The following is a 68913-nucleotide window of genomic DNA, read 5'->3' as shown; positions in this document are numbered from 1 at the left end:
CGAAATGGAATCCAATAAAGAAATCGAAAGAGACTTGGGGGGTGGAGAAAAAGGGTGGGGTATAAAAGATGGACCGTTGGTTTGTCACGTTGCAGACCGTGGATGGAAGAAGAGTGTCCTCCGGTTGCCCAGCGCGCTGTTTTGCTTACTTGCCTTCAATAAATTTTCCTCTATATTTTTAAAAAAATACTATTCTGGTCTTTTTACCCATAACAATTTGGCGCCGTGACTCGGATTTGGATCCCTGTGCGGTGGGATTATCCCTCTGAGAGGGCGCCCCCATCCTCATTGGACGGCTCAGGAGGGACTCCAGTTGTACAGACTCCAAATATTCGACCGAAATTTCGAAGGCAAATAAGCAAATAAATTACCGCGGTTCCCTGTAATTTTCGTGCACGAAATCCAGACGAAGACTTGCTTGGGGAAAGAGTGAGTAAATAGGGGACCCCGTCCGGCTTGGAGTCGGGTGGGGCCACTCGGCTTGGCATCGGGCGAAGACTTACTCGGCAGTAGTAAGTGTATTAGTGGGTGCCGTCTGGTTGGGGAAGGGACTGTTTGGCGAGGAGCTGAACGAAGACTTACCCAGGGAGAGGTAAGTATTTTGCGCAACCCCTTTTTCGGTTGGGAAGAGGGTCCCAGAGTGTGAATAACTGAGATGTCTGTCAGACGAAGCGAGTGCGGACCTTCCAGTAGTGCGGTTTCCGTATCCCACGAGGGACTGGACCACGAAAGAAGGGAAGCAAGTGAAGTGTGTGTGTGCATGGAGGCACTTCGGAAGATGGGGCAGAAGAAAACTAAATTCTCTGCTCCCATGGGTAGTCATAAGATACAGCAAGATGTCCCTCAGAGTGAAGGGAAGCTTGGAGTTGAGGTTAAGATGAGTAGCCAAGAGGAGGGACGAGTTAAGAATGAATTTGCAGTAAAATTGCCAGAGATACTACAGGATAGTCCTTTAGGGATAATGATTAAATGTTGGAATGATTACCCCTCTAGGGAAGGAAAGTCGAGGGAAAAAATGGTGTACTATTGTATGGAGGTGTGGGAAGGAAGACAGATAAGACGGGATCATTTGTACTGGCCGATGTATGGTATTTTTGAGGAATGGAAGTCATTTGCACCTGCCGAGGCGAGAGACTCTGTCATTCTGTCCCGTCTCCCCCCAAGGACGCGACTCTGCCATTCTGTCCCCTGTCTCCGCCCACGTCCGAGACTCCGTCCCTCTGTCTCCTGTCTCCGCCCAGGGGTGGGACTCCGCTGCTCCGTCCCTAGTCTCCGCCCAGGGGTGGGACTCCGCTGCTCCGTCCCTAGTCTCCGCCCAGGGGTGGGACTCCGCTGCTCTGTCCCCCGTCTCCGCCCAGGGGCGAGATTTCGCTGTTCTGTCCCCCGTCTCCGCCCAGGGACGGGACTTCGCTGCTCTGTCCCCTGTCTCTGCCCAGGCGCGGGACCCTGTCACTATGTTCCCCGTCTCTGCCCAGGCTCGGGAGTCCGTCATCGTGTCCACACCCTCTAAGGAAAGGGAGCCTCTACCCACAGCTGGAGAGCAGAACACTAACACTTTAGTTATCCCACAGTCTGGTAGACGGGAACTCCTGGCCCCAACAGCCTCCACACCTATACAGAAGGCCCAATTATACCCTTTAAGGGAGGCTGTAATGCCAGGAAGACAGGGTGGCATAGGATTTGTTTCAGTTCCTTTGAATTCAGGAGATGTTAGAGCTTTTAAAAAGGAAATGAGAAATTTATTAGATGATCCCATAGGTGTGTCCGAGAAGTTTGATCAATTCCTGGGTCCTAATATATACACATGGGATGAGCTGCAGGCAATTTTGGGAATATTGTTTACTGTAGAAGAACGAGGAATGATTAGAAGTGCAACAATGAAAAATTGGGACCGGAGACACCAGCAGGGTCCAGCTGCTGATGTGAAATGGCCTCTCCAGAGACCTAATTGGAATAATCAAGATCCAAGAGATAGATATCATATGACTGATCTTAGGGATATTATCGTCCAAAGCATAAGAGAATCGGTCCCGAGGGGGCAGATTATTAACAAAGCCTTTAAAGAATACCAGAATAAGGATGAACCCCCTACTGAATGGCTTGAAAGGTTAAGGAAGTGTTTCCAGCTTTATTTGGGCCTGGATCCAACTAATGTTATGGGACAGGCAATGTTAAAAATGCGGTTTGTGCAAGGATCATGGGAGGATATCCACAAAAAGTTAGAAAAAATTGAGGTCTGGCAAGATAAAGGCTTGGATGAACTGTTAAGGGAGGCTCAAAAGGTATATGTGCGTAGGGATGAAGAGAAACTTGAGGAGAGTCAAAAGAGGCAGGAGGAGAGTCAGAAAAAACAGACTAAGATTCTGGTAACCGCTATCAGAAAAGGATGGAAAGGAAATAGAAGTCAGAGACTGTTGGGAGTGGGTTTTGTAATTATAAAGGACATAATTATGGTGATTGAACAACTTGTGTTGTAAAGGATTTTAGGTGTGATATTGTCCTCGAGCTGCAGCTTCAATTGTCATCATGTTGCAAGTGGTTGCCATGGACATGGTGCTCAAGAGCTAGTGTCAGCTGCCATTAGACAGTTCGTGGAGCCACAGCAGCTCGACCAATCCCTGACTTTCCCTGTTGCTATCCTACCCCTGCATACATATGTATGTTCTCCCTATGTTTATGTATTTCCTTATACCCAATCCTAGTTGGAGGATTAGCATGCTCCTCCTATTCTCCTCCCATATTCCTGAACCTTCCTCCCCAATCCATATAAAAACCCTCCATTTTTTAATAAAGTTGATTCAGCTCCGTTGACCCAACACTGAGCTAGCTGTCTTGCATTTCCACTTAATTCCAACAAGAGACAACAAATCCACAAGGGGTCTAATAAACAAGACACCTCTAAGAATCAAAGACAAGTAGATAGAAGTGGAATAGAGTGTCATCATTGTGGGAAGAAAGGACACATAAAGAAAAATTGCAGCAAGTGAATACAGGAGGAACAAGTGTTTAAAGAAGAATAGGGGGTCAGGGGCTCTACCTGCTGGGGACTCGAAAAGTCACAGAGCCCTTGATAAAACTTAAGTTAGGTCCCCAGCAACAAGAACTTGAGTTTCTAATAGACTCGGGAGCGGAAATATCAACTGTTCAAAGAATTCCCTGGGGTTGTGTGACCTCTTCTGACACAGTCCAAGTGGTAGGGGCAAAAGGGGAACCATTTAAAGTACCCCTTATTAAAGACATAGAAATCAAAACTCACAATAAATACACATTAGGAACATTTTTATTGGTCCCCGAGGTAGACTATAATTTGTTGGGACGAGATTTAATGATAGAATTGGGAATAAGTTTGGAGACAAAGGAACAAAAACTACAGGTCAAAATATATGCTCTCACAGCGGAGGACGAGAAGAAAATAAACCCTGAAGTGTGGTATACCCCTAATTCTATAGGGAAATTAGATATAAAGCCACTAGAGATTTCTATTCAGAATCCAGGGGATCCAATAAGAGTTAAACTATACCCTATTTCTTATGAGGGGAGGATTGGACTCAAACCCACCATAGAACAACTTTTATCCCAAGGACTATTAGAACCATGTATGTCACCTCATAATACTCCTATCTTACCAGTAAAGAATCCTGATGGATCATATCAATTAGTACAAGATTTAAGGGAAATAAATAAAAGGACTGTAGCTCGATCTCCCGTAGTTGCCAATCCCTATACCCTATTAAATCAGCTCTCACCTGAACGTAAGTGGTATAGTATGATTGATTTAAAAGATGCTTTCTGGACCTGTCCTCTCAAGGGAGAGAGTAGAGACTATTTTGCATTTGAATGGGAAGATCTGGAAACCCATAGAAAACAGCAATTGAGGTGGACAGTCCTACCACAGGGGTTTGTAGAATCTCCCAACTTATTTGGGCAGGCACTGGAACAATTGTTAGAATCTTTTGAACCTCATTTAGGTACTGTATTAATTCAATATGTGGATGATCTGTTAGTTGCTGGTGACAATTCGGAAGCAGTTAGGGATGAAAGCATCAGACTATCAGAACTATTTGAGTCTAAAGGGACTAAAGGTGTCAAAGTCCAAGCTACAGTTCACAGAGGAAGAGGTTAAATATTTAGGACATTGGCTAAGCAAGGGATATAAAAGGCTGGATCCTGATAGGGTAAATGGGATCCTGTCCATACAAGCACCAAAAAATAAGAGGCAGATAAGCCAACTTTTGGGACTATTAGGATACTGTCGACAGTGGATTGAAAATTATAGCAGTAAAGTGAAATTCCTATATGAGAAACTGACAAAGGAAGGGTTAGTCAAGTGGAGTAATGAAAATGAACAGAAATTAGAGAACTTAAAGTAAAATAATATAATAATGGCCAGTCTTTGCGAGCGAAGATCCGGGGAAGGTCTTTCCACCTTCCAGCCTGCGCATTGGATTTTTTAGGTGAGACACAGTGTGCGCGGAACTGAGCCCACCCTTTAATCCTAAGGTTCGTCTGCCGGGGCCAAGTGAGCTTGGACGGTGGCAGCGAGGTCCTTAGGACGTAGGTGGGTTGCCTTTAAGGGCTAACGAGCCCCACCTGCCCGGGAGTGGCCCTGACTGGGAATCGAACCCGGGTCTCCGCGGTGATAGCGCGGCGCCTTTACCACTAGACCACCAGGGGCTGCCAGAGAACTTAAAGGAAGATTTGGTTAATGCCCCTGTGCTAAGGACCAATATCAGGGAAGCCCGCGAAATAAGAACCAATATCGGGAAAGCCCGCGAAATGGAATCCAATAAAGAAATCGAAAGAGACTTGAGGGGTGGAGAAAAGGGGTGGGGTATAAAAGATGGACCGTTGGTTTGTCACGTTGTAGACCGTTGATGGAATAAGAGTGTCCTCCGGTTGCCCAGCATGCTGTTTTGCTTACTTGCCTTCAATAAATTTCTTTTATATTTTTACAAAAATACTATTCTGGTCTTTTACCTATAACACCCGTACCTGAGGGGACACACCTGGAGTCAGGTGAGGGTGGCGCCGGGGGGGGCTCGGAAGCAGCGCTCTAGGGTCAGGGGGTCCCCCACGGCCCCTGCGCGGGAGGGGGGTCCCGCCCACACCCGGAGCCCCCCCACGGGGCTGGAGGGGCGAGTAGGGGGCACTGGGTGGTCATGGTGAGGGGAGTGGGTGTTAGGTGGCAGTTGGTGGACCATCCTGGGCACTCCATGGGCAGCAAGAGCTTTCTGTCCTGGCAGATTTTGTCTGGGAAGAATCTTCGTCCATATTAAATTCTGGGAGTCGAACTGTCAATTTCAGTGCAGGACTCGTGTAAGAAAATTACTGCTGTTCCACCCAGGGAAGAAAGTCCTGAGCCTCTGTTTCTCAAGTGAAGTTGGTGCACCACTCTCAGCACTACATGGACAGCAAGAGCTTTCTGTTGTGGCATCTTTTGTCTGAGAGGAATCTTCATCTGTGTAGAATTCTGGAAGTTCGAGTGTCAGTTTCTGTGCAGCGCTCCTGCAAACGAATGACTACCCTTCCAGAAAGGGGAACACTCCTACTCTCACGTGCAGCTGGTGCACCACTCTCGGCACTCTATGGACAGCAAGAGCTTTCTGTGCGGGCGTCTTTGATCTGGGAGGAATCTTCATCTGTCTTGAATTTTGGTAGTTAGATGGCCAATTTCAGCCCAGTGCTCCTGCAAGTGAATGACTGTCGTTCCACCCAGGAAAGAAAGCCCTTAATCTCCATCTCTCAAACACTCCTTCCTTAGAGAGCAGCATTACTTCCATCTCAAGCTTTTCCTTACATCTGAACATATTCATGAACAGACTCTTGCTTTCAAGCTCAGCAAGAATCTGAGGCAGTGTCCGTGACCACACCACAGCTCTTCTAGGTGAAGAAGGAATTAAAAACTCAAGACCTTTACTACCTGTCCCTGCGGGGGTCATCAAAGCAACATGCGCGTTGCAGGTACCTGCCCAGGTAACAGGCACAATTTAATACTTCCTTTCCCTACTTTTTGTAGGGAAAAAAGCCCCTGATATTTCTATTTTCTATCCCCAGTTTCAATGGAGGAATCCTGCTGTGTCCAAATGTTTTCAGGGCAAGAAAAATAATTTTCAGGCCTTGGAAGTCTTCAAAGGATATGAAGTTCACAAGGAACCTCACTTTCCACCTCTGGTTTTCCAGCAGCACGTGTTGGTCCATTGTAGCCTGGCTCCTTCACCAGCATCCTCTTCACCCCAAGAAGGAAGGAATTCTGGAGTCAAATGCCCACAGAAAGACATTGAGGTCTGAGTTGTACTGGTTTTACCAGCTTCTTGGTCTGGTCCCTGGAGCTTCCACAAGCGAGTGTGTGAGACCTTTGACTATGAATGAAAAGTTGACACTCTGTTCCTACAACCTACTCTGTTGCACACATAATGGACACAAAAGGTAAGTGTCACCAGTTCTCCTTTCTCCTGGAGGACTCTGGACTTGAGGCTTTCCTAAAAGGGGAGCTGCTCTTTTGGAGACCCAGTGTCTGCTGATGGATCAATTTATTTATTTATCTATTTAATTATTTATTCATTTTTACAGCTTTTGCATGTGATGGTGCTGCTTTGGGAAAGTTCATGGCTCAAGGTGCCAATGAGGAGCATTTGCTCAGAGCAACAGCTGTAGGTCAAGCTTCTGTTGGAGCTCCTAAGCTCCCTGTTTGGTTCTCCTGCAACTCAGGAGACTGTTGATAAACCACATTTCCACTACTACTTTTCTTCAGAAAAGTGTTGACACAGGGGGTATCCAGAGCTTGGATACTGGTCAAGTCACTGTTGTCTTCTCCAAGACCAGCCAAGCCCCACTGTACAATGTTGTCCATTGTTTATGGTTAATTAAACCATTAACCATATGGTTAATTACAGAATCACAGAATATGCCGAGCTGGAATTGATCCACAAGGATCATCAAGTCCAACCCTCAGCCCTGCACAGGACCATCCCCATGAGTCACACCATGTGCCTGAGCATGTTGTCCATACACTCCTTGAGCTGTGGCAGCCTTGGTGCTGTGCCCACTGCCTTGGGAAGCCTGTTCAGTGCCCAACCACTCTCTGGGGGAAGAACCTTTCCCTGAGATCCAACCTGACCCTGCCCTGACACAGCTCCAGCCATTCCCTTGGGTCTCGTCCCTGGTCTCCACAGAGTCAGTTTTTATGGTTAATTACCGTATAAACCTTCAATAATTAACCTAATTGGGATGACAGTGCTCTCTGAGACAGGGTGAGTTAGTTCACGACTGACAAGGGGACTCCAGAGGGAGTGTGAACCTTGATCCCCTGAACACTGGCCCCGAGCTCCCGCAGGTGCTGCAGCAGAGGCAAAGGTGCACAGAGCTCCTTTGCGAGCCCACTGCAGCAGCCAGTCAGGGCAGGAGGGAGGGAAGTCGTGGCACTGCTGGGGGGGCTGCAGAGCCAGCTCTGGCCATTGTGTTTGAGCAAGGGCTGTGCAAACAGCACTACGTGCTGGGCGGAGGGTGCCGCTGTCATTTCTTGTTGGCAGTGGTGGGTCGGAGGTTCAGAGGGACAGATTCAGGTCCAGAGTCTATGTGTGTGAGGAGACCTGTGACTCATCAGAGACACATTAGGGGCTGGGGCCTCAGAGCACTGTATTGTGGTCTCAGGAGACTGAGTGGGTGCCCCTTGTAGAGCTCTGTGGTGGGAAGAGAAGACGGAGGTGAATGTGGGTGAGGAAGAGGAGTACATCCAGCTCATTTCCTTCCCACACACTTGAGCATAGACACTCTGCCCCTGCACCATCTCTTTGGCTACCTTGTTTCCTTCCTCACACCCTGTCACCTCTGATGTCCTTTCTCATCTTGCTACTGGGTCTGAAGAGCTCTGTCTCTTCCCATGGGGTCCGAGAGCATGTTTTTCACAGAGAGACCAGAGTCCCACAGAAAGCCAAGGAGCTGAAGAAGGTGGGGATGGAGTCCCTCGTGTGCTGTGGGTTTGGACGTGGATGTTTTATCAAGGGCAAGGGCACTCCTGTTTGCACCTCTGAAGACTGGTGACTGTGGTTCCTGAGGGGGATGGGGTGCACTGTGGCTGCATGTGAAGGTACATCCCCACCCCAACATGGAACAGTTTTGTAAGTGGTCCAAATACCAGATCTTTGCAGATGTTAAAACATCCCCTCCTCCAAAAATGCCGTCTGAGGCTGTGGCAGTGGGGCTGGGATAGGTGTGTTTGCTGAGCAATCAGCCACTGTTTGCACAGATGGGATTCATTGGGCTATAGGTGGATTGAACTTTGTTCTGGGAATCACCTGTTACAACTTTTGCTCCCCTCACCCCCGCTGCCTTGGCTTTGGATCTTTTTCTCTGCTGTGGGCCAAGGGAATGACCCTCCTCTGGGCCATTTGTCATAGAATCCTGGAATGATTGGGGTTGGAAGGGACCTTAAAGATGATCCAGTTCCACCCCGCCTGCCACGGGCAAGGAGACCTTCCACTAGACCAGGCTGATCCAAGCCACATCCAACCTGGCCTTGAACACTTCGAGGGATGTGGCATTCGCAGTTTCCCTGGGCTAAATTTTATGTCTGTCTTTGCTGCCTTATAGTTCTTCCTCACACTTATCCTCTGTATCTTCTGCAATACCCCGACCCAGGTCAACTGGCAGGACTCCTGTCCCACCAGGCAGGGAAGAATGGAATAGAAACTGCTGCAAACAGTCCCTGGGAGTCTTCTGCCACATCACAGGAGGATCTATCTATTTCCTCCACCAATCAGTTGATCCCATCTTTGAAAAGGCAATTTCTGAGTAAGGAGAATGCAGGTCCAGGTTGGGAAGAAGTAAGGAGATGAGGAACTGAGCCCCAGGAGAGAGAGACTAGAGCACTTCAGGCTGTTTGACATTGCAAGAGGAGAAGGGGGAAGCCATAGACCTGGCTTAAAGTGATTTAGGATGAAATACAGACATGAGGTTAGATCACAAGGAGTGGAAGAGCTCTGCTGCTTTGTGTGTAGCTGCAGTGGTTTCCACCAGACCTGGATGGTCTGAAGACCATCTCCGGAGGATGATCTATGGGATCCCATGTGTGGTAGCTCCTGGGAGGGGTTGGCATGATGCCCCACACAACAGTCCCTGCCGCCCCAGGTCCAGAGACCTTTGGGCCTTCTTCAGGAGGAATTTCTTTCCAGATGTTCTTCAACCAGTCTGGGAGCATTTTTTTTTTTTTTAACAACCGACAGCAGGACATGGTGCATAAGGCCTTTTTCCATCTTTACTTTGCTCCTTAACCTTAGCTAATCTTACAGACTATGATCTTCTAGATCTCCCCTGCTTTCCCTTTTACCATCAAAGTGTCTGAGTGGGAGATGCATGAACATGAGAGTTTGAAAAGTGTGAACTGGGTAAGGGCTGAATTAAAGAAAAAAAAAAAAAGAGGGATCTTTCCTCAAACTGGGAACCAATCTTGCCATGTGTTAGAGTTCAAAGAACAGTTCTAGATCAAACTGTATGAGCAGAAGGAGCTGCAGTTCCTGGAGAGGAGGGCTCTGTCTTGTGCACAAAATGCTGGAGTTTGCTTCTTGGCTCAGCACCCTGCTGATGAAGACTGTAGATGCAGGGAAGTGACTTTACTAGACTCAGAATCTCACTGAAATCCTTCAGGAGATGATGTCCGAGGTTTGGGTTGGGGTACTGCTCCCTGGTTTGTCCCCTCAAGCCAAGACCCTGAGTGCTACCAGTGCAGGAGCTGGCACAGGAGGTGGCCATAGTCCCAAACTCAAGGTTCCGTGGGGGGAATGTCCCTGCCATGAGACTCTGGCCACGGCACATCCTCTGTGTTCCCCCCACCACACACACCTCCCTTTCTACTTCTATGCCTATTATTTTTAAGCAGTCACCTATGACCAGAAGAAATTGCACCGTGGCTTCTGGACAACTGAGTAGGCAGTACTTTGGCATTTGTGGACACAGTGGAGTTAACCCCAAACCACTCCAGGTGTCCATGTCTCTCCTTAAAATCAGGACACCTCGACTTGCAATCAGTTAATCCTTTAACTCAGCTTGGATTGCTGATGACAGGAATAACCTCCTCTGGCCACCAGGCAAGTGAGTGCCCTGCCTGAGCCACCATCTGTGTCCTCTACCAGGTCCACGAAATACTCCATGTTACTTCTGCTATAATTATCGTCTGAAGGTGTCAACACCCTGGGATGAGAGAGGCAGCCTAGATGTAACTTTTAGAGGGTTAAACCAGAGCAAGATGCTCCCTTCTTTTGACTTCCCCAATTTATTAAGTCCTCTGTCACAGCCAGAGCCTGTAAGTGCTGCTAATAGAAATCTTATGCTAATGAATAAAAAGCTGATTTTTCTTTTGGTGTAGACCTTTCCCCTAAGAAGTTGTTTGTTGCTGTGCTCTGAAAATCTGTGTATCACGAAAATCTGGCATTCCTCATGGTAGATGAGGAAGCAGACAAAGCTTGGCAGCCCCAGCTTCCCTGCTGTCATTACACAAGTCTGATGACCTTGATGAAAGGCCTGGTCATTTCTAGGGGATTTCCCACCTCAAGGGGAATATGCAAAAGGAACAAATATCTTGCTTGTAACAGGATCTCCACAAAGCCTTTCCCGCTGTTTGTTCATGTTATGTCTCCATGGCACATTCATAGAAGATGGTGTTGATGTCAGCTTGGGGCTGTGGGACTCCTGCAAGAGCCAGGACTTAGTAGAAAGATTTGGTCTGATGGAAAAATCCTACTTCTGCATCCAAAATAATTGTTGTGCAGGATAAAGTGGCCTGTAAATGGATTGAAGTATGGGATCAAAGCCCTACAAGAGAGTTGGGGCCTTTTCTATTCCCTGGTCTGACCAGGAGATAGCTTGGTGTTCTTGCCTATGTGCCAGGGTATTGAAAGGGCTGCCCGCTCCCAAAGGAAGTACCCCAGCCTGATCCTTTTCCATCACAGCCTCCATCCAAGGTGAGCAGGATTGGCCCTGGGACAGCAGCTGGGCTCAGCACAGAGTCCAGATCCCCTGGGGAAGGTGGAGGTGAAAAGGCAGATCTGAGGTTGGGGTGGGGTCTGGGGACAATAACAGAGTTGGACACAGCCTGGGGAGCACCAGGCAGGCCTATGGTCTGGCTGAGAAGTCTACCTGTGGTTTGTGGTGGGGTCCATCAGGGCCATGGCCAGGCAGGGGTAGAGCTGGGGACCAGTGCTCTCCCAGCATTGGTCTGTCAGAAGCTGATGGGCTGAGTATGAACGGGCTCCTGGAAGATTGTTGATGGAGGCCCCCAGTGAGGCTGAAAATTAGGGAAGATGGGATTGTAAGAGCTGATGATGCCTTCAGGTAAGGGATATCTCTTGCACAGCTGGCCAGTGTTTCTCCAAGGCTTGTTCTCTCTCTACCCTCAGCACATGGTCCTGGCACACTCTGGCTGTGGTGTCAGTCCAGATTCTACCAGGCAGAGGAGTGGCAGGACTCAGTGCCTGTGGTGGCTGCCACTGGCAGATGCAGGTAATGGGAGGAGAGCGTTGATGATCAGAGGGGGGCAGGTGGAAGGGCAAAACCTCTGGTGAAGGGGAGAACAATAGATGTCAGCTCAGGTCTAGCAAGGCTGTGGACAAGTGGACTGAGCCCTTAGTCCCTGCCAGTGATCAGACTCCCCCAGAGGAGTTCATTTTCCCTTTCTATTGTGATTCAAATGGAATTCCAGTGAGATGAAGCCATTTCTGCCCATACAGCACCCTTGCCTAGGACGTAACTGATAATTGCTGATCACTGATCATTGTACAACAAGGGTTCGTTGCTGCCCAGAGAGGTTGTGAACTCTCCATCCCTGGATGTGTCCAAGACCAGGTTGGACAGGACTTGGAGCAACCTGGGCTAGTGGAAAGTGTCCCTGTCCATGGCAGGGAATGGGAACTTGATGAACTGTAAGTTCCCTTCCAGTCCAAACCATTCTGGGATTCTATGATTACACCTACAGAGTGCAGCCACATCCCTCCATCTTATGCAACTCTTAGCAAAGTATCTGGAGCAAGAATTTTTTCTTGTTCCTTCCTTATTCTTGCAACACTTTTCAGGAACTGTTAGGGCCACATCACTCTTTAGCTGGGCTCTGCCATCACATTCTGGGAGAGGACTGCTGCATCCCACCAGCCACCCCACCCCAGAACTCCCTCCCTGTGACCAGCCCCAGCCAGACCTGTGCCCTGAAGCCCCAACACGTCTGCCTAGGTTTTCTATTCCATTATCCCTGCAGCTGGAAATGCCGTGAGGATTAAAATGCCACAGGAGTCTAAAAGCCCTCAGGAGGAGTTTGGAAATCTGCTCATCTTTGCCTTTTGCTCCCCTCTCTTTTCTACCACACCTCTTAACAGAGCCAGGACTTTTATTATTTTCACATTGCAAAACAGTAATTACTGGAAAGGACAAGGCGGTTTGAGAGCCAGGGTCCAGTGGTGCCTCAAGGCTGTGCCAGGACTGGGTGTCCAGGGAATGAGGGCGGGAGGAGCCATTCCCCTCGGATTTTATCTTGATGAGAACATCTTGACTAGGGACCAGGAAACAAATTCCTCTGTCACTTAGGAGTGAGAGGAGGCACTGAGAGGTCAGGCCTGCCTGTTGGCTCCTCAGAGATTCCTGGGCAGGACAGGTGTTTCACCCATGGTATGGTGCTCACCAGCTGGACCCTCCCAGATCTTGGATCTAGTATTTACTCACAGGTGTAATACTCTGGTCTTGACGTCCAAAGGGTGAGATGTTTGCATGGTTCGTGACTGCTGCATGGTCAGATCTGTCTTTGAAAATCTCAAGAGCAGAAGGAAAATTAATTTAACTAGAGTTCAAAGGGTCTCTGTTAATCTGAAGCCTTATTTCCATTAATTCCCTTTAATGCTGCTTTAAAATTACAGAGTGGAAGGGAATGTTGGCCAACAAATTTTTTGATGGTTTCAAAACAACCACTGTTAATCAGCAGGGAATTGTATTGGCTGTAAGAATGTTTAAATGGGAAGGTGGCCTCAACCAGGACCCATGTAACAGCGTGTAGTTGAGGTGACAGAATAAAAATTAGCTATTGTGAGGCTCCCCACAAGGACAGGGGCTTGGAATTAATGATTACCATGAATTAACTAACTGGAAAGGGGCTGAACAGCAAGTGGTAAGAGTTCAGCGTGACCCACAGGTAAGCTGACCCTTTTCCCTTTCATTTAATGCCCAAATCTCATTTTTGGATAGAGCAGCTCCCTAAGAGCTCCAGCCCCTGGGTGCAGTGGTGGGTGGCTCTGCCAGCCCAGCTGGGCTGTCTGTAGGCTGTGGAGGACAATGAGAGGTTCAGTCCCTACTTACTGGGCCAGACCCAGCAGTCAAAGCTGCTTCAGCAGCTGGCCAGCACTGCCAGCCCAGGGATTTGTACTGCTGGTCCTGCTCCGGAAAGCTGGCTCACAAGTTTTCCCTTCTTGGTATCTCCCCTTGCTTTCTCCTTTTGTGTGCTTTTGTCTGCTGGCCTCTGCTGCCTGCTCCACCAGCAGTTCTGTGCTGAACAGCTCCTGAAGAGTTACTGTTGGTCCACCCAAATCAAGAGCATCAGCAGCAGGCACAGAGCTGCTCTCCTGGCTGCATCTGCTAGGACCTTCCTTATGCCGGACAGTGCTGTCCTCCTGCTCCTTTGGCACCCAGCTGGGTGCCCCTTACGGTGGTGGGCTGGCAGTGGCTCAGCCCCAGGTTCAATTTGTGCTTCTTCATTCTTCCTCCCTTCTCACTACAAGGTCTTCTTGGCCAGCTCCACCACCACCATGTCTGTCCCCATCCTGGTGTCCTGTGCTCTGTGACTGCAGGGGAATGTCCCGGCTCACTCTCCTGTGCTCCTTCATCCCTGGATCTGTGCATGGTGGCTCTTGTGAGCCACAGCTCCCTTCCCTCTGGAAATAAGCCACCTTTCCCCCTGTTCTCACGCAGCCACAACTCTAGGATGGTCCGGCATCTTGTTGTGAGGACATGCCCTCATGGAATCTGTCTGGCATGTCCCACGGAGCTGGACACAACCATTCTGTGGACAGAAGAGTTGTGCAATTGCCAGTTGTGTGCCCTGACAAAGGGACCTGGGACTCCTGCGGGAGAGGAGCTGGCTGTGTTGTGGTCACACATGGCAGCTGGCACTCCTGCCATTTTTTTCCCAGATATCAATTTTTACTGTTTTGTTCCCACTGATCTTTGGAAAATATACAGGAAGCAGGGCTGACTGTTACCAGGTTTCAGCCAGTCTCTTTGCAAGTGTGTCTTCAGCAGGAATAATTAACCCACTGTATATTTCTGCCTTCTCTTCCTAAATCCCTTCAGGACTATCACAGCTCCCAAGGTTGCACAGAGTTTCTGTTAATCCTGTCAACCTTTGAGTAAATTAAGTAAACTGTGATCCTCCATTAGAAGGAATGGCACTAATTGCATATCCGAGAGGGTGAGTTCTGCATGGACCACTGGCTGACAGAGCAGAAACTACTGCTGACTTCAGCAAGAGGGTTGGGGAGTTAGAGAGGGCCTGCTTGGGAAAGGAGGTCAAAAAAACCTGTTTCCTCACCAATGCTGGACCAGTTGTTGTTTGCTGGAGCGGGGATGTGCAGATGGGGGATGGGGGGTGGTGGCACTGTCCTGCAGACCTGCTGTGCGAGGCAGAGGGTCAAGCTGCTGGTACCTAGCTGTTGAGCTGACATTAGTTTCCAAACTAAGAATGCAAATCTATAATGGTATGGCATAATAAGCAGCTCTTGACAAGAGGTCACAGTCTGCAGCTGAGCTTAGTGCTCCCAGCCGGGAAGAGCAGCTTAGGGTTGACAGAGAGCTCTTTGTTTGCCCTGGGCGGTTTAGAAATTAGGCAATACTTAGAAGTAATGCTTAGAAGCAAATATTGATTCAAACAACATCAGGTCCAATTCTCCAGTGGCCAGTTCAGCTCATCCCAGGTAGAAAACAGCATTTTGCAACACAGTCAAAACCTGACACTGAGTATTTCGACTAACCAGCAGGGAAATGGGTTTGTGGCATTTCCTGAAAAAAAAACCAAGGACAGTGACTCTGGAGTTGGAGCACAGTCCCAAAATTGACCCATAACTCCAAACAGAGGTTGAAAGCCTGTTTCTGGAAAGCCAGCTAGAGCTCTCCAGTATCTGTCAGGTCTTGGGAGCCACAGGGAATGCCAAGTTGGTCCCAGTCAGCCAAGGCCATGCTCTCAGAGCTGGTACTCCCACACTGTGGCATACAGCTGCTGCAAGCCCCATGCTGACTGGACTCCAGGGCACAAGTGACTCCCTCTTCCAGGAGAGACTTTGCATCAGGCAAGAGGGCTGGAATTTCCCCCAGGTTCCTACAGTGGTCAGGTAAACCAGCTGTGCAGAAGCCCCTTGACTTTTCCCTGCTCCTCCTGAGTACCTCAAGATTGAATCACGAATGGTTTGGCTTTCAAAGGACCTTAAATCTCATCTTTTTCCAAACCCCTGCCATGGGGAGGGACACCTTCCACCAGCCCAGGTTGCTCCAAGCCTCGTCCAACCTAGTCTCGGACACTCACAGGGAAGGGGCAGCCACAGCTTCTCTGGGCAACCTGTGTCAGGGCCTCCCTGCCCTCACAGGGAACAATTTCTTCCCAATATCCCATCTAACCCTTCCCACTGGCAGTGCGAAGCCATTCCCCCTTGTCCTCTCACTCCATGCCTTGTCCAAAGTCCCTCTCCAGCTCTCTTGGAGCACCTTTAAGTGCTGGAAAGGGCTCTAAAATCTCTCTGGAGCTTTCTCCTTTCCAGTCACACAACCTTTGTCCACAGAAGAGACATCGAGACCTCTGACCAGCTTTGAGGTTCTCCTCTGGACTGGCTGTAACAGACCCATGTGTGGCTTCCACTGGGGACCCCAGAACTGAACCCAGGTGCTCCCCGTCGGGTCTCATCAGAGCAGCATCACCTCCCCTGAGCTGCTGCCCACACTGCTTTGGGTGCAGCCCAGGAGACACCTGCCTTTCTGGGCTGCAGTTGCACAGTGTCCAGTTTGTCACCCACCCCTGAGTCCTCCTCCACAGGGTTGCTCTCAGTCCATTCACCACCCAACATCACTGTCTCTCATCTCTTGAGATGGGCACCCTTGCCAGTTGAATGCCAGTCTCAGTCTTGTGTCCCACCCTGGACTACTGACAGAGGAGCAGGGAAGATGATCTGGGAAAATGGATTCTCATCAGGTTGCTCTTCCTGGCTTCACCTTCACATGACACGTGGGACCAGGACAGGACGAGAACTTGAGCCCAGCTTTCGTTGTTGACCATGCTGACGTACTTGTCATGGGTAGGCTCCAGCCTTCTCCAAGCCACCATACACAAACAGTAATTGACATTTCTAGAGGGAAAGAAGTCAACTCTTTAGAGAAGTCCAAACTCCTGGTGGGTGTATATTGCCCTCTTTCCTCAGCCTGTCCCACCTCGAAGCTCAATTGCTTCCTTTATTTCTTTTTTCCTTCTGTTTTCAATGCTTTTTCTCCTCAGTCTCTCAAGGAGAGCTGGGTCTTCATTACACAACTGGCAGCCTGGTGAGACCAGGGAATAGCAGCATTAGCTCCAAAGGCCTCTACTGCTGGACATGGGCACTTTTACAGAAATAACTGCTCCAAAGAGTTGGGTGACATGCCTGTGCTGGTGTGATGCCTTGATCACAGCTTTCCCTCTACCTGGTTAATGTTTTCCACATGCACACAATCAGAGCTCAGCTCCAGCCTCCATTCAGCTGCACTGGCTCCAGGATGAGTTCAGTGTGACAAAGCGAAGCCTTCTCCCACACGGCTGTGTCAGCTCCAACTTTATCCCAGCCCAGCTATAATAAACGTCCTCTCCTTAGCACACAACCAGAACTCCAGTCCAGCCTTGTCTCAACCACAAACCACAGTGCACACGTGGGCTTTGCAGTAATGAGGGAGATGTGGAAATAAACGGTATTATTTTACCTTCTGTTTTACTTGGTGTTGTTCTTTCCCTGGGGTTCAGCTGCATTTATGCATCACCAGTGACCCCGTGGTCGGGCAGAGGCTGTGTTAATATGTCTTTCTTCATCAGGCATGTAATTTTTAGCAGCATCCTCTTTTGGAAAACAGAATAGTGGGGATGTGTAGTGTTGCAATGCAATGAACTTTGGATGTGTAACAATAATTCAGGTCATCTCATGAAGATGGGCACTACAGAAGGGTTAGTGTTTTCTGGATAAGAGGGACAAAGTCTGAGGGGCACCAACTTAGCTCTGTCCTTTCTGGTAAAGAATTTCCGTCGTTACTAAGAATTGGCCCTTGTTGATCAATCTCAGTCAGTCAGATGTAAATAAACTTGTATTTTCTAACACAAAATTTGGCAAAGCAGCTGTCTGATAGATGTTCAGGGGAGGAAGTTGAATGCACCACAAAGTTTGTCCCTCCTGGACTCCAAAAGGAAGGCCTTTTGCAGCTGGAGGCCATACAGAATACTTTGCCCTTTCCATCCAAGGCTTACCTTGATGGGAGCAGCTTGGAGGCCTGTTGGGTCCTATGGAGATAAAGGTCTGAGCCTTCAGTTCAGGTGGCCCAGAGGACACATCACCAACCTGCTGTGCTTCTACCATGGGGTATTTCCAAGGCAAGCTGTGTGTTGGAAGAGTTTCTTCTCTGTAGGCCACAGGAGGCAAAGCCACCAAAGGAGCAGCCACAAGACGCGTGCACAGCAGGAGGAGAATGGAATCCATCCTGGAGAAAGGTAGGATTTGATAGCACCAAAAGGAGGTGTAGAAGCAGCTCTGTAGGTGGCTGGTGACATTCCAGATGACTAGTGACATCTGGAAATCCAGGAGGTTACTGGAGGACAAGAGGCAAACATTGCATGTTCCTTCACCCCTGGATTTGCCCCGATGCCGTCTGGGAGAGCAAGGGGAAGAGATGTGGAGTGAAAACCACCCATCACATCAGCACAGTGTCCACTGGGATGCAGGTGAGATTTGAGAAGGCAGACAGGAGTAGTGGGTGGGCCATGTAAAAAGGTCTGGGAATCATGTGCAGACGGCAGGATAGTTTGGGTTCTTCCAGTAACTGTTCTTCTGTTGTTTGAATGGGTCCTTTATGTTTTGCAAGTTTTCTTCTTCATCTTTCCCCTTCATCTGTCGTGTGGCAAAAATACACTATCCTGTCTGGATAGCACTGTAACTGCTTAGCTTGTGGAGTCAAGATGCCCAAAGATTTTCACCACTATGTGCCCAGATATCTTTGATGTTTCAGAGTCACTGCAATTTCTAGGCTCTCTCAGGATATCTGTTAGAAGAGGTATTTTGGAACAAATCAGCAAAAAGTTGTGGAAGAACATGTGTGGGACAGCTTTCTGAAGTATGGAAGAACTTGTGCCTCTTCTCACAGATGGGAATGTTGCTAAGGCTACCCTGAGTGAGAAAAGGATTGGTGAGACCCACAGGAAGCTGGGGGTGGATTTCGGTGGCATCTGCCAGTCTCAGCAGAGGATGACCTTGGAAGGCCACAGCTTGCTGGAGTAAATATGGACAGTAGATCTCTTAAAAGGGAAGACAGGTTTGAGGTGGGAGAAAGTCAGTCCCCCCCACAGCCGCAGTGTGTTTGGAGACACTCCGGACACAAGTGCTGCTCTTCTAAGAAAGCAGGGGATGAAGGAATGAGAAATAGGAACTATCCATGCTGAGAGAACTGCTGCAGATGATGTGGAATAACCAGTGTCCATGAGTGCCTCTCTCTCAGGCACAGGCAGGGCAGGTTCCCGGTGCCACGGTGGGGGAGGTCATTACCTGAGGGTCTCCAGCAGCCCCCTTTTCTGGGTCAACTTGTAAAGCCATATCCCTGACCTGACAGGGCTCCCACCTGCACTGAAGCCACTCTGGCCACCACCACCCACCTGCAGCTCCCTTTGCCCTGAGCCTGCTGGGAGGAGGAAGGAGAGATAACCCAGGTGCTTCCAGTCAACCTCCAGCCGTGTTAAGAGGGTGAAGGCCAGGGGGGAGGAAGGACCTGTGCAGGAGGATCCAGGAGATCCTCTCTCCAAGGAAGGCTGGTGCTCTTGAGAGCAAGCCTGGGAGCTGGGCCTCCAACAGCACTCTTGTAGCTTGTGTTGGTGGGCACGGTGGGTTAACCAGCCCTAGCACTTGTCTGGAGGGCTGATGTGGTCCAGGGACTCTCAGACTGTGTGTCAAAGTCAATCTGAAGCTGGTCCTCCACCTTGCAGCAAAGATGGGGACACTGAAGCTGGGACAGCAGCACCTTCATCAGCCAAGCCATGCCTCAGTGGTCCTGGCTGCAGGGGGACAGGTCAGGAGCGACACAATTGGATGGAGAGGGTTTGCAGAGGAAGGGGGAGAGGGGTGACTCCTGATCTCAGCATTTCTTCCCTGGTTCATCCCAAAAATTTACCAAAGGTGCAGTGTGATGCTTCCTTCTGGCTGCAGGGCACTTAACGAGCTGACAGTATGTCACTGTGCAGGTCACTGCCATTGGCTTTCTTTGCCCGTGCAAGGACCCAGAATCATGCCTTTCAACTCCTCTGCCATTGCCAAGAGCATGCAAGAGAGCAGGAAGGCACTCGGTGCTTTGAGCCAAAGGGCCGTGGACACCACAGCAGCAGTTACTGGCAAAGTCACAAAACCCAGGGCTGGATCCAGCAGGGACTTTCTGGGATTAGTTCTGGGCAAGGCAGGGGGTGGGCAACACAAAGGAAATAGCCCCTCCTGCAGTGTTTCAGCCCTGAGGGGAATTCAAATGTCACAACTTGGGAATTTTCCATCTGAAGCCCCTTGTAAAATGCAAAGCGCCTTTCCCTGCTCTGAATCCTGCCAACGGAAGGGTTCAGTGCCAAAGTGAAAGGCTTCCTAAAAATGGGCTGATCTCGGGAGGGGGGAGATTTAGGAGCTATTGAGAAACAAGGAAGGACAAACAGTGTTAGGTCATTGTTTCTGCAAACACAGCCAAGGCTGTTTCTCTATAAAAGAGGGAGAAAGCAGTTCCAGAGCCATCACAGACTTAGAGGTCTGTGACCAAGGCTGCTGCTCCCCCTCCTCAGCACCCGACTTCCTGCTCAAGTATGAAACTCATACTCTCCACCGTGCTGTCCTTCGGGATAGTGGGTAAGTGTCTGCCGAAAGCAGTGCTTGGGGAAAGGAAGTCAAAATCATCTCGGACTCGGGCTTCCCCCTAGACAAGGCTTCTTTAGAGTTGCAGCACATGTCAGACCCAGGCAGCTGTTAGATAAAAGCCAGGACATAAAGCAGTGTTTGCTTTGGATGCTGTGGATCTGTCAACGAGGATGGTATTTTGAGTGTTAGTGACAGCAGGTTTCTCCTCGGGCAGGCCGTGGGGGCTGTAGGGAGGGTTGCAGCTCCCCGCAGCGAGCTGCCAGGCAAGGAGGAAGGATGATCGACACCCACCACCACGGAGGGGACTCCTCGGGAGAGGCTCCGCACTCCTGCTGTCACAGGGTGAAGGGAAAAATCCTCCTCCAGCCAACTGCTGTGCCGGGAGAGGAGCACGGGCTCAGCCATGGGGGAGAAAATACTGCAAGACCCGCCAAGGCTGCATGTGTGCTGGGTTAAACCTGAAGATAGTGACACTAAAATTGAGCTTAAATAATGAAAGAATCCCTGTGCTTTCCCCTCTGCTCCTACGGGACTCTGTCCTTCTGCTGTGGCTGCGCTTTTCTTTGGTTCCTGTGTGTTTTATGCCAAAATTGTGCTGCTGCAGGGCTGACTCTGCTTGGAGTGATTCTGTCTTCTCTTTCTGCTCACAGCTCTAGCAGGCAGTGTGCAGGTAGCCACAGCAAGGAGGTTGCTGCTGTCTACACCTGACCTGGAAAAGGAAAGCGGGATCTCCTTCTGGGAGTAGGCAGCAGGTCTCTTCTGACCCCCTGTAAAGTGTGGTGGGGATCAATGTCCTCTGGTGGAAATTGCTCCCTGTGCCACTGGCACTGGAAAGTCCTTGAGTGCCTTTTCTGAGTAGTAGCACACAAGGTTGTTTTTTAATGGACCCTCGTCCTTCCCTGAATGGAAGGAGCCAAGAGGTGGCTCAGGAGCCCTGAAACAGTGGCTAAGGTACTCAGGCTCCCGTTACTCTCCCAATGTCACCAGCCCAGCTGGGCTGACTCCCTCAGGAGGTCCCCATCCAGCCTCTGCCCTGGGCAGGATGGTTGCCAGCATTAGATTAAGGTGACCATGGCCAAGACTTGAAAAACATAAATGATGGCAGCAGGAATTAAGGTTAAGGATTGGTGACCAAATTCAGCACCTTCACTGGGAGGAGGGGAGCCATCTGCTGGCAGGGTTATGGCTCAAAAATCAAGTACAGGGAGGAAATTTCAGAGGTGAAAGATAAAAGGGAAAGGACAGGGGTTAATCTGAGATGTTTGAATGAAATGTGCCATCGGGGGTTTGGAGGGAGTGCGCTATGCTCTTCGAATCTCTTGATCTGCACAGCCCTGCTGGGAAAGGGCAGAGTTAAAGGTCACCACAGTCTGGCCACATCCTTGAACTACAAGTTTCTAGCATTTCTGGCATTCAGGTTGCTGGAGAAGGTGTGAGTCTGTGTCCACCTGAGGTCTTTGCTGTGCTCAGCTCTCCCAGAATAGCCACTCAACTGCATTTACTGTTTGGGGGACTTGTAGAAGGACTGTGGTGGTGCTGTGGCATCTCTGTTTGTGGATGCAGTGGGGGAGGTGAAATATAAAGAGGCAGGTAAATATATCAGATCATCCAGCTGCCTAGGGGGTGAGAGTGGCAGTGTTCTGCACACAGCCTGGCCAGGTCAGAGCTGCTCTCCCTCTGGGGTTATTTGCAAAAGCACTGTTTCAGTGTCTGCCTTTGCTCTCCATGTTTGCAAAGGCTTAAGCTTAATTTCTTCTACTGAAGTGTGTGGATTTGTTCTCATCAAGCAGATGTTGCTGCAATCCCAGGCTATTTAAATGACAATTGTCCAGGGACAGGAATGATCCTCTCAGACATTCCTGATAGTGCACACATAAGGCAAGGAAGAAAGAAAGGACCTTCCTGCATGACTTAGAAGGTGTGCAAGGGAAATCCTACACCTCACCATCACCCAAGGCCGTGACAGCAGGGAACCATAAACCTTGTACTCATAGAGATGCTGTTTCTCTCCAATCAGCGCCTTTACACCTCTCTCAGACTACTTATTTCTTGTTCTTCCTACAGCTCTGTGTTTTGCTGCTCCCCCGAAGACAAACATCAAGTGGTGCACAATATCCTCAGCAGAAGAGAACAAATGCAATATCCTGAGGGACCACATGCAACAAGACAACTTTGCATTGAGTTGCCTGCAGAAAGCAACATACCTCGACTGTATAAAAGCCATCTCGGTGAGTGGGCTGCAAACACCTGTGCTGGACACTGAGGATGTTTCAGCAGCCTGTTACACCCAGAGATGGAGTCTTATTTCAGTCACTGGTTGTTACCTGTGATCCCCCTGTAGAAAAGGAGTCATCCACAAGGATGCAGGTGAGACTCTGGGAAGTGTTTTTCCTGCTCTTGGTTAATTGATGAAATCTCTTTGTTATTTAGAATAACGAAGCAGATGCCATTAGCTTGGATGGAGGTCAAGTTTTTGAGGCAGGCCTTGCCCCCTACAAGCTGAAGCCCATTGCTGCTGAGGTCTATGAACACAGTGAAGGTACATTTTCATGCAATGTTTTTAAGCCAAGTGGTGGTAACAAACTGAGAATGCAAAGGCCATCCTTCCCACGCAGAGCTCCCACATTATTTCGGTTGGGGGTCCAAAATATTGCCCCTGGCTTACAGATCTCAGAGGGGAAGGGTAGGCAGTTCAGCAAAATGTGAATCATCACCCATGGCCACAGTGTCACTGCAGTGGAAAGGAGCAAAGCCAGTGCCCCATTTCTGTCATTTGCTGCAGTGATAGTCTCTGATCCCATGAAGGGATGGAGAGCACCATGAGCAGAAATCATGGTCCTCCTGAAGCACGGCATTAAAATTATGCTGGTTCCAGAGATCTTCTGCTTTCAGTGGCCTTGAACTGTGAGGGTAAAACATGGAGCTAGATGGCACAGATAAGCTGTGTACCCCCCTATTCAGTGAGCAAGACCAAAAAAATCGTTGAAGAGGCAACAGTATTACAAGTGTTTGGGGAGGAACACCCAGTTGAGATCACGGAAGCAAGAAGTGCAGGCAATACCCAGAAAAAAAAAGAGAAGCATAAAAAGTGCTCTGCACAATCCCTTCTGATAGGAGTTAGATCCACGTCTCCATTCCTACTCAGTGTACTATCCTTCATTTCTCCCATCTTTCTCCTGGGAGCCAAACATGCTATTTCCTCACCACATTCAAAGCTCCCAGTCTGTTTTGATCTCTGCCCTGGAGTTCAGCTTGTTTGTACACAATATTCAGGATCAAAACAACATGGCAGAGTCGTTCTCAACATGGCAGCTAAGAAAAACAGATATTAAATGAAAGGCTGAGATCTGTACCATCCCTAAAACTCAGCCACTGTATCCATACACAGCATGTGATGGACTAGGTATAATTTTAAAGACTAAACGTGGAGTTTCAGTCTCATAAGGCTTATATATATGCTTCAGTGGGCAACAGCATTTGAGAAGAGATTTGAGGGGAGATTTGCCAAAAAGACTTGTTGAAGCTGCTTACGAAACTATAGCATGTCTGATGTCTGTCCTTTGGCAAAGCATGTTGAGTGTGGCCGTATTTTCAGGTCACTCTCTATTAGTTGAAATGCACAGCATTGCTTCAATATTGGCAGTGTAGCTCACCCCTAAGAAAATGAGAAAACCACAACCATTCAAACAAATTGCTAGTTATATGGAAATGCAACACTCTGTTCCCTGGAAAAGGGGGTTTAGCAGGATTTGAAGTGTCCCCAAGTCCTGTTTTCTCGTCGCTTTATTGCTTTTTCCTGCACTGCAGGCTCCACTACCAGCTACTATGCTGTGGCTGTTGTGAAGAAGGGAACAGACTTCACAATAAATGAATTGAGGGGAAAGACCTCCTGCCACACAGGCCTGGGCAGATCTGCTGGCTGGAACATCCCAATTGGGATTCTCACCCACCGGGGGGACATCGAGTGGGATGGCAAAGACTCAGGCTCCATTGAGCAAGGTGAGGTGGGAGGGGCGGATCAACGGTGGGAGTCAAACCAGGGGTGGTGTTACAGTGAAGGGGATGTCGTCCAATCTTCTGTGGGGATCCAGACGTGGCTTACAGGGCACTGGCATTCCTTGTGCATACCCTCCCTTCCCATCCTTCTAAAAGTGAATTTCTAACTCACTATTGCTCCTTTCTTACCCACAGCCGTGGCCAATTTTTTCTCTGCCAGCTGTGTTCCCGGTGTCACCACTGAACCCAAACTGTACCGTCAGTGTAAGGGGGACTCCAAAACCAAAATGTCCCGCACAGGACCTTATTCTGGATATTCCGGAGCTTTTCAGTGAGTGAAAGTTATTTGTCCTTTGGGGAAATATTCTAGCCCCAACACATGGAAGTCCTCATTAAAGCAGGGAGGGCTGTGCTGTAATCAGGGGTCCTGAGAAGACTGAATTATTTCTCTGCCATTACCAATTCTTCCCTGCCAGCAGAGCTTTTTTGGTGGAAGACTGCTTCTCTATGGCTGCAGTTTGTGCCAAAAATAATTTGCTGAAACAGGAGATAGAAAACTACAGTGTCTATTTTTTTAAGTTCTCTTTTGTTCCTCCCCCCTGCAGCTGTCTGAAAGAAGGAAAAGGAGAGGTGGCTTTTGTGAAACACACAACTGTTCAAGGTAAGCCTGCAAGATCTCTTGTTTCTCCTCTTTCTAGTCCAACCTCTTGCTGCCACTCCATCCTGTAATTCGTCTCCACTGTGCAGCTTTCATTCCTCCCCATGTTAGCCCAAAACCTCTTCTTCATCTCTTAAAACATGTTTTGCACATTCTGGACTAATCCATCCTTGTTATTGAGCAACAGGATTATGGTGGGTCCACTTTTTCTTCTCTGAGGTTCTTCTTCGTAGATGGAAAACCTGTTTGGTGCCATATCTCAGAGCCAGCTGTAACGTGAGCAACTGAGCAGGTCACCCATCCCTCCGGGAGGGATTTTGGAAGGAATTCAGCCCACAGCCCGAGTTCACTGACACTGCACTTCTTGGAGATGGAGGATGGCCTTGCATGCCCAAGACCTGCAGTGAGCTCAGTGGAGGGTCACCAAGGTTGTCATGGGTCAGGGACAACTATTCTGTGAGGAGATGCTCTGTGGGGGAGGCTTGGTCAGCCTAGAGACCAGATACAACGGGAAATTTTTTCCCCTTGAGGACAAGGAAATAATGGGACAGGTTTCCAAGGACAGCTGTGCACTCTCCATCTTTGAAGGGTTTGAAGATCCACCTGGAATAACCTGGTCTGCCCCTGCCTGGAGCAGGGGTTTGGATCAGAGATCTTCAGAGGTCCCTTCCCACCTGAATTCTCCTGTAACCTTGTGACATCGGTCCTGGGCTTTTTTTACAACCCTGACATTAGTTACCTAATGGTCTTCACAGAACATGTGCAGTTCCTGATCTGTTCAATCCATTTGTATGGTTTTGTAAACCTATTTGTATCCATTTGCACATAAACCCTCTTACTGTTGGGTTAGTCATGACAAAGGCAGAGATGATCTCTCCTCCCCAGGCATTGCTTCTCTACAGCCACCATGACCCCAGTCCCATCGCAACCCACCTCCTGCAAAGAAGTTTCCCCTGTGCTCCAGTAGAAATAAATTAATTACAAAGCTTCCCCAGACAGGCTTTTTTGGTTTTTTGGTCTATTTTCATGGTGATGCAACTCGTGGCTCCTCCATTCCTCCAGAAAATGCCCCAAATGAGAAGGAGGAGTATGAGCTTCTGTGTCTGGATGGCACCCGCCAGCCTGTGGACAACTACAAAGCCTGTCACTGGGCCAGGGTTCCTGCCCACGCTGTGGTGGCTCGAGATGACAACAAGGTCAATGACATCTGGAACTTCCTCTCCAAAGCACAGGTATCACTGAGCCCTCATTTCCTTCCCACAGCATCCTCTCTTCTGTCCTCTGGCTTTGGTTGCTCTCTCCAGCTTTCCAAGAGTTTTGGTTACGGTCATTTGCCGATTATTTTTCCCCTGTGGCAGGAAAAATTTGGTGTGGGCACAACCAGTACCTTCCACCTCTTTGGGCCACCCGGCAAGAAGGACCCAGCCCTCAAAGACTTGCTTTTCAAAGACTCTGCAGTTCAGCTGAAGCAGATCCCATCGCTGATGGATGCCCAGCTCTACCTGGGCTTTGAGTATTACAGTGCCATCCAGAGCCTTCAGAAAGGTAGGCAGGACATGAAACACCAAAGTCATGTTAGTGTGTGGAAATGTTGGCATTGGCAAATATGTCTAGGCAAAAGGAACGCGATTTTTTTTCACACACAGATTTATCGTCTGTAAAAATATTTCCCCTGTAATCACATAATATTCACAAACATCACTTACAAAAGGAATTTGTTGAGTCCAAACCCAAAATAACATCATCACCACTCTGACAAAGACAGAAAATTTGCACACATTACACACCACACACCACTTATTCAGTTGGTGGTAGTGATTGGGCGTGGCCAAAACTGCTGCTCAGAAAAGCCATTGCTGGATGCATAAAGAAGGAACATCCTGGGACACCAGCTTCAGCACTGGACACTCAAGGGAAACAGTGTCTTTTATTTCCACCAAACTCATCAAGCATTTACAGTGTCCATTATTTCCACCAAACTCATCAAGCATTTACTGAAGGCTTTCTGAAAGTCAAACATCCCACAAGTGATCTCCAAAACCCGCTTAGAATGTACAGTACAATTTAAAGTACTTCACGTCTGTGAAGTGGCATTTATGGACTTCACATAACAACAGAGAAGATTATTCAAAGGTTGTTCCACAGAAGCATATGGTGGTTGTAATTTCCCCGCTCGGTCTGGTCTTAGTCTCGTGGTCTTTGTCTGGGCTGTGAGGAGTGGAGAAATGTGAGATATATTATAGGCAGCAATACCAAGTATTATTAACACATGGAGGTTTAGTGGCCATAGTGTTTTAGCTAACAGAAATATGCCTGAATGGCCTGTGTTATTCAGAAATTTGCCTTTCTGATCTGTAAGTTAATTTTTGATTATCCTTGAGCTTACAAATCACCCTTTCTACTCATGCCAGCTCATTAAACAGGAACATCTTGCCCCGAGCAGCAGCAGGTCAGTGTGTACAGGTGGTTTTGTGGCTGAGTCTCACACACCCAGGAAGGGGCCCGTTTGCTTTGCAGGGCTCTGGGCTTATCCTGGTTTTCCCTTGGCTTTCCAGACCGCCTGACCCCCAGCCGCAGAGGAAACAAGACCCAGTGGTGTGCAATAGGCAGGGATGAGAAGAAGAAGTGTGATGTCTGGAGCGTGATGAGCAACGGGGAGGTGGAATGCATCGTGGCAGAAGACACCAAGGAATGCATCATGAAGATCATGGTATGGTGCTTTTTCCCCCACCTTTTCTTCTCACTGTAAACTCTCCAGCTGCTTCTTTAACAACCTGATCTTTGAGGAGCCCTGGCCTGGGGACACACAGTGTTCCATTACCATTGCAGAAAGGTGAAGCCGATGCCATCAGCCTGGATGGAGGCTTTGTCTACACTGCCGGCATGTGTGGCTTGGTGCCAGTGGTGGCAGAGAGCTATGAGGGTAAGCACAGCCCCTTCTGTCCCTCAGGGCCCAGGTGGTGGGGAATGGGCTGGTGCCAAAGCGCTGGGTTTATTCTGGAATCTAGAACACAGCCTCAGATCTGCATCCTGCAGAAAGAACATGAGGCAACTCTGCTCAGCGCTCGTCTCGTCTTTCCGTTAGGTGGGGGGAGAGCAGGCATGGATAGTCGGGAACATGGCAACCTCCAACCAACTCCTCTCTTCTTTGTTTTAATCCTGTTCACATCCATTCCCTACCCTTTAACACTGGTCTCAGTAAAACTAGTTGTTTTAACTCAGAGAAGCTGCTGGAGGCCATGCTTTGTTCTTTTAATGCACAAGGTGTTCCTGAAAAAGTCACTTCTAGAATGAAATTTCTCTAGAAATTAGTGAGCTTGAACCTTTTTTGAGGTTTGAGATCTCTTTTCTTTAATATTTTCTTCTTTTTCTCTCCCACAGAGAACCACTGCAGCGAATCGGAAGAAGAACCAGGTAATTACTGCCAACAGGAGGACAAAAAACAGTCCTGAGAGATATAAGTAGTAAAATATATGCAGTCATGAGTGGGGAACAAATGGCTCTCCACACAAAGAGCCATAGTGTCCAATGCAGATATTAAAATTTTGGGAAATAGGTTTAACAGTCTGGGCCTGCAAGGAGATACTAAGCCAAAGCAAAAACTAACAGAAGAGATTTAGGTGGTCACACCACAGCAGCGTCAGGGCTTGAACAGGGAAAGAGGGTCTGGGCTGTAGCTTTAGGGAATTAGTCTTTCTAGGAGAGGAGAGAAGGTTTTTGTCCTTTGCTAAGGAGAAAACAAGAAATCAGGAGGGGATAAGAAATCCTCAGGTATGTCTTGCTGCAGCCTTCTGACATACCCAAGTATTAGAGTTTCAAGGGCAGGGAAATATCAGGGATAATAATTTCTCAGGAGCATGGTGGAAGTACATGCATCACATCCACAAACACTTCCATTGTTGCTGCCTGGCCAATAATTATAAGTGCAAAGTATTTCTACTGCACTGTTCATAGATGTTCTTTCCCAAGAGAAGCCTCCTTAAGGATCACAGTGGGATCCTTGGGTCAGGCCTTCATTCTCATCTACTTTATCCTCTGAAAGCAACCTACTTTGCTGTGGCTGTTGTGAAGAAATCTGACAGAGATATCACCTGGAACAACCTGCAGGGTAAGAAGTCATGCCACACCGCCGTGGGGAGAACCGCCGGCTGGAACATCCCAATGGGCCTGATTCACAACAGGACAGGGAACTGCAACTTCGGTAAGTCCAGTTTGGCACTCATTTCCTCCAGCTGGGAATCTGCTCAAAAAAATGTTTTCCCTTCCTTCATCTGGTCTTCAAAGTTTCTCGTGCCTCAAGGATTCCCGCTTGGAGGTGGGAAATGGGGAAGGCTCTGTTAAGGTTTCACTGAGCAAAATTTTAGGCTCTTGGTGGCTGCTCCAGAGTAAGATACAGCACATCAGCTGCCTTGGGGGCCTTTGCTTTCTTTTCACATCTCTCCCCTTCCCTTTGCAGCAGCCCAATCAAGAGGTATTCTCAAGAATGGAATATGGGCTGCCCTGGTACTTGTGCATATGTGGGTAAAGGATGAAACTCAGGAGGGAGGAGGAGAGCTGAGAATAAGGGAAGAAGGCTGATCTGCTTTCAAGACACTTAAAGGGACTGATCTGACTGCCTGAGAATTCACTGAGAATTATGGTCCAACAAAAATAATTTGGAAATATTATCGACTAAGGCAAAGTAAACAGAATTATTAAATAGAAATCTCTAACTAAAAGAAGATATTTATGTTAATAAGTTTTATTCTCAACCTCTCCATCCTCCTGCCTGCCTTTCCCACTGTCCCTTGTCCCCCCAGACCTCTGGCATTGCTGCCAAGTGCAGCTCTGCCAACCCAAAAAGACCGTGCAGGCTTGGGCTGGCTCTGTGTGAGCTGGGAAAGATTTGCAGGAAAAACATTCTTCTTTTTACAGCAATTGCACTTAAGCCTTAGGCCCTGCTTCCTTGTAGAATCACAGAATGGTTTGGGTTGGAAGGGACCTTAAAGACCATCCAGTTCCACACCCTGCCATGGGCAGGGACACCTTCCACTAGCCCAGGTTGCTCCAAGCCCTGTCCAATCTGGCCTTGAACACTTTCAGGGATGAGGCAGCCACAGCTTCTCTGGGCAACAATACAAAAATTATCAATAATAACAAGACATAAGTTTCACAGTGAAAACCAGATGCATGTGATTTGCTGCCCACTGAGTCATACTCCTTCTCCCAATCTATTTCCATCTCCCAGTAACCAGTGACAGAAACTCAGGCATTTAACTCAGATTATTAAAACAAAATTTAACTTTCCAGTGCAGGGCAAGTGAATTTTCTCTATTCCTGCCTTCAGATGAATACTTCAGCCAGGGCTGTGCTCCCGGATCTCCTCCCACCTCCCGCCTCTGCCAGCTCTGCAAGGGTTCGGGGGGGGTTCCACCAGAGAAGTGTGTTGCCAGCAGCCACGAGCAGTACTATGGATACACTGGAGCTTTACGGTGAGTGCTGGGAACACTCAGGCTGCCTCTGGCTAATCCCAGACGTTATGGGTGGATCACAGCTGGAGCACAGCCACATGTTGACACTAATTTGCTGACCTCCTCTTTTTCTCCGTTCCACCACGACTGTAATATTATACATATGAGACATGTTTTGTCTTTGCTTCCCGAAAAATGGTGCAAAAATCTGTAAATTCTGTAAATGTCCTGATGCCCCAGGCAAACTGGGAGAGACACAAGGTCTCCTACAATGGCAGCAGTGCTCCACTTTTAATATGAATAAGGAGTATAAAATGCTTCAGATACTTTTAAAATACTCACAGCAGAGCTCCTAGACCTGGCTGTCCTCAGAGATTAATTGTACAAAATAAGACACAGGTCTAAATCAAATCTGTGGAAAAGGGCCAGGACTCAAGCACCCACATCACTGGCCTCTCTTTCTACTTCCCAGGTGTCTGGTGGAGCAGGGGGATGTGGCCTTTATTAAGCATTCCATCGTTGAGGAGAACACTGATGGTACGTGGTTACTGCACAGCTCATATCAGGGCTGCTTTCCCCTTCTGCCTTATTGCTCAGGTGTTGTGGGGTTGATGTTCTCCTACACAAAACCTCTGAATCTCCAAACCCTTTCTCTTTAAAGGCAAAAGTAAAGAAAGCTGGGCCAAAGATCTGAAAATGGACCAATTTGAGTTGCTGTGCACTGACGGGCAACGGGCAAATGCCATGGACTACAGGAGGTGCAACCTGGCCAAAGTTCCCACCCACGCTGTGGTGACACGCCCTGAGAAAGCAAAACAAGTCCGTGAGATGCTGGAGAGACAAGAGGTTTGTAGTGCTGAGAGTGGGAGAAATGCCCTGGGGTTGCCCTTATGCTCTGATTTTCCCCAAGTCAGAGTAACATGGAAGATTTTACCTGGTATGGGGAGACAGCCTGGTCCCTTATCCTTGCTCTTCCTCCATCCCTCCCAAACTGCTTTTTCTCCTCTGCCACCTTAGCAAATACACCTTTAGGGAACAGCTGGATCATAGTAGCTGCTGCTGTCACACTATACTTGTGTGACATGAGTTTATCACCTCCTTTCCTGGCTCTGCTCTTGCTGGTGTGTTTCAGAAACTCCTCTGGAGTGCCTGGTCTTTGTCACAGCTTGATCAGGCTCAGCCCCTACAGCAGCCCCCTGCACACACACAGTCCTCCAGCCACTGGGGCCAACATAAGTGGGTTAAACCATCTCTGTTTGTCACTGCAAACATTATATTTGCCCCATCCAGGCTCTGCTTGAGAGGCCCTTGGGAAGTCAGTTCCTTTTCCTCCCGCCTCACAGCTAAGGCACGGGACCTGCTGGCAGCACCTGCTGATGGGCTCTGGATGTTAAAATGGGGGGAAAAATGTGCCCACTAGTGACAGATCCCTCCTCTAAGCACATGGACAGAAAATACACCACTGAATTTCTGCAGCCTGGCTTGGGGCTCCCCAGGATGATGGTGAAGAACCAGGACCAAGAGTTAGGCTTGCATGAGCTGAATCTTGCCAGCTTTCTACTTCTCTCCTCTTTGTGCCTTTATTTTAGAGCCTGTTTGGAGCAAAAGGAATCAAGAATAAGGATTTCAATATGTTTGCATATGAAACCAAGGATCTTCTGTTTAAAGACTTGACCAAGTGCCTGGTGAAGCTCCGTGATGGAATAACGTACAAGGAGTTCCTCGGAGATCAATACTATGCTTCACTTGCCAGCCTCAACACCTGCAATCCGTCAGGTAACTGGAACAGCCCAAGGGCAATTCCCTGAATTGCAGTTCTTAGCTCCCAGGCACAGGCAGTTTCTTCTGGGACTGTCTGTTTAATGTCTTTTAAGCAAAATGAGGATAACTCAGGAGGATGCTACTATGCTTTTCTCCAAGGCCCTTGGGTGAACTGAGAACAGACTTAAAATCTGCTACTCTGGCAGCAACGTGAATAAAAGATTTTTCCTCACCTTCAGAAAATACACAGTTGAGAAATGGCACAAAGAACCCACCTGGACCCATCAGTGCAGGCTCAGAGTGATCTGCCCTTTCTTTGGTGGCACACCATGAATTTCCAAGCAATGACATTGTTGGCACGGCTAGATGTGTGCTGCTGGGGCCAGAGTGTTTAAAGGCACTATCTGAATTTCTCCTTGTCCTTTCTTTTTCCAGATCTTCTCCAGGTGTGCACCTTCCTTGAGGACAAGTAGTGAGATGGGAAGGATTCCTCACTGGAGGGGGAGAAAACCTCAATTTATGACTCCTCTTGTGCCCTCAGCACCAAACACTGAGGGCCCTCTGCCTTCACTGCTTTGTCTGCCCTCCCTCATCACTCTTAAAGTGGCTCCTTGAGACATTACAGTTCTCTGCTGCCATCACAGCAAAAAAATAAAATCTCAAATCTAAACAGGCATCCTGAGATTTTTTTAAGTGGTCCTTAAACCTATTCCTTCCTCAGCACCTCTTGCTGCAGGACAGATACCAATGTGTCACTTACATCTGTTGCTGCTCATTAGAGAAATGTCTTTCACCATTTGCTAAAGCAAAATGGATTAAATATGTCTTAGAGCCCAATTAACAGTTGTTTTGTGCTCTCTTTTGTGCTTTCACTTTGCCCAGGTTATCCCATTATCTCCCCAGCAGATTACAGTTCCCCGGTGTGGCTGGGGCACAGGAAGAAGGAAAGTGTTTGTCAGGGAAGCTGAAAGCTGGAGAATGGAAAAACAAACAAACAAACAAACAAACAAACCCAAATCAAAATAATACAGTGTTTGTAAGATGGGAGGTGTGAATAGAACTACTCTGTCTCATATCTCAGCTGGCTGGGTCTGAGTCACTTCCACCTGGCAGGATTCTTAAAACATCTAAATGTATTGACAGGGACAGTGCAGGCTTAGGATTCCTTTCTGGAAAAAGTCTAGAACTTACTCAGAAATGTGTGTGTTTTGGAAGTCTGTTCGATGTGCTGCTGACATGAAAACAAACATGTAGGGTTCTTTAATCTGACTCTGATCCACGGTGAAAAAAAAAAAACTGATCTGCTGAGGCTCTCTGTTTCAGAGGAGCAGCTTGGGGTCATCCAGCAGATTCCAGCCCTGTTGTCATGGCAGACACAGAGGAGTTGCTGAGGGCACAGAGATGCTGAGAGCTCCTGGCCTTGAGGGAATGAATATTTTGATGATTTCTGGATGCATATGGTATGTGTGGTGAGAAGTCCACCAGCCTGACTGAAGATCCCCTTGGATGACAGAAACGTAGGGTGTGATGGGAAAGGATGAAATGTAGTCCCTCACATTTATGTAGGATGAAGTACATTGGGCAAGTGGCTCTTTTAACCAGTTCTTCAAACTAGGAACTTTTAACTAGTTCTTCAAAACTCTAAGTTGCTTCTACAGCTCACTATGGCTGCACTTAGAAATAGATCCCTAAGAGAAGGGAAATCATTTGTGTTCTGTATCAAGTGTAATCCTTTGTCCCATAAGTAAAAGTCATGGATAAAAGGAACCTCAGTAGAGGATCCTTCAGGTGGAAAGGTACCTCTGGGGTTCTCCAGTCCAACCTCCTACTCAAAGACAGGAGTCAACCAGCTTGCTCAGGGCTTGACCTCCACGACTCTAGGGTTTTCAATCTAGGCCTTCTCTGGTAACCAGGTTGTAACCAAGGAACCAAGGCCATGTTCCCAGTATTCCATATGATTTTTACGTAAGCAAGGGTATAAACAAAAAGGGAGCGGAAACTCTCATTCTCTTTCTTTCAGCGGACTGAAAGCAAAGGTTCTCTGCTGTCATTCTGCCTGGGTGAAGGAGTGAGGCCTAGTGCACCTGGTTGGCCTTGAGAAGTGGATAGTGCTGGTGGTTGTTGGTGGGGTTCTCTGCTATCTCGAGGAAAGTATCTGTTTTTTTCCCTTTTTCCCTTTTCCCCTTTTCCTTTCCTTTTTCCTTTTTGGGGGTTTCCTGTAAATAATATCTTAACTGTATGTAATTCCAAAAAAATATATTAATATATATTACTTGGAATTTGGTTGGTTTGGGTTCTTTTAGTTTTATATAGTCTTTTTGGTCTGTCCGAAATGAGAGAGAGGGAGGGGGAAGGTAGAGGCACTTGGCTGGGAGCCAAGTCCAACCTGAGACAACAACCTTCCTGGGCAGCCTGTCCCGCTGCCTGGCAGCCCTCAAAGGGAGGGCCTGATTAAAAGCTTCATCAGGCTTAATCCCACAACCACTCTGAACCTCTCTGGTTTCAACATACTCCCGTTGCTCTTCATCCTGGTCCACTGTGAAAAGCCTGGATCTGCTTCCTGATGCCTGATACAAACAGCGCTGTACCTTCTTGGGTCACAACAGACCCATACGGTGCTCCAGGTTTGGGGCAGAGAGGTTGGAAAGCTGGGAAAGGCCCTGGGAGTGCTGGTGACAGCAGCTTGACATGAGCCCAGGTGTACCAAGGGCACCTGGGCTGTGTCACAACCAGTGTGGGCGCAGGCCCAGGGCAGGGATTATCCCCCTGTACTGGCACTGCTGAGGCACCTCCAGGGCTGTGTCCAGTTCTGGGCCCCTCAGCTCAGGAATGACATTGAGGAGCATGTCCAGAGAAGGGAACAGAGCTGGGGAAGGGGCTGGAGCAGCAGAAGTGGCTGAGGGAGCTGGGGGGATCTCAGCCTGGAGAAAAGGAGGCTCAGGGGGTGAAATAGTTAATAAAGGCAAAGATAAATAATTTGCTAATCCAATTATCTTTGCAATGTTAGTGTTAGTGGTTAGTTTGAATTACAAATGTCAAACCACAATGTTATGTTACTATGGAAAGCTATATCTTACTATGTTACACAAGTTCTGAATGTAAGCTTTAAATGTGCCTATAAAGATATGGATAAAAGGGGCATAGCCGAGCGGCACAGCCCCCGGCACAGCCTCTCACAGCCGAGCCAGGAGCGGCAGAGCAACCGTGGCAGCAAGCTGCCCGAGGGAGGAGCCGGCCCGAGGGAGGAGCCACTCGCCCCGCTTCGAGAGCAGCCGCTGCCATCTGAGGACCACCTCCATCTGAGACCTGCCACCCGGCATCCAGGCGCCGCCTAAAGGGGAGGGAATAGTGGCACATATAAAAGATCGTTACACGTTTTTGGCGGGAAGACCGTTGGCGGAACAGGAGTTTCCCCGGGTCTTCCAGCGCGCTGTTTTGCTTATTTGCCTTCAATAAATTTCTACAATATATTTAAAAGAAAAAATTTATATCTGGTCATTTGACTATAACAGGGGGGACCTTCTGGCTCTGCAACTCCCTGACAGGAGGGGGGAACTGGAGCGGGGGGGCAGGCTTGGGCTCTGCTCCCAGGGAACAAGGGACAGGAGGAGAGGGAACAGCCTCCAGCTATGCCAGGGGAAGCTCAGGTTGGAAATAAGGGAAGATTCCTTCCTGGAAAGGGGTGCCCTGGCACAGCTGCCCAGGGCAGTGGTGGAGTCACCATCCCTGGGGCGATTTAAAAGCCTTGTGGATGTGGCACTTGGGGACATGGGTGAGTGGTGACTTTGGCAGTGCTGGGGGAGCGATTGGACTCAATGGCCTTGAAGGGCTTTTCCCACCCCAACCATTCCATCATTCCATGTTTTTACGAGCTCAACAACCTCGGTCCCCCGGTGAGTCTCAGTCTCTCAGGGTTCCGCGCGGAAACTACAACTCCCATGAACCCCGCACCCACCCTTCCTCCCTGCGGCGGGGACGGAAGCGGAAGTATTGTGACGGCCACGTGTGCGGCCATGGCGGGCGGGCTGGAGCCGGACCTGGCGGCGCTGCGGCGGGAGCTGAGCGGCCCTGCCGCGCTCTCCGTGGTCATCGCGCTCATCGCCGTCGCCGTCACCTTCCGTAAGCTGCGTGAACCTCTATTTCCTCCGCCCTAGGGCCTGCCGCCTTCGCTGAGGGGGCGCCGGTGCCGCTAGACGCAGGATCGGGCATCCCCTTTTCCTCATCCTCCTCCTCCGCCTCCTCTCTCCCGCAGTGATCTGGCGGTTCGTGCAGGGCAGGAGGAGCAGCAGGAAGGCCGTGCTGCTGCTGGGCCTCTGCGATGCGGGGAAGACACTGCTCTTCGCGCGGGTGAGCGGGGAGGGTGCTGCCCGGCTCTGGCATCTCGCGGGCGGAGGGGAAGGCGCTCTCTTGAGTTCGGGTTTTGTTCTCTTACTGAGACCTTCAAAAAGGTGGTTTCAGAGCTGTAAAGAGGGATGGAGACCGCGTTTTTTCTACCAAGGAGTGTCAAAAGAAAGGGTCTTTTGGTTTAAATTTGTCATAGCTAAAGGTTTTTGAGTATTTGAACTCATTTCAGTCTGCAGCTTCCCCCCGAGGGGCAGCTCCCATCTGTGCTCGGCGTGAGCAGGGACAGGACCCGAGGGAACAGCTGGAGCTGTGTCGGGGAGGTTAGATTGGATATCAGGGAAAGGCTTTTCCCCCAGAGGGTGGTTGGGCACTGAACAGTCTCCCCAGGGCAGTGGGCACAGCCCCAAGGCTGACAGAGCTCAAGGACAACACTCTTAGGGACATGGTGGGATTGTTGGAGTGTCTGTGCAGGGCCAGGAGCTGGACCCTGTGGGTCCCTTCCAGCTCAGGACATTCTGTTAAGTCTGAAAATACAAGGAGCATAGTTTTTAATTAACTGGGGAAAATGACCCCTACAGTAATTTCCTTCATGTCAGTCGAGATCAGATCCCTGGAACCCTTTACCCCTTCTGGACCATCCCAGTTTCTGAGCAGGTTAAAGGTGATGCTGGTGATTCAAAGACTGAACACTGTTTGGAGTGTTTTTGAAGCCTTTCAGGCTCCTTTTTGTGAGAACTACCTGTTCCCCACAGCTGCTGTCGGGCAGATACCGGGACACCCAGACCTCGATCACTGACAGCTCAGCCACGTACCAGGTCAGCCGGGACAAGGTGAGTGCACAGCTGGGGCTGGAATTGACTGGGGCTGCTGCTGCCTTTTCCTGCTCCCTGGCCAAACCTGGGTTGATCTTTCTCTGCTGCTCAGTCCCCAGTTTGCCCTGGCTACAGGACAGGATTTTTCCAGGCAGTGCACGTGGAGAAAGTAGGGAAATCCTGGGATTTAGGGCAGGTTCTTTCTACTTTGCTCATCAGTGAAACCTTTCTGGCTGTGGGGGCAGCACAAGGGAGATTTGTGAGGGGCATTGTTCAGTCATGGTTGCTTTATTTTGGTAGTAATTTCTGGTTCTCCCCCAAAAACGTGAAATTAAAAGCTTCATCAGGCTTAATCAGAGTCTCCAACTGCAATTTATGTGGTCTCAGAAAGGATTTTGTTACTTTTAGGTCCTGGGCTGCCACAGACCTTGTTATTTTCAGCTTATGGCAATTCTTTCATTCTGCAAAAGTCTCTTTTTCATGCTGGGTGCACCTTAACTGCTAGGGAGTTGTGAAAGTAGAGGGTGTTTGTGTAGCTTCTCCTTGTCAATCTTTAGTGAGAGTGGTGATAATAAGGTTAAAAACTTGGTGAGGGATGCTTTTTTAAAATTTTTGTGTCTCTAAGATTGAGCAGACAGGCATTTGGAGGGGGAGAGGCAGTGGAATGCTGCAAGGCATTTCTTTTTTTTTTTTAATCACAGACAAGGAGCAGTGGGCAGGAAGGGTCTCCACTCTGGAGAACAAGGAGCCTTATCTGGAGAGCAGTGATGTGGCCCTGGTTCAGCCATTCCTTCTCTTTCACGCCCTGGCTTTGGCCGCCAGATTGTGGGAAGGGAAACATTTGCAGCTTTCAGGTGAAAAAAGAAAAGTCTCTTGTGAAGGCACTTCTGTGTTATACCCAGCAAAGTTTGGTGTATTTAGGGAGATTTGCCGTGTGTGGGTAGGTAACTTGGTTTAGAGGCTGTGGGTTTACATTCTATGTCAGGGGTTTGCAGGACACGAATTTGTTTTTTTCCCCAGTCTGTGACCACAGGCACCCCCAGATTAGGTGGGGGTAACACGCTGTTTCTGTTCCCAGAGCACCAGTGTGACCTTGATCGACCTTCCAGGCCATGAGAGTTTGAGGCTTCAGTTCTTGGAGAGGTTCAAGGCTGCAGCCAGGTAACATGGAGGAGATGGGCAGGGCAGCAGGGGCAGGGGATGTTTTGGAAAGGGATAAACCAAGTGCTGGTGCTGGGAATGCTGTGAGCTGTGCTGAGCTCACAGCACAGCAGTCAGAGCTCTGCTGTGGGGTAGTGGGGGGTAGTTTTTACTTTGCTTTCATGGAATATATTGAATTGGGAGAGCCCCACAAGAATTGAGTCCAAATCCTGACCCTGCACAGGACAATCCCAAAAATCACACCATGAATTCCTTACTTTGCTGTACTTGTAGTGCACCAGGTGGCAACACAGCTGTAGTGGGGAGGGTTGGGGGATGTGGGATATCCCTGGGGCAGTAGACATGGAGTATGTTTCAGCCAGGAAGTCCTGCTGCCCTACTCTTGTGTTGGACAAATCAGATGTGGCAACGAATATATCAGCCCAGCAGAGGAAGATGGTTGCAGAGCTGCAGCCTCAGCACATTTTTTCCCTCTCTCCCCAGAGCCATTGTGTTTGTGGTGGACAGTGTGGCCTTCCAGCGGGAGGTGAAGGATGTGGCAGAGTTCCTGTACCAGGTCCTGGTCGATGGCACCGTCCTCAAGAATGCGCCTGCGCTGCTTATCGCCTGCAACAAGCAAGGTGCTCTGGGCTGGGCCTGGCATCCAGCCCTGCAGGGACTGGGATTCATGCCAGGGGTGCTGAACTCTGTAGGAGTTGGGATTTCAGTGAAGGCTGGAATTTAGCTTTAAACTTAGACTATTCAGCAGGAGGGTTTCTAGCACTACTTGAGAGACCTACAGCTCTTCATGTGGGCTTAAGTAAGGCAAGTGGTTTCTGCTTGAGCAGAGCTGTTCCTCAGTCTCCAGGCAGAAGGAAATAGGATCAGCTTGAGCGTAATGAACTGTTTCTACACTCTCAGCAGCTTGAATGTTAAAACCAGTTGTTTAGCCTCTAAGATTCTGTGCTTTCTCTGGTTTGGACTAGCAGGAACATCCAGTTACCGGAAAGGACTCAATTTTCAGATCCATACAGTTTTTACAGTGGAAGTGTGGATCCCCCTGTAACAATCTGAAGTTTTTGGGCAGTATCAGGTCTGGGTTTTGTAGCTGTTTTGTGCACTGATTCAGGAGCTGCCTGATGCCTTTGTGGCTCCACATGCCCAGGGTGAAAGGCACCGTGTGGAACTCTGTAGTGCCAGGACAGGTGGGAGTGCTGGGGCATCAAACCCCATCTTCTGAAGCAGCTTCCTGCCCAGCAAGAAGGAATGTGTTGTAGCAGACTGTTGGGTTGTTCCCATTGTCTGCAGTCCCAAAGCTCCAGCATCCCTTATCCATCACAGGAACAGTCCCCGTAACTCTGGTGACTGTACCGCATGAGCTGGCCTTGCTTTAGGGGGAGAACCAGGATTCTGAATTCTGATAGAAAGTCAAATTGCTAATTTCCTTTTCTTTTCTCTCTCTAGATGTCACAATGGCAAAATCAGCAAAACTTATTCAACAGCAGCTGGAGAAAGAGCTGTAAGTATGGAATGGGATCTCAATCCCTCTGAGCTCCTCTTGTCCTTTCTCTTACCTCAGTGCTTGGTGAGTTCCTTTGAGCCGTGTCTGAGTTCAGTTGGCAGAAGAACAGTCTGTTCTTTCTGGGGCTCAGCAGTGCTGGGTTTACGCTTGGACTCGATGATGTTAAGAGGGCTTTTCCAACTTTAAATGATTCAATGGTCCAATAATCCCTTTGACCAGCAGACGGCAGCAGGGGTATTTGTGCTGGTTCTCTCCCAGGCTGAATAGCTGACCTTCCTGTTTTTAAGGCAGGAAATAGTTGCCACATATTCACATTCTCCAGGGAAATAAGCACTGCTTGGTTCTGGTGTTGAGCGTTTTCCAGTTGCCTGTGTGCAGATGTTGGGTCTCTAGGCAGGTCACATGTACCCTGTTACCACTGCTATTCCAGCAGGTTGGCAAATTGCTGCCATCCTTTTCCTAGCACTGCCATACTCCAATGTCTGTGAGTGGAGAACCCAAGGAGGTGTCTGCTCACTTATTCCTGAACTCTGGGTGTGTTCTTTCCCTGTCCCCCTTTAATTTCGCCCCATTCTCTGAGTAAGGAATATCTGGAAGTAGTGGGGGGACTCAATCCCCAGACTGGCACACCCAGGCACTGTGTCAGGGATCCTGCTGATCCCTGATGCCACGGGTGCCTCTCCCTTCCCAGTTAAACTGGCACAGACCTTGAGCACTGCAGGCTAAATCTCATGTAAGTCCTGTGATCAGTGGGGAAATTGAGCTGAGAGCATCATCACCTGACTCGTGCTGCTGTTTTTGCAAAACCAGACCTGCTCAGGCACTTCTCCTTGAGTGCCCTCCTGCCTGTCTTGCTCTCTTGAGCCTCTGCACTTGTGACTTCCAGTAGCTGGCCAGAGCTCCTGCTTGTACCTCTCAGAGCAGAGCCTTCTGTCCTTGGTATGGCTGTATCCCACTGGCAGAGCTGCATCCCAAACATCTCAACTGCCATGGTGTTCCCCTGGTTCCCAGTTCCTGACCCTCTCCTTTCTCTCTTCTGCAGCAATACCTTACGGGTGACCCGCTCCGCAGCCCCCACCAGCCTGGACAGCTCAGGGGGTCCTGCCCAGCTGGGCAAGAAGGGCAAGGACTTCGACTTCTCCCAGCTGCCCATGAAGGTGGAATTCGTGGAGTGCAGTGCTCGGGGCAGCAAGGGAGAGGAGGGAGATGCTGACTTGGAGGGCCTGGAGAAGTGGCTGGTGAAGGTCACCTGAACGGAGAAGGGCAGGGCTGGGGGGCAGGACACTTGGGGGCTGAAGGGAAGTAGATGGTCTGGAGCACTTCTCATTGGCTGTAGAAAGAAGGAACTGTGGCTAGAAGTCAGCACTGTCGTGTCTTCCTCTGCTGCTCGTGGGCTTGGGAGTGACATGACAATTGCTGGTCTGATTTCCTCTGTCTCTTCATACTGCAGTGTTTTTATCCTCTCCCCTCTTTGTCCTTCTTTGGGAAGCTGACTCTCTGTACTTGTGTTTCTCCTTAATCTTTAGGCTTTTCATTTGGTAGTTACCAAGCAAATTAGGAAGGAGTGTGCTGCTAGGTGGGTTTTAGAGACTGAAATCTGTGCTTTCTTGTGCCTTGATTTAGGATTGCAACCCTGCTGCCACTGATCACCTCCTGGCTGGGGCTGCTGTTCCCAGCCTCTCTCTGCTGGAGAGCGCTGCACATCATCTCTGCTGATGCACAGGCTCCCTCAGTTGGGCAAGCATTGAGGAGAGTATAACAAGCTGTTTTCCTCTCTGTCTCTACCTTCCTGTTCTTCCAAATTGGTGCAGCCCTGTTTCTGTGGGGCTGGAGGGGTCAGTGGGGTGCCCAAACCAGGCTGGCTGCTATGCTTTAGTCCCTTTCCCCATGTCCTTGGTGATTTCCTCTCTTGGTCAGCTCTTGAGGGTTGTTCTTTAGCTGAGAGCTGTGTCTTGAAACTCTGGGGTGAGCACGATTTTAATCCATGCCTGCATCCTGTGTATGCATGAGCTCTGCCCGTGCCAGGCATTTGTCTTGCAGTCCCCTGCTGCCTCTTGCTCCAGTGGCTGCAGGAAGGTCTTATTTGATGTGTAATTAATCACCAGTTGTGGCAAAGTGAGAGGAAAAATCAAGGACCTGCCAGCACATGGGTGTGCTTCCTCCTCCTGAGGAAGGTGCTCAAGGAAGAGGGAAAGAAATGGGAGATGTTTCCAGTTTATGTCTCATTGCACATTGCAGTGTCCTACCGCAGGGACATTTTTCTTTTATTTTTATGGCTTCCTGTTGTTTAAGAGTTGAGGGAGTGGCTGGCTCCTGGCAGACCCTTTTTGTCCTTTGCAGACCCCTCCTCTCCAGTTTGGTGCTTCCTCCATCGTTCAGCTCATCTGTTGTGTTCTTTTCTTTCTCTGGTGCTTTCCCTGCCTCCCTGTAGCATTACCAAGTGTTGGGAGGAGCAGGAACAGCCTTCCCAAAGCCCTGTGCCCATAACAAAGCTGATTCTTGCATTTCTAGTCTCGTGAACCCAGTAGCTCTTCCACTATCCATGCAGAAGGTAGGGAGGGTTATATTTACCAAGGATGTTATATTCTATTTCCTGCAACCAGAGTCTTGTCAGAACATGTTTGTCATGCTTTGAGTTCCCTTAGCTGGAGATCCAAGGCTTCCTGCTTCAAATCAATGGTGCTGAAGTGGTTTGGGGCAAAAAATTGCTGTTTCTTTGGGTGGTTGTTCTTGTGAAGATGCATCTCCTTGAAAAGTAGAGGCCAAGCACCAGCCTCTGTTAGGGGATGGAAAGGTACCAACAAGACCATGGTTGGTTTTAAATTATTCGTTTTTAAATAAACTTTTTTTTTGCTTAAATGTTTGTTCTCAAGTCTTGCTTTAGTCTGTGTATTTGCCTTGGCCCTACCCAGTGGTGTCAGATCCAATTGGATGGGGCTCTGCTCCTGGTCAGCACGTTTGGCATCAACCTTCCTACTCTGTGACCAGGTCTGTGTTGTCAAAAAGCATCCTCTGCACACACAGGGCTTTGGGGTTGGGGGTTTCTGGGTGTATGTTTATGCCTTAGTCTGAATGTTAGAGAACAGGGAAATTCCTTGATAAATTGATGATCACATAGCAAAAAAACAACTGAAAAACATTAAAAAGAGGGCACTTTGATGACATGCACAGGAAAACCCCAGGCAGCTGCAGGCCGTGATGGTTTAGGTGACAGAGCACCACTGCTGTGCCATGGAGGTGGCTGTGGCACCCCATGGCTTCACAGTTGGGTGGAGATGGCTCAACTTTCCCTGCAGGGCTGTGTGGCTAAACTGGAGCTGTTCCCAGAACTGCCCATGCTGGGGCTGATGCAGAGCTCCCTATGTTCTTTGGGCCTCACTCCATGACTTGCCTGTCAAATATTCAGGACTGAAGGAGAGGGAGAAGGGCAGAACTGGAAACTCTGAATGTTGTGTTCTTGGGGGTTTTTTTCCCCCTCAGTCAGCGCTGTGCTTTGTTGTTTTCTCTTCTGCCCTTGTTCCCAGCCTGAGGCTTTGTGCTGGCCAGGCATGATACTCCTCTGTCTGCAGCTTGGCAGTGGTGTGTTGGGATGGCTTTGGCAGGACAGTGGGATGTGATAAACTCAGTCCCTTCTGCTCCAGCTGTGTTCACACATCTGCAGGGACTGAGGTTCTCACTGTGCTCTAAAAGTCTTTTGGTCAGTGTTTTTGCTGTGGGTTGTGCTCTAGATTGTCCCCCTGGAAAAGGCAGATGTTTTTGGAGGAGATCGATGAGCACAGTGAGATCTGGGATAGCAGAAACCAACTGAAAGTGGAGGAGAGGTTGCTGAAAGGCAGAGAAAAAGAAAAATAGTAATGCCTGGACATCAGCATCCTGAGGGTGGTGGTTCCCAAGGGTGTTTAGGAAAAATCTGCCACGTGGAGAGGGGACAGGAATAGCATGGACAGACCTCAATTTTGGCAAAGAGTGGCTGATCCAGAGCAAATTCACCTCTCCTCCCCTTTCCCTTGACTCCCATTGTGAGCACAGATGCAGCAGAGCCAAGAGCACAGAGGAAAGAACAATGCCTTGCCCATCATAACAATGACTTAAGGAGTACAGGCTGAGTACAGTTACCCAAGAAAACCCCTAAAAGAAAGCCCAAAGCCAATTGGACCCTGCCCAGAGCCCTCTGCAGTGAAGAATTTATATGATTTAAAAGTAGCTTCAGTGCTTGACATAAGTAGCTGCAATTGTTGGGCCACAGGTTGAACTTCATCTGAACCATATGGCTGTGCTGTGTCAGTCAGATGGATCATTATTAGTAGTTAGAATAGACAAAGCTGCAGCTTAAGTATTGCTTAAAAATTGATAGCTGGAGCAAACAGCCCATAAATCCTTGTCTGTGAACTGTATAACAATCCTGTCACAGCGTGGACTAAGAGAACCCATGGAACCCTCACCAAAACCCACCTTAGGGGCTGAAGCAACAGTTTGGTACCAAAACAGCGAAGCTGTGAGGAGTGGAAAGGACCCCAACCCCTGATACGTGTCGTGTGAGGGAGGGGGAATGAAAGTTGTAAGGGGATTAATTGCCCAGGGATTTCTTTGTTCATTGTGCCTCTTTTGAGGCACCAGCATGAGCAACCAACTATCAGAATTGTCTGTGCCAACAAACGTATCAAAGTAAGGCAGAACCTCAGGTCAAAAATTGCTTCTTCTTGCAGCCCTATTCCTGTTGGACTTGATGATCCAGAATACTGGGCATTCAGCACAGCACCCCCCCTGCCTTGCCTGGCTGCTGGGGACAGCTCTGGAGGTGGAGGGAGACCAGGGAACCACCACAGTTGGAAAAGTGACCTTTATTTAAAAAATAAAAATAGCAACAAACCGCAAACGTTCTGCAACAAACCCCTTGTGATAACTTGTCATAATACATGTGCGGTGTGCTCTGTGAGGGGTGAGGGGAAATCGGGCAGCCCTTCAGGGCTGGCAGCCACGTCCCTGCTCCTGTCCCAGCTGGGAAGGCAACACCTGGCTGGAAATGTCACACCGAAGCAGGGACCATCGCCCACAGCTGGCACTTCTCTGGGTCTATGAGTTCCAGCCTCTTTCTACCTCCTGGTCCAGCTGCTGGAGGTCTGCCCCCTCCCAAGGGTGATGGGCAAGTGCAGCTGGAGAGCCTGGGGGCAGTCGTTCCCAGGATGGGGCTGGCACAGAGCGTCCCTCACCAGGAGCATGGCGATGCCCTGGGCTGCAGGAGAGGAGCTCAGAGCTGCTGAGGTGAGGTCACTCCCAAAAGGAGGTAAAATGAACCCAAGCAAGACAAAGTACTGGCAGTGTGTGGTGGGGGTGGGGAGACGGTCCCTGGGGGCTACACCAGCCCTGCTGCCTTCTCCTGCACGTTGTACTCCTTGCTCCTCTTCACCTTCCAGCTGATGAGGGCGAGCAGGATGGTGCCTACCACCTTGTAGCCCACCTGCAGCCCCAGGTATCTGCCAGGAGAAGAGCAGGGAGGTGCCATGTCCAAAGGTGGCACCTCCAGCTGGCCCCAGGCTGAGCTGGGGATCATCCCTGTGGCCATGCCCACCAAGGGGGACAGGGCATAGGTGCCAGGGGTACCTGTTGCGGAGGAAGTCATTGTTGTAGTAGGCACAGAACTGGCGCTGGCTGCACTGCTGCTGCCAGTAGATGCAGGATGAGTCGATGAGCGCCCCAAACATGGCCGGGGCCGGCAGCCAGGCTTGGGAGAAGAGAGGACAGAGTCAGGCTGCTGTCCCTGATGAGGTTCAACACCTCCTAGGGCTCCAGCAAACCTCCACTGCTCCCCTCAGACTCATTAGGAGATGGACACTCACCCAGCAGCCTCATTAGTAAGAACTGGACACCAATGGCAAACGACTTCTCATCCTGGTTCACCACTCTGCAGGGGAGAAGCCATGGGAGGTCAGAGCTGGTGGTGCTGGCTCTGGGTTTGGTCAAGACTTGGGCTGGTTGCACATTTATGACATCCCATGGACCCCAACATGGGGAGCCATCACATCATGCTGCCCCCTGTGACTCCTACGTGCCACCACCCTCCCCCAGTGCTCACCGTAAGACCATCATGTAGAGAGGATTATGGGACAGGCAGGCGACCAGGGCAGCGAAGGAGATGAGGAATATGGAAGGAAGGAGCATGTCAGAGCAGCTGAGCGGACAGGAGCCTGAGTACAGCAGCTTCCCAGCAGTGATCAGGGAACAGTTCTTGTAGATCTGTTGGAAATGTTTGGAACAGAACAGATGTAAGACTCCCAAAGCCAAGAGCGGGGATTTTAGTGATGCACTGGACCACAGCCCTTTGCAGGAGACCAACGAGAGCATGAGCTCCAACTTTAAGGTCACAGCCATGGCATCCTGCAATGGGATGTGCCACCATCCCTGTTTCTCTAAGCAGACTCCAAGGAATTCTCCATGGCCCTTCCCAGGACTCCAGCTCCCTGGTAGACTTTCCAGCACACCATGCCAAAAAGGTTCCACCCCCTTGTTGCATCTGTCAGGTTCCTGCAGCATTGCTCCCCTGCCTCCAGCAAGCAAAGGTTCAGGCTGCTTTGCAAACCTTGTGCTTTACTCACCACTTGGTTGGGGTTGGAGGAATTGATGGTGCTGCTGGTGCAGCCAGCAAAGCAGGGCGAGATGTACTCCACCGTTTTTTCCCAGCACACTGGGTGGAAGATGTGCTTGGAGCAGTGGCACCCACTCGGCTCCTTAACCTGCTGCTGGGAACTCAGTGTACTGCCAAAAAGGAGGAGGGAAAAATGGGGGAAAAAATTAAGAAATAGGACAGAAAGAAGAAAAATAAAAGTCCCTCTTACTAGTTGACCAGTTTCCCCATTCCTGTTTGGTCCGGGACACTGCCAGCAGCAGCCTGGCCTCCTGCCAGCCTGTGATCCGCACAGGTACCTCTGGAAGTGTACAGTGAATGTCACAGGAACTATGTTATGTCTGCAAACAAGTACTCACACACTTCTTTTTTAATTTTTTTTTTTTCTCTTCCCTCCCCATCTGAAAACTCCTGGAGAAAGGGACCTGGGCTCCATCCAGAGCTGCTTGTGCAGCTGTGCAAATAGCCCCAACTGGAAACACCACTCAGACTCAAATGGGAAGTGGGCACATTCCCAAACAAACCTGATGACAGCATGGAAGTCAAGAGGACAAACCCAGTGATCTGTCCTATCTTTCCTCCCTACCTGAGGGAGTGCATCTGCTAAGTGGCACAGCTGGAATCCTGCAGGAATGTGGCACAAGGGTGCTGCCCCTGGCAGGGTGGGATGGGGTTGCTCCATCCCTTTAGGAAAATTGTACCAGAAACCTTTTTCTTGCTGGCATTTCCACTGGGGAATGAGCACAATGCACTTGACTTCAAGCCTTGGTGGTATCTAAATGTTATTTTTATCTTAAAAAGTCATGATAAGGGTCATCAGAACCTTCTTCTCACTGAGGTGAGAAGAAAGGTGATGTCAAGCTCGAACACAGGAAGCGTGTGAGGTGATGTGGACACAGGCACTAATATTCCAAATTTCCCCCTAGAAATCCAGAGTGAAAAATGCATCCTGCTTGTCTGGCATAGAAAATCAGGGATAAATGACCTCCTGAGCGCTCTGTGCTGTGAATTGCTTGGATCACCTCCAACCAGTGGAATCAAGGAGCAGGCAGCAGCATGGTGATATCTACTGCCTCTTCACCTGTGTGTATCCCTGGACAAGTGGGACAAGGGCTGGAGAAACAGGAAGCTGGGAGCAGCCCAAGGACCTGCATTACCTGTGGGAGTAGACGCCCTCGATGCGCCCGGTGGAGCAGCCCATGAAGAAGATGGGGAGGCAGATGAGGATGGAGAACATGAGCACCACCACAGCGAAGCGGGGGATGGCCCGCAGGGAGAAGGCGAAGCGTTTCATGATGATCCCTCCTAAAAGCATCCCGAGAGCTGCTGCTGGCAGGTTCACGGCTCCTGCAGGGAAACGAGGGCATTTTGGAGGTCCTGCCTGCCCAGCACCTCTCCCTGGGCAGGGAGTGCCTGGGGCCCTCTTGGGAGCTGGGAAAACCCACAGACCCCATTGTTATCCAAGGCAGCCCAAGGCAGCTGGGAAACCTCAGGCCAGGAAAATCACCCCAAGGTGAACCCCAGGTCTCACTCAAAAAGGAGTTTCCAGTGGCTTCTCCTGCAGGAGTTTAAAAATCCTGGAGAATACGGGAGTGTGGGTCTGTGCTGATGAGTATTTTTTGCCTCCATCCATGCTCACCTATGAGGAAGTTGGCTTGCGAAGAAGAGGCACCGTACTGCTTCTCCAGGAATTTGTTGAGGAAAGTGGCCAGACCCGCAATGACTGAGGAGAAGCTGCACTGAGCCAGCACCAGGAGGATGAAGAGGGGGTTGAGCAGCAGTCTGAGGAAGATCTTTGGGAATCCTATGGGGAAAGAGCAGGAAAAATGGTTTTTAGCCATATGATCCTCACGCCAGCAACTTGTACTGGGAAAAAACCCCACCCTTAGGTTGTTCCCAGCGAGGATGTCTGTGGGATGATGACAATCTGCTGGGGATGTCTGGCCATGGGAAAGTGGGATGTGTCCTGGCAGCTGGCAGGACCATGGATGACCACAGTGTTTTCCTAGGGGGACATCATGTCCCCCAGCTCTCTCAGCAAAGGGAGACAGACTCCAGGCTCCTCGGGATCAGCTCTGTTTATTTGGTCTCTAATGAGCTTTTCTAATTAGCAGAGAGTGCAGGGTAGAGCCAGCATCATCGATCAAAACCTGTTGAGATGGAGCACAGGGGGAGCTGGCTACATACAGGATATGACTGTGGTGAATGGAGATGGAAGGAGGGAGGGCCTTCATCTGGGAAGAAATCGTCACGGAACTGATAAGAGTAATTAATCTGGTCCCTCACCAGTGGCATCCCTCTCAAGCCCATTTTGGCTATATGTAAACAGAGCAGTGTCAGCTGCAATGGGGTGACCTCCTCGAAGGGGCGGGCTGGTGGCACCAGCAGCCCCGTGCCCACCCCTGGAGCTGGGGTTAAACCTCCCAGTGCCCCTTTTCGAGCACACTCACACCATTTTAAGGTCATCAAACTGATCATCAGAAACAGCTCAGGCCCCACAGATGGCAGCACTGCTTAGAGCAGGAGGAAGACCATGTCCCCCTTTCCTAAGGGCAGGGCATGCTGCAGCCCTGGAAGTGCCAGACCTGGCCCTGTCATCTCCACACAACATGCTGGACAGAGAGGCTCCCAACAAGCCCCCTCAGCTTGAAATCACCATCGTGGTGGTCTCACTCTGCCCAGCATCCCCGCCCACCCTCGCCTGGAAGTGCCAACCCTTTACTTTTTATAAACTCCAGCAGGGAGGTCTCTTCAGCCGCCCCCGTCTCCATCTTCCTGAGCATTCCAGCCTCTGTGTTCCGGTCCTGGGGAAGGGGAGAGGGGCAGGCTGTGGTGAGAGGGGAGCACCCATGGGTGACTGGCACCGTCCTGGGGCACAGAGAAGCTGGGGAGGGGCAGGGTCTGTCCCAGGTGCCTTTCACCCTCAGCCAAGCCTGACAATCACAGCAAAGCCCCATCCAACCTGTCCTGGAGCACTTCACCAGGCTGGGAGAGCTGGGGGTGTCCAGCCTGGAGAAGAGAAGCCTCCAGAAAGATCTTAGACCCCTGTCCAGGGCTTAAAAGTTCTCCAAGGCAGCTGGAGAGTGACTTTGGACAAGGCATGGAGTGATGGAACAAGGGGGGGATGGCTTCCCACTACCAGAAGGCAGGATTAGATGGGATATTGAGGAGAAATTCTTCCCTGTGAGAGTGGGAAGGCCCTGGCACAGGTTGCCCAGAGAAGCTGTGGTTGCCCCACCCCTGGAAGTGTCCAAGGCTTGGTTGGATGGGGCTTGGAGCAACCTGGGCTAGTGAAAGGTGCCCCTTCCCATGGCAGGGGATGGAATGAGATGAGCTTTAAGGTCCTTTCCAGCCCAAACCATTCTGGGATTCTATGGCTAAAGGGGTGATATATCTCAAACATCACTGCAGCCTCTGAGCAGAGAAAAGGGCTTTTCCCCTGTCAGCCCCTGAGCAGAGACAGGGGCTTTTCCCCAGGCTTTTCCCCCTGTTCAATGGGAAAAGACAACAGCTTTTCCCACTTGGAGAGGCTTGAAGAAGTTGGAAAGTTTTCCTCTCCTGAACCCTGACAAGAGATCTCTCTTTTAACTCTGCAAAAAGTCTGAAAGCTGAATTCAGCTCGCCTCAAGTCTCATAAATCCTTTAGCCATAACCATGAAATATTTGGGGCTTGATTTTGACCTTTAAAGAATGGATGATTAAAAAATTTCAATACAGAACTCAAGTACTTTTGTGACAAAACCAGATTGGGTCTTGGCTTTGAAAACACCAACATGAGAAATTTTAATAATATTGCATATTTTAACATCTGTTTTAATGGAAAGGGCTCCCTTCCTCCCTCCCTGCCCCTCTCCTCTGGGGACAGGCATTCTCTCCCCAAGCACTTCCCTTCTCCCAAGGTATTCCAGCCTCTGGAGATGAGGTCTCACCTCTCCTTTCAGCATGTACCGAGGGAAGAAAAAGTAAGGAATGGAGGTGAGCACCAAGCAACCTGAGGAGATCAGCAGCCCCAGCCACCAGGCTCCAATCCACCGCTGGTCTCCCGGCATCAGGCCCAGTGTTGCTGCAAGACATGAGGACACACTGTAAGAGCTCCAGGGGTAAAAGGGACAAATGCCCATGAAAATATGGACTGGTGGAGCACAAAGGGTCCCTGTGGGCACAGCCCAAGGGTCTCTTCAGTGGCATGGAAGAGCAAATGGGCGGAGGTTGAAGCTCCCACTGGCAATGGCAGCAAGACCAGCTCTGGGTGTGTTTTTCTTTCCCCTGGACAGGAGCCTGCACAACCACTCATGACAACTGCGCTGAGCCTCCCAGATGGTTGCAGGCTGGTTTTAGTCAGCATGGAAGCACACTGATGGCACAGGTTCAGCTCTTCCTCCCCCAAGCCAGCCAGTCAGGTGGCGATTACAGGGTCCAGCTCCATCCTCCTTCTCTGGGAGTATACAGTGGGTTTGGACCATGTTGCCTGCCAGGGATGCTGAGCCAAGACAGGGACCAGCAAAGGATGCAGCTACTTTCCTGGAAAAAAATTTCTCTCCCATTGTTCCAGGCTCGGTCACTCTGTGCTTGCAGAGACCAAGAGAAGGCCCTGTGCCGGTAGACAAGTGCTGCTAATGAGCCCCATATCTGAGTGGACGGAACCCTGGGCGCCTTCTCCGGAAACGGGAGGAGAAGGTGAGAGCTGCTCTGTCTCCAGCGGAGACATCCTTGGGTTGGGCCAAGAGATGCTCACGGGAGGTTTGATAGATTGCTTGGTTTGGCATTGGGCCCGCAGGTCCCCATGGCCGGGATGTGCCAACTGGAAGGAACCAGTAGCAGGCTCCAGGTGGGAGACCCGTGCCAGGGGTGCTCTTCTGCTGCCCACACTCCAATGGAACTATTGTCCCACTTCCCCAAACAGGACTGTTCCACTCTGGAGCTTGGACGCATTATGGAGCAACTGGGCAGAGGCTGCTAAATCCGTCTGCCATCACGGGGAGCGGGCCAAGGCTTTTTGGAGCTTCCTGCCCAGGTTCATTTGTTGTTCTTATCAGGCATTGGACAAAAACATCAGGAAGGCTCTGATCTCTCTGAGGAAACACAGGAAAAGCCACATAAATGATGGAGCTGGGGAGAATTCTTCAGAGATTAAGTTACCAGAAATAATAAGCATGCACAGCTGATAAATAAAATTATCCCTGTGGTGGCGCCGGCTTGGTCCCTCTCTCTGCAGATGCTGGGGAAGGGTGATGGGGAGGAGGATGAGTAGACTCAAGCCTCCCATGTATCCATAGGGTGGCAGTTGTCCTGAGGTTGTTTTCTCCATCCCTGGATGCTTCATTTGTCCCTGCTCCTCTCCACCACCAAGCTGGGGTTGTGTGATACCTCCTCAGTGTGGTGATGTGAGCAGACCCAGCCATGACCACTAGTGCAGCACCATGAGTTGGGCATGTTCCTACCACAGGGCTCTGCTTCAGTGGTGGCTTCAAGACCACCTATATCCTTCTTCATGGGATGATGGAGCAGAGGAATGTGGTCTTTCCATGGCAGTGGGTTTTATGGGTCATAGGACTGATGACTTCTGTCACCTTTCATCTCACAGTGATCTTCTGACTCAGGAGGTTGTTAGGGCCATCACTACTTGAGAAATACTTACCAGTGTCAACCCTCCCAATGTCCACGAAGAGCCGCAGCACCACAGATCCTAGCAAGTATCCAAAAGCTGGGCCAAACACAGCAATGGCAAAGAGGATGGCTGGGAAAAGGGAGCAGAGAGAGCCAGTGTGAGCAGGGAGTAGTAGTTGCAATGCAGATATGGCTTCTGTCTTCCCAGGTGAGGCAGGAATGATGGTACTACATGCAGAGGGGAGAAATCACCCTTTAGCACCCGGTAGATGATGAGAAGGTGCCCATTGCTAAGCCACTGAAGGTGCTGTTTGTCTAACAGTAACAGGAGGGGGAAGGCAGCTGCTGCAGAAAAAGTCCCTCTGCTCTGCTGCAGTCAAGGCTTTGCTGGGGCACTAAAAGTTATCAGCTACACCATGAATATCAATGATCCATGGGGACAAAGTGGGGAATACCACAGAGTAGCAGGATGGTGACATCCTGGGATCCCACAGGTGATGGAGACCTTCACTTCCTCCAGGAGGCCAGGGAAACAAACCCATCCCAGTCCTCAAATACAAGCAAAAACATTCGGTGCAAGCATCAGGGGCAGTGAAAGACTCTGAGGGCAAAAAGGCTGGCAGACCACCCTGGGTCCACTGAGCCAGCCTGTTCCAAAACAGAAAACCGGCACCCAACCTATAAGGTTAGAATGTTTCCTTTTGACTCATCTGGAATGAAAGGATCCAAGTTCTCTCCTTGGAAGAAACGCTTTGCACAACATTCTTAAACTACTCAAAAGGGAACAGTGTCTTGAACTGCACCAACCATAGAATGACACCAGACTCAGGGCGATAGCATTTATCTTGTACTGAGGCAACCTGGACCTCCAGTAGCCCTGAAGTGACCATCTGTTTTATAAACAACACACCAGTCCCATTTTCTTCATCCTCGGAACCTTTCATGGTCCTTCAGTCCCCTTTCCTTCATTTTCCTAGCAAGTCTGGGATTTCAAAGGGCACTCAGAGGTCATGGGAACCCCTCACTGCAGGGGGAAGACAAGGATGCTTGGGGCTGGTAGCAACCTTGTCTAGTGGATTATGTCCCTGTCTGTGGCACAGGTTTGGAACTAGATGAGCTTTATGGTCTCTTCCAACCCAAACCATCCTGGAATTCTATGATTCTGTCCCTGCTTTTACCAGTCCAATGAACTGAGAGGAGTGAGCACTACCCACAAGTGAGACTCTGCAGTGCTCATTGGTGGTGCAGCAGAACTTTCCTGGAGCAAAGCATGCCTGGGTGGGTCTAGAGACCCTGCCAAGCACTCCAGTGTTTGTCCAAAGCCTGTCCTTGGGAGTTTAGTTCCAAAGGCTTTCCTCCTCTAGTGCTTACCTTATTTTTGGACATCTACTTTCGACTCCTAAATCACTCTGACACCTTTGGCTGCTCTAAAGACATTGTTTGGCACCAGGAGGAATCAGGTTTTTAAATAACTTATGGATTGAGCTCAAAGCTCACGTAGGCAGGTCAGCACCGGATGGGGCTTGACATTCATAGGACATAAAACACAATTTGATGTGTAAGCCAGGAATTATCTCTTTTCAAGCAAGAATTCCTTCTGAGCCTGGGAGCCCACACTGGGCAGGGACCAATTCCATGGCAAAAGTGTTGACTTTGGACCCTTGATTAAAAAAAACCTGTGTTATCTGGCTCTTGCAGGCTTTCATATTGCTGACCAATCAATGCTCAATAACAACAGAAGGTGGTCTCTGAGAAGGTTTCATTGCAACTCTTCTCCCCTATGGATTGCACAAGACCTCACAAATGCAAGGGAGAAGTCCCAGCTCATCCCTCTCATCTCCTTATCCTGAATTTTGGCCTCCTATCACCAACATCATAAACATAACTCTACAGAGAACAGCTGACTGTCAAGGGGAGAGACAATCTGGGTTTTCAATTGGGAAGGATTTTGTCTGGCTCCCCCTGGCTGCTCAATCCGTGTCCATGGGTTCCTCTCCAGATGAATACCTTGATATTTCACCTGTAAGATCTGGAGGAGACAAAATACACAGCAATGGTCTCACTTACCAACGTACAGAGGGGAATTGTTGGCGTCTGCAAAGTCGTCCACATAGGATATCCCAAAGGGCTGGATGGGAACGGTCCCAATTCCGGCCAGCAGCTGGGCAATGACCATCATGGCCCATATGCTGTTGGCCTCCTTCTGGGGGTCCTGGGTGGCATTTGGGCACACAAATTTATTCTCTGGATAGCAGAGCTCAGCCTGCCCCTGGCTTTTGTTACCTGAAAGGGAGAAAAATGAGCATTACAACACTTGGCACATCCCCTGCCTCCTCCCACACTAAATCCCAAAACAGCAGGAGTCTCCCAGACATGCTGGATTTTGGATGGATTGTTCATTTTATTTAGCAGTTCTCATCACCTTGCCCTTCCTTTGGAGCATTACACTGAGGTCAGGGCAGCAAACAACCCAGCTGTGATTTTAATCAAACTTTTAGAATTCAAGGCATGGAGCTCTTGGTTTAATGAGGGCAAAATGAGGTCAACCTAACCCATGGCTGGTTTTTGTTATCTGTGGTCTTTACTCCCCTATGGTACCTGGGCAGGAACAGTGAATGACACCATCTGGGGTGACCTAGATGCCCTGAGGACACTCTGCCACCATTGCCCCCCTCGTTCAAGAGCAGCCCAGCTCCTTCCAAAACAGGGTCCTTGCTTTTTCATACGGTCCAGACATGGGGAGGTCTTCACCCTACTCAAAACTGCTGTGAAAACTCCAGCCTGGACTGGAGCATCTTCATGGGCTGTTCACAGGGTGAATTTCTTCTTTCTATTGCCCAGCAATTCTCATAATGTCAATATCTTTGCCCTGTTAGTTTGGTTTTGCACAGTCCATCCTCTAATCTTATTCAATTTAGCAAAGCTGTTCTGCAAGAACTGCACCACATACAGAACTTTAGGGTCAAACACAGTCCTTAGTGCTTCCCTTCAAACTTTTCGGTGATTCCTGGTTATAATCATTCCTCCATGGCTGCAAACGAATCTAACACTAGTCAATGAGGGCATCAGCATTACTTGACCAACACATTTTCCATATAATTCCTGGTGAGTTACCTTATTGTTTTACAGAAGTACCCATACAAGGGAGCATACGGAGCATAAATACTGAGTCAAAACTCATATAGCTCTGGGCAGGGAGCAGGGTGATACCTGCTCCTTCCTCGTTTCCTTCACAGTAATAGCAGCCCCTGTCCCATATCCTGACTTGTTCATAGTCTGGTGCATGAGTTTAAGTTGTTGTAAAACTTGGCATCTGATGTCTGATTTACTCTCCAAACTGTCCAACTCAAAAACCACGGGGATGGAGACCAGCAGAGAGCTGGTTTTTAGAGGTGGCAGTCCCTGAGGAGACTAAGGCTGATGACAGCATCCAAGGATTTAGGTGCTGAAGTCACTTAGGAAAGGCAAAGCCAGACTTGTGGCAGGTGATGCAGGTTCTTCTGCTTACTCCACTCTGCGTGGAAAATAAAGTGTCATTATACACACAAGCTTGTTCCCAAAGCCTGCCCAGTTAAACCAGTAGCCTTCCTCAGTGTGGATCACAAGGCTTCCAGGCTGGAGCAGAACAGGCCCTGGGGACAGGAGATCTTTGCTCTGTCATAGGAGGGTGGTGAGGCCCTGGCACAGGTTGCCCAGAGGAGCTGTGGCTGCCCCATCCCTGGAAGTGTTCAAGGCCAGGTTGGACAGGGTTTGGAGCAACTTGGGCTAGTGAAAGATGTCTCTGCCCATGGCAGGGGGGTGGAATGAGAAGATCTTTAAGTCCCTTTCTACCCAAACATTTCATGATTTTATGACCTCAGCACAGCTGGAATAACATACCTGGGAGAGGCAGAAGGAATCCCACATGTAATTACTGTGCTCAGAATGGGTTTCAAAGACATAATGAAGTCAGGTTTAATTAGTAAATGCTGACCTCAAGTCTCTCCCCCCAAACACTGTGTCACACCCTAGCCCGGAGCACCTGGAAGTGGATCTGTGGTGGCACAGCTCATGGTCCTTACCAGTGTTGAGTGTGGTATACTCGTAGGGCTCCGAGAGGAAGTGGGGCAGGGTCACCAGGAAGGCCCCCAGTGCCAGCAGCAGCCCCCCCCCACCGATCACTCGTGGGCGGTGCACGCGGCTGCCGAAGTAGCTGACGAAGATGATGAGGACCACGTTGCCAATCTGGAAGTGTCAGAAGACATCACAGAGGGTGTTAAGACCCTGTAACTGTGCCCAGGTGGGTGGAGAGTTCTGTTACCTGGTGGTGTTTGACAGAGCAGGAGCAGTGTGACCCTTCACCCTGCATGCTCACAGCGATTCAGTGCTTCCTTCTCACCTAAAACCAGCGGGACACCTCCTTGGCTTCTGTCACCTCTGTGTGTTCCTTGTTGTCATGAACAACTTCACAGCCTCCCTGTGGTCTGTATGGGGCTTCTTTCAGCACCCACAGCTGTCCCCCACCCCACAGGAATCACAGAATCATTAAAGTTGGAAAAGCCTTCTAAGATCATCAAGTCCAATCATTCCCACCACTAACTCATGTCCCCAACTGCCACATCCACATGGCTTTTAAATCCCTCCAGGAGTGGGGACTCCACCACTGCCCTGGGCAGTGGCTGCCCCATCCCTGGAAGTGTTCAAGGTCAGCTTGGACAGGGATTGGAGCAACCCAGGTTAGGAGAAGGTGTCCCTGCCCATGGCAGGAGGTAGAACTGGAGGAACTTTAAGGTCCGTTCCAACCCAAACCATTCTGGGATTCTGTATCCAGTGAAAGTCAGCTCTTGGCCAGAGGGTCATCACCACATAACCCTAAGTTCACCCTCCTGGAAGGTGGTAGAGCAGAAGTGAAGTGTGAAGAGGTGTCCAAGTGTACAATAACAGTTACTTCACGTGGGCATGGCCAAGGAAGCACTGGGTGTGAACAACCTAACAACCTATTTTGGGAAGGTCCCCACCATGTTCTGACCACCCCCAGTTACCTCATGCAAGCTGGAGATGAAACCTGAAGAGAGACTGGAGAGCCCAAAGCGCTTCTCAATTGTGGTGAGGCTGCTCTTGAAGTTGGCACTGTAGAGGAGCTGGGAGAGCTGGAGAAGCCCATGGCACAACACAAACACCTGTGGGCAAACAGAATGTGCCACGCCAGTGAGAGCCCAGTCAGAAGTATAAGCTCATTAATGTTGGAAAAGATCTCCAAGATCATCAAGCCCAACCTTTGACCAAGAACCACCATGGCCACTAAACCATATGGCAAAGTGCCACGTCTACTCATTTTTTGATGATTTCCAGGGATGGGGACTCAACCACTTCCCTGACAACCCATTCCAGTGATTAAACACTCTTCCAGTGAAGAAATTTTCCCAAATATCCAATCTGAACCTCTCCATGCACCACTGGAGGCCGTTCGAGGCTGTAGTGCCTGGCTGCTGCTGTGTAACTGCTGGTGATCACACCCTGTAGGAGTGGACTCAAGTTGGCTTTGGCCAATAGCTGCGCCTCTGACATGGAACATCCTTGGGTTCACTCAGCTGTAAAGTCAAATAACAGACCCTGCTATAAGGGCTGTTACTAGGAAAAGTTGTAAAAGGGCTTTAAAATCCCCAGAGGGAAAGGATCAAATATGCACATGGCCTCACTACTGGAAGACCTTTGTAATATTCAAAAAACAGCATCTTCCCTTGAGCCAGGCAGTGAGCCAAGGCAGGAGAGAGCTGAACAGAGGCAGAGGAGGGAAAATATAGAAAGTTTAGGGAGCAGGGCAGAAACCTTGTCCAAAGAACCCAGGTGGTCTGTGAGAGGAAGGCACTCTCGGCCGGGGATGCAAGAGGCAGCTAACCAGTGTCTTTTGATCTATATTTAGGTAGAACAGTTTTCCTTTATTTTTCTTGGAATGAAATGCCTCTACGTGGTGCCAAAAGTATTCTAGAATCATAAAAAAAAAAAAAAAAGGAAAAGGTCTTTTTATTTAAATTCATAGGAAATCAAATATCTGCTGAATACCGGAAGAGTGTCCCACAAAGATAACGACGGGAAGTGCGGGATGATGAATGGGGGATCAAAGGTACTGCAGGGCTGACAAATTCCTGATGTCCTTGGCCAGGAGAGCAGGGATACTCCTTATTTGGAAGGGTGGTAACACCCAGGAGCCCTGACCCTTTGAGTGATAAAAAAAAAAAATCCAAAAAGACTGAAATTGTCCACCCAACACAGAGGATGCAAATTCCACAGGTGGGTGGAGTGGTCTTTTGGGGGGCAGAGGAGGATGCCAGGTCCAGTAATTGTGGCAGAATTTGGGTAGAAGATGGGCAAGAAGATGGTTTCTTTGGAAGCTTCTCCAGCAAGGGAGGAGAGCTCCAGCCAGAAGACGTGGCTGGGTATCTAAAAACATTAAGGGATGGGAGAGATGCTGACAGACAGGAGCAGACAAGAGGCTGGAGATGAAAGGAAGGCAAAAAGTAGCCCTGGCAGTGCAAGGGTAGGTTGGGAACAAACCTGGAGACCACAGGAAAGTCAAAGGAGAAGGGCAAACACCCAAAAAATGAGGAGAGAAGGCTCACAGGGACAAGCTGCCATCACAGACTTCCCAGCCGCATCTCAGAGGGGTGACAGCAGGTAGGCTGGCATCTGGCTGCCTGGTGGCCAGGCAGGAGGGAACAAATTCCCAGGCTGGGACTTTTCCCTGACAAAAAGCCGCAGAGCAGTGTCATGGGTGTAACACGGGAAATCCTCCCAGAAAGGGACAAAGTGGAAGTGAAATATCTGCCAGTGAACTCTTGAAGCAGAATGAACTCTCCACCTTCCAGCTATCAAATCCCATGCTCGAAACCCCATCCCAGCGCATGGTCCTGCGGATGGAAGTTGGATCCACCACCTTCCCCTTGCCCAGCCCTGAGCTGGGATCACCATGGGCTGGTCTGGAGCAGAGAGGTGACTTCTGAGAGGTTGGGAACTGAAGACGGGGGGGTGGGGGGCGGGGGGTGATTTTGTTGCCTGAGAACATTAATTTTTGTTCCTGCATCTATGGCCAGATCCTGCTGAAGTCTCTGGAGTAAGGAAGCACCAACTAAAAAGTGGCAGGGATCTCCTGAGCTGCAGAGCAGCTGGAGGCAGAGCTCTCCCAGTGTGAGGCGTCAGCCGGAGAGGCAAAACTGTTTACCAACAGGGAGGGAAGAGGGTGGATCACCGAGGCCGAATTTAGTGCAGCAAATATCAGCCCAATCCCAGGGCAGACGGAGAGATGAAATGTTGGAGAGAGAGAGAAAATGGAAGGATGGAAGGGAAGATGAGGAGGAAAGGCAGTCGGACACCCCAGAATGCTGGGGTTGCCAGGTGACAGGAAGGTGGAGGCATGGAAGGACCATGAGTACCACAGCGGGAGAGGACAAGGACAAACCATGGTGAGAGAGGGCAGGGAGGAGAAGGCAGAGTTGGTAGGAGATGGACCGAGATGTGTTTATGCTTTGGTGATAACTTGGGGACAGACAATACGGAGCCCTGGATCCTAAGGTGCCAGGGAGCAAGTTGGGGCTGCCTGCCCCCCCCATCCCATGAGGGAAGGCAAGGTGGGAAAAATGCAGCTGGAGAGTATCCACGAAGGGAGATGAATATTTTGGGTGTGACTGCTTCCCCCTGCCCATGAGTCCTTCTAATCTGGCTGCTGTGAGCGGGTTTAGCTGGAAAGGCAGCAGAGCCAGAGGGATGCTCCAGGGATCCATCCCACCCTGAGACCACACAGCAGCCTCGGCCCTCAGATGTGGAGAGGCCTGAGGATGGGATGGGAAGGGCTGGGGGGATTTTTTTTCCTCGTGAAGAAGCTGCCTCCCAGAACAGCTGGAGCAAAGCAAAACAGCCTTTTTCTCTGGGACTTGTGCAGCTGGAACTTGGCTTTTCCAGGTGCACTCTGACTGTCTGGAGGTGAGAGATATGCCTGATTTAAGACTTCCCCTGCACTCAACAGACTCAGTTTTAATTAAAAAAATAACGACAGCCCAAACCTTGAAGGCTCTGAGCGCAAATAGCTGGGAGAGGGGGTTACTTGGAGGGCTCCCCTAAAGGAGCCTGTGAACTCCACAAGTCTGGTGGAGATGTAGGGCACCAATTTCCCATGTGCCTCCGCAGATCCTCACAGGTCTCTCCATCGCTGTCCCTCTCCCCATGCATTCCCATCCCCACGTGTTCATGCTGACCACCCACAACCTGCTCGTCCATGGAAACCAGACCTGACCTGGCCCTTCCAGCTGCTGAGCACTGGATGTGCTGCACTGGCCTCGCGCACCCGCCGAGCGGCCTGGGAGGGGACGGAGCTGCTACAAGCCATCCTCCCTAATGACAAAAAGGGGCTTTTAAGGAAGAGCCTAGCTTGGAGCTTGTTCTCAGGGAGGTTTCGCTGATGCAAAGCCAATGCCAGGGCAAAGGCATGGTGGGAGGTTAAGGAGCCGGGGGCACTCCCAAGTGCTGACCCTCAGGAGCAGATGCTCCCATCAGACAGAACCTGGAGGATTTGGGAGGCTGCAGGCAAGGAGGAATCACAGAGAGCAAGGAAGCAGCTCAGAGAGGCCAAAGGCATGCACCCACATGCATTCACACACAAAATCCCCTCTTAATCATCCCCACGCTTCCTTCTGAGTGCTGGAGAAATCCTGACTCCAGGCTGTTTATACAAGATGCTTGACTCCTTTCCAAGATGAACTTTGTTTAAAAGGGAAAAAAACTCCTGGGGAAGGTCCCTGGCAGACAGGCTGCTCCCCCCACCCAGTTTGTGGGGACCAGCACCTCCCAGGGTGGTGCTTTTTCCAAAGGAAGAGAAATCCACCCTACTGCAGGGAATAGAGGGGACTGGTCCTTCCATACTCTGGAAAAGGAGAGCTGGCAACAATTTGGTCAATCCCAACCCAAACCTCCTTCAGAAGAGATGTGTCCAACAAATATTTAGGTTTCTTTTCATTTCAAAGTGAAATGAAGGTGAAACACCTCTATGGAGCCTCATGGAGCCAGGAGACTCCTCCAGGAGCCAGGAGAAAACCCCTCCAGGTGGGAGCCTGGCTCTACCTCTGTAGGGACTAAGGGTTTGGGAAGATACTGCTATATGCAGTATGGCCACTGCTCCTTCCCCCCTGCCACCTGGAGGAGGGAGTTAAGGGTTCATTCCTTGATCCACTTTCACAGTTCATGTCTAAAGTCATCCCTTGCCTTATTTTTCAGTGTCGTCTCCTCGGCAGCCCTGGCTGGAGATAAAAAGAGAGGAAATGCTGATGGCACTGATGCTAATCCCTGTGCCCAACAGCCTCCCTGTGGATAGAAAGAGCCAGGGCTTCATTAGATGGACACAAGGACGGCCTGGGGAGTGGAGTCCCTCACAGAACCTATCCAAACATTCCCAGGTGACTGATGACACCAAGGTAAGACGTTGCCCTGAGCAAAATTAATCTGGTTTGAAAAGGACTAGGAACAAGGATGCTCTGTTATCTCTTTCCCTACACATGGCACTACTAGAGTCATGTTCTAGGCTCCAGAGACCCTAAGCAAAATTGTTTCACCGTGGTGGAAAGTCAGGAGACTTTCCTCCCAAAGTCAGGGGGCATTCCTCCCAAAGTAGGAGACCCCAACCTGCCTACATCTGAAGGCTCCTTCCACTTTAATCTCCTAAGCTTCCAAGAGAAAAAAAAAAAAAAAAAAAAAGGAAAGAAAAGCAAGGGGGGAACTGCAAGAATTAATAAGAATACCTCCCAAATTTTAAAAGGGAGGAGACAAACTGTTTTTTTAGAGCTTGTATATGATCAGCTCTTACTACACTGGGAGACCCTCCTGCAGTAGGACAGCTGAGATCACTTGGTCTAAAAGAAGTATATCAACTGGAAAGGGAAAGAATAGGGAAATACATCCCTTTTTGGCATCGCTTTCCTATGGCAGCTGCCTGGATTTATACATCAAAAAGCACCGTGAAAGATGAAAACAAAAGCAATATTCCCACAGAGGGAACCAAATACCCAGCACACAGCCCGTCCCTCAGCAGGAAACCTCAGAGCTCAGCCCAGTGGCAGAAGTTGGCTGTCAAATCTTATTTCTACTGCAAATAGTAAAAGAACATAAAAATTAAGCTGGTCAGGGATTGCCTGGAGAACGTTGGAACAATGACTGTCATGCAATGCATCTTTTACAGCCTCCAATTGTCATGAGTAGAGATAATATTTGCCCTTTTTGCAGTAAACTCAGACGGGAGATTTCCCAGCACTGTGTGCCGGTGCCCTTGCAAGGTCCTTGCCAGCCTGACTTTGCCCAGAGCAGATGATTTTCGCTGCAGAGGATTGCTGAGACAGACCCTCAGCATGGGAGGTGTAAGAGTTTTATGTTTCCCAAGAAAACACTGCCTGTAAAATATGATGCAGAGCACTCAGCAGCCTTCAACCCTCCCGCAGGTTGGGTGGTCTTTGCCCTCTCATCTTTTTCTGAAGGTCTGTTTTCATTGTGGTGCATCAGGGTCCAATCCCGGTTTCCTTGAGGGTAGCATCTCCAAGCAGCCCCTGACCCACAAGTGTGTGTAAACACTGCTCCCGCCCGGCCCTGGCCATGCCTCACACTCCGTATCAGCGTCACTCCTCTCCCGCTCTGTTCACGATAATCTTATCTACGGTGACCACTCCTTGCTTGTGTTTGGGCACCGAACCACCTCGCCCCTCATAAAATTACCTTGTTTCATGTCTCCTAGACCTTGATCCCACTAAACTTTCCAACCCATTTTACCATCTGGCTCTCTCCCATCTTTTTCCTTATCCCACTGCTGGTGTTACTGGAGAAGGCCAGAAGATTCTTCCCTTTTGGAGCTGAGCCCACTAAAACCAGACATAACACAGTGTGGGATCCATCCAAACCCAACTCGTGCTGTCTGATGCTGGAAGCCCAGTCACCACAGGTCCTTTTCCCCACCCCATCCCAGCTGTCCTAAGGACCTTCCTTGTTTCTTTGCTACAAACACTTCTCCAATCCAACATCTCTCCCTGAACAGTGCCCAGTATTGGAATACGCTTTGATTTTCTTGCTTAAATCAACATCCCTAATGAACAGTGACTCTGTCCTCTTGGTGTTTCCCTCTCCAAACCTACAGCCTCCAGACCCATGACTTGATGAATCTCCCATTCTTGCTAAACAAAACAACTCATAATCTTTTCCAGTAGGATATGAGAGCACAACTGGTCCACCTCCAGGCTTCTGAAATACACTCTTCAGCAAATTCCTTTAGTCACTTCAAAGGAAGGGACTTGCCCTGCTGCTGCTGGGACCTCAGACACCAACGCAGGGCTCCTGTTTTCTCTGCAGAAGGGATCCAGCCTCCCCAGGGACAGGAGCACTCCCCACCCTTGTCCACTGCTCCCTGCATGCTCCCAGTGCCTTCACTCTGGGATGCTTTAAAGCCTTATCACATTCTGGGAGCCCACAGTCTCCTCTTGAACTTGCTGTCCCCTCTTCTACCCTCTTCCATTCCATTCATCTCCCTACCATGATATAACACTTAATTTAAATCCCTCCTAGGGCTTTTAAACTTTACTGGACTGTCTCCAGCTCACATAAGTGAGAATAATTCTCTGTTATCCTCCTGATTCCTTTTCCATGCCAGGCAGTCCAGAGGCATGGAAAAAACCCCTGCACTCCCAACACTTTCAGGCTGCTCCCCTGCACTCTCCAACTCACCAGCTTCCAGCTGAAACCAGTCCAGCTCCTCTAAATCACAAGATATTTATAAAGCTCTTCTCCTTGTCATGTTTCTGGGGATCCCAAAATCAATTAAAAAAGCTCAAAACCATGAAACAGACAGCAAAGGCAAAGAAGCCAAAATATATGAGGCTTTGTAAACAGAGAACTCCTGTGAAATAATCCTTTTCAAGTGCATACCTGGAAAGTGCAGTGCATGGAAGGGCAAGACAGACACAGAATCATACAAACATTAAGGCTGAAAAGACCTCCAGGATCATCAGGGCAAACATGGGCTTAAATCACACAGTTGAGACTCCGGACTGGGAGACATTGATGGGGTCCATGACCATGTGTGGGTATCAAAAAGACCAACCATCCACCTCTCCACCTTTCAAACCTGCTTTGTTCCTCTGGGTTGTGAGGTCCTCAATGTCCCCAGTGACACTGGGCACAGGCATCCACTTGAAGGTTGGATTCATTCTGCATCTGCTGAGCAGCACAACCGAGAGCCAGTTAGCATAACTCTGGGAGCTCTGGCTATCCTTCCTTCTCATAGAAATCATGGAATGGTTTGGGTGGGAAAGGATCTTAAAGATCATCTAGTTCCAACCCCTGCCATGGGCAGAGACACCTTCCACTAGCCCAGGTTGCTCCAAGCCCTGTCCAACCTGCCCTGGAACACCTCCAAGGACGAGGCAGGCACAGCTTCTCTGGGCAACCTGTGCCCACGCTCACAGGGAAGAATTTCTCCCTAATATCCAATCTAAGTGTGTCATCATCACACATCACCATCAGTGGGGCGTTACCAGGATGCTCCAGGTTTCTCACCAGGGACAGCACGTGGCAGCCACCTTCCAACCCTAAAAACTGAAGGCCTTTTCCCTTCTGCCCTCTCTCCGAGGTGAATCAAGGCAAACAGCTTCTCAAGGGGTTGAAGCAGTCCTGCCCCCTCAGACCAGGCACTCAAACCGAAAGCAGATTACCTGGGTTCATTCCAGGTGTAATATGGCACTGACACGCTGCCAGCTGAGCCGGGCAGGGCCCGGGAATATCAACACTGACTGAGCCCAAGTGGTGTCACTGCCACAGTCATTAATTACCACATGTGACCGGGAGTAACTTCCAGCAGCAACACGGAACAGGTTCCCGCAGGGAACAGAGATCAGCTGTAACCACACGGATCTGAGCCAGGACCACATCCAAAGGGAATTTATTACCTCCTGAAGTGCTGCTGCATCACTCCTGCACACCGAGCAGCAACTCCATGACTACCATCCCCATCCCACTCTTCAACCCCCATAGAACTCCTCAAACCACTCCTTTCCACCAGGACCTTTCTCTCCCTGATGCGCATCCCCAACACCTCCAAGCATCAGTGGCAATGGGTCCAAGTGCTGGAAAACACCCCAAGAAAGATGGGAAACAAAGCAGGGGGCTGCCTCACAGGGAACATGAAGGGGCAAGATGGTTTGTGCAGAACCATAATTGGTTATTTTGGCCCAAGGACTGCAATAGGCACCCTGAAAGTGATCCTGGCACGTGGTGAGCTTCATGATTAAGGCTTCCAAGTCTAAACCATAGCCTTCCAAGCCTTCCTTTCCCTCCAAAAGTTCCCAAACCTGGAAATTCCATTGGGACACTTTGCTTTGCTACTCCTTTTTGGGGGCTGGGAGGACTGACACTCCACACAGGCTATGCTTTCCCACCTAGAAGTAGTTATTTTCTTAAGGTATATATATTTTTAAGATAAATGTCTCAGCACAGGAAGAGTGGACAGGTAAGGAGAGATTGGGGGATGTTGTTGCCTTTCGATTTATATACATTTGCTCTTAAAAGCATGAATTTTTCTCCAAGGGATGGGTGTTCTGACTCCCCACCATCCCAGAAGGTGCACTCATCCACCTGATGCCAACAAACATGTTTGGATAGAGCTCAAACTGTTCCTTCACGCGCTTGCTCGGTGCCCGTTTTGGGCTTTTGACTCTTGAAACCAGAAGCACTTTATAACACAGAAACTTTAAAAAGAAAAGGGCGGGGGGGACGAAAGGGGAAGAAGTTACAAGAGTTTAAAAAGCATTTTTAAAGCTTTTTTCCAGATATTGGTTTTCCCTCAGTGCAGCTGGACTTGCAGCCACCACGGCACGTGGGAGTGGGGAGTTCCTGCCAGCGTCTCCAGCTCGTGGGGTCACTCTGCACATGCTCCCCACATGGGTCACCACCTCTCCCTCTGAAATCACCTCTGAGGACCCTCAAACTGTCTCAGTGGTGGGTGATCCAGGCTTCTGGCCTAATTTTGGAAGGAAGACTTGAGTCCCCCAGCCGCAGGAGCTGGTGGGCACAGGCAGCTGGGCACCTCCTGGTACTGTCAGAGCTTCTGCCACCAGAAAAGTGACACCCCCGAGTCATCTGCCCTTGCCCAAATTGCCCTGGGAGACACAGCCCTGACCAAGTGCCCTGGAGTGTGTGGGGTGCTGAGCAGCCAGCCCTACTCCTGGGGCACCCACAGCCCTGCGGCTGCCCATGGGATGCACAAATGGGTTAACAAGTATTTGTTGGGGCTTTTTATTTTTAATCCTGAAGTGTGACATCCTGAAAAAGAGCTTGGCAATGTTTTCTCAGCTCCAGGCTATTTTTTGCTTGCTGCCAGCTGAGGGGAGCTGTGCCTGTCTGAAGGAAAGAGCATGAACTGCAAGAAGGGCTCTGTTTTTGGGTGGCTTTACTCACCCCGAGTCATGGTTGTTACTGCAGCAGCTCGAAGTGGGTTAGGGCCACCTTTTGAACCTCCAGCAGAGGAGGGAGCAGGTCACCAGTCCCCGCCAGAGGCACATCAGTGTATCACAGAGGTAGCCCTAAATCACCCAGGGTAACCTCCAGCTCTTCCTCCTGGAGCCCTCAGCCAAAAAGTGCCAGCAAGTCACCTGCTGGAATAGCTCAGCCTGGGCAGTGGGGACCTTCAGGGATGTAGGAGTGGAAGACATCAGCTGGGATGATGCCTCCACTCCTGACAGGTCCCAGAAGGAGCCAGTTGGGAACATCCCCATGGTACCCTAGAGCATCCCCACAGAACTTCTGGGGCTCCAGTATAGCCCCAGGAGGAGCAGGCAACACCATCCTCCATGGAAGGTGAGGGAAGATGGATGGCAAACAAACCTCAGATCTATCCTAGCTGCAATGCCCTACCCATGGCCACACATCCTGAGAACATACTTGGCTGGGAAGCCCTGACAAGCACTTCCCTGGATCACACACAGGCTCGGATCCAGTAACACTGGTGGGAAATCACATCCCAGCCCTGGGCACCACTGGCACCTCTGGCACAAGGGGGTCCTGCCCTTTGGGCTGCCTCTCATGTGTTCCCAAAGCTGCTCTGCCTACGAGCAGCTGCCACTCCCCAAAACTGCACCCAGCTGCTCTGGATGCTGAGGTGTGGAGGTGTTGCCAAGCAAGGCATGAAAATTCCCCCCACCAGGGGAATCCTGGCCAGCGCAGGCAAATGCCCCGGGGACAGGGACCAGCACGTGCAGCAGCCTCTGTGCGCCTCCAGAAACGGCCAAAAAGTGGAGGGGTGGAAAGACAGGGTGATGGGTGGTGTAAAATCAGGATGGTTGGCAGGGTGTAAAACGCGACACGTGGCGGGGGTGACCCGTGTTATCTCACGCAGGCAGTGAGCTCAAGAGCCTGGAGCTCAGGCAGGGACTGGCTCCACGACGACAGCAGGTGAGTAACTGGGCAGCCAATGCCAGAAAACCCATTTCAACCCACCAAGCCTTTGCTTCTGTCACTCAAAAAGCTCTGCTCTCCCAAGTTTTTAGAGCAAGCCCATGCTATTCTAGGGCAGTGTTTTCTTTTCACACCAGGATGTGGTTAATCATTCCCTAAGCAGCAGCACACAGTGTATCAGACGCTGTGGGGAAGCTCACGGAGAGCTGCTCCGTGGGGTACAACACCCATGTGCAATGCCGCGTACCACTGTGAACCCCAGCGAGTCCCTCAGCCCTCCCCATGTACCGAGCAGGACAGGGTTACCCCGGACCGCCCCAGGAGATGACATTCAAATTCTGCATCATCAAACCGGCGGTGCGAACGGGGGACACGGGGACGCGTGGTGTATGCTGGGGTCACTCCCCGCACAAGCACCTCCTCCCTCCCTGCGGCGCATCCCTGCCAGGCTCCCATCCTTACTTTGATGTTGCAGAAGACACTCCGGGAGCAGGTGTTGGAGCTTTGGGGGATGTCAACAGCGGATTTGCCAGCTTCGGGGTGAACTCCCATCGTGAGGACTTCCCGGGGAGCCACCAATAGTTGGGCTGAGCTTGGGCTGCCGTCCCTGTCCGGCCTGTCCCGCCGCCCGCACGGTCTGTGTCGAAAACCCTCCGAGGCTGTGAGTGAGCCAGGCAGCGCGAGTGCCAAGTTTTTATAAGTCGGCTCCGGGGAGCGATGACGAAACGCTTTCTTTCTCCTCCCTCTTTTGCTTTGTGCGCCGAGGGAACTTTAAAGACGCAGGAAGCGAAGAGCAGCGCGCAGGGAGCAGGTGGGAGCGAGGGCTTGGCTACCACAGCGCGGCTGGGGGCTGTGGGACGGTGTTTGCCCACCCGTGGGAACACCCAGAGCACAGCCCACCGCTGTGCTCACAGCCCGGGCTGCAGGACTGGGCTGGACAAGGAAACGGCACTGCCAATGGAGCCTGCGGGAAAGCCACTGGGATTTTAATTAAAAGCCCCCCTGAAGGGGCCAGAGGAAGGGGAGGCACCTTTCAGCAGCTGAGATTTGGCGCCCAGGTGGTGAGAGGAGGAAACTGGATGTCCAGATAGAGAAATCCCTCCCTGGGTTAAGGGGGCTGTGAAGGAAAAAAGAAACTTTTCCTGTTTTTTCCTTTTTTTTTTTTTTTTTTTTTTTTTTTCCCTCAACACCTCTCCGGAGCTTTGTTTATGCAAAGTTCTGATTTATTTTGCAGGCTCCTCTCGGGGGGGGAAACGCGTCAGAGGCAGAAGGGCAGGTTGATCCTGCCCGATGGGAGGCAGCTACAAGTGTTTAGTCAAAATTATCACCTTCCTCTCTGTAAAAGCAGGTGGGGAGAGCAAGGGGACCCCGTGAGAAGCCTTGGAGCCCACCTGGGGGTGTCCTGAGCCTGGAGAAATCCATCCCAGTGCC

At 49.9% G+C, this 68913-nt stretch overlaps 3 protein-coding genes across 4 annotated transcripts; 2 read left to right on the top strand and 1 right to left on the bottom strand.

Moving 5' to 3' along the window:
- Positions 1-19773: 19773 nt before the first annotated feature.
- Positions 19774-32655, top strand: TF (transferrin). The gene is made up of 17 exons (XM_050328037.1): positions 19774-20111; positions 22185-22348; positions 22551-22659; positions 23928-24119; positions 24312-24447; positions 24722-24777; positions 25837-26006; positions 26133-26319; positions 27330-27484; positions 27604-27697; positions 28156-28188; positions 28817-28975; positions 30101-30245; positions 30697-30761; positions 30886-31070; positions 31814-32000; positions 32421-32655. Exons 1-17 carry the CDS (start codon positions 20069-20071, stop codon positions 32456-32458), a joined length of 2118 nt encoding a protein of 705 aa, XP_050183994.1. The 5' UTR covers positions 19774-20068; the 3' UTR covers positions 32459-32655.
- A 3316-nt stretch (positions 32656-35971) lies between these two features.
- Positions 35972-42662, top strand: SRPRB (SRP receptor subunit beta). Its single transcript, XM_050328041.1, has 7 exons — positions 35972-36104; positions 36238-36332; positions 37082-37159; positions 38220-38302; positions 38786-38922; positions 39746-39800; positions 40846-42662. Exons 1-7 carry the CDS (start codon positions 35999-36001, stop codon positions 41054-41056), a joined length of 765 nt encoding a protein of 254 aa, XP_050183998.1. The 5' UTR covers positions 35972-35998; the 3' UTR covers positions 41057-42662.
- A 1963-nt stretch (positions 42663-44625) lies between these two features.
- SLCO2A1 (solute carrier organic anion transporter family member 2A1) lies at positions 44626-68130 on the bottom strand. Of its 2 annotated transcripts, XM_050328040.1 has the most exons (14): positions 67945-68130; positions 57054-57191; positions 56094-56256; positions 54100-54315; positions 52064-52162; positions 50355-50488; positions 49148-49229; positions 48065-48229; positions 47583-47772; positions 46397-46556; positions 45877-46037; positions 45641-45705; positions 45405-45525; positions 44626-45277 (listed from the first exon to the last, which is right to left on the bottom strand). In XM_050328040.1, the coding sequence occupies exons 1-14, from the start codon at positions 68032-68034 to the stop codon at positions 45157-45159; spliced, it is 1905 nt and encodes a 634-aa protein (XP_050183997.1). In that variant the 5' UTR covers positions 68035-68130; the 3' UTR covers positions 44626-45156. The 2 variants fall into 2 exon arrangements, with proteins under 2 accessions (XP_050183997.1, XP_050183996.1); XM_050328039.1 differs by lacking the exon at positions 45405-45525 and having other exon boundaries at positions 44626-45404.
- Between the last annotated feature and the right edge of the window lie 783 nt (positions 68131-68913).

Source organism: Myiozetetes cayanensis, unplaced genomic scaffold (assembly GCF_022539395.1).
Source record: "Myiozetetes cayanensis isolate MyiCay16 unplaced genomic scaffold, myiCay2020 scf36, whole genome shotgun sequence".
NCBI lineage: Eukaryota > Metazoa > Chordata > Aves > Passeriformes > Tyrannidae > Myiozetetes > Myiozetetes cayanensis.
The sequence above is the reverse complement of the archived record's forward strand: the minus strand, read 5'-3'. Positions and strand labels throughout refer to the sequence as shown.

Excerpts from the sequence above, each read along its gene's own strand:
- TF (XM_050328037.1), top strand. The coding sequence starts at position 20,069 with ATGAAACTCATACTCTCCACCGTGCTGTCCTTCGGGATAGTGG. Across the intron at positions 24,120-24,311 it reads CTCAGGCTCCATTGAGCAAG|CCGTGGCCAATTTTTTCTCT; the intron begins GTGAGGTGGGAG and ends TCTTACCCACAG. Across the intron at positions 28,189-28,816 it reads CGAATCGGAAGAAGAACCAG|CAACCTACTTTGCTGTGGCT; the intron begins GTAATTACTGCC and ends ATCCTCTGAAAG.
- SRPRB (XM_050328041.1), top strand. The coding sequence starts at position 35,999 with ATGGCGGGCGGGCTGGAGCCGGACCTGGCGGCGCTGCGGCGGGAGCTG. Across the intron at positions 37,160-38,219 it reads ACCAGGTCAGCCGGGACAAG|AGCACCAGTGTGACCTTGAT; the intron begins GTGAGTGCACAG and ends TTCTGTTCCCAG. Across the intron at positions 38,303-38,785 it reads AGGTTCAAGGCTGCAGCCAG|AGCCATTGTGTTTGTGGTGG; the intron begins GTAACATGGAGG and ends CTCTCTCCCCAG.
- SLCO2A1 (XM_050328039.1), bottom strand. The coding sequence starts at position 68,034 with ATGGGAGTTCACCCCGAAGCTGGCAAATCCGCTGTTGACATCCCCCAA. Across the intron at positions 46,557-47,582 it reads GAGGGCGTCTACTCCCACAG|TACACTGAGTTCCCAGCAGC; the intron begins GTAATGCAGGTC and ends CCTTTTTGGCAG. Across the intron at positions 45,706-45,876 it reads CTCTACATGATGGTCTTACG|AGTGGTGAACCAGGATGAGA; the intron begins GTGAGCACTGGG and ends TCTCCCCTGCAG.